Source organism: Strongylocentrotus purpuratus, unplaced genomic scaffold (assembly GCF_000002235.5).
Source record: "Strongylocentrotus purpuratus isolate Spur 01 unplaced genomic scaffold, Spur_5.0 spur5_scaffold_21, whole genome shotgun sequence".
In the NCBI taxonomy this organism is placed as follows: Eukaryota; Metazoa; Echinodermata; class Echinoidea; order Camarodonta; family Strongylocentrotidae; genus Strongylocentrotus; species Strongylocentrotus purpuratus.
Window position 1 is genome coordinate 15,685,949 of NW_022145607.1, and position 72,089 is coordinate 15,758,037.

Genomic DNA, 72,089 nt, shown 5'->3' on the forward strand with positions numbered 1-72,089 from the left:
TTTAACATTACTAAAGCAATACATCCACTGACAACTCATGACCTTTAAGTAATTTTTTTTTAAACCCATCACATTTTGTCACGTGATCTGCTGTATAAAACGTTTATTACATTAAAATAGAAAGGGTGATTAATTACGAAATTATGAAAAACTTTACATTTAATAAGATTTTCAACTTTGTCACCGAATCCAAATTATCCATTGAGTACCGTCTGCTATATCCAGCATTAATTTTGATGCTTATATACATGGCACGGGGGTGTGGTCCATTCCGATTCCTTTGAATTGCAAATAAATTGAATAACAAACAAACAAAACACGTATTATGGGCACCTTCCACCTGAAAAGAGCAATCATACTGACACTTCTTGGCACCAATTATTGGTAATACAATTTGGACAATGTCTTTCAAATCAAAGATATTATAATGTGTATGCTGTACTACACAGAAAACACTGGATTGGACGTAATGAAACCACATCACCCCTCCCCCTTCCTGCTCAAGGATTTGGGGCATTGGTTGTTAGAAGATTCTTATAATAACATGGCCTTTCATAAAAGAGTAATATATATTTTAGATTGTACAACATAACGCCCTGAGACAATATTATTGTTCCTCCGTCAATTATTATGTAAAATTACCAACTTTAATCCTGGACACATAGCAAGCCGTTTTCACATTTATTCCTATTTCTTGATACCAACAAATGAATTCTTGATATATCAAGAAATCGAATTTTTGATACCAAGAAATCGAATTTTTGATACCAAGAAATCGAATTTTTGATACCAAGAATTCAATTCTTGATATCAAGAATAACCATTGCTTTACAACAGAAAATCATTCCCTGATATCAAGAAATAGGAATATATGTTAAAACGGCTTGCCATAAATACGCAGCAATACGCAAGCCAAATACGCAAAAGTGTGACTGAGGCATAAACCTAAATCAGGCAATTTTCGTAATGTAACCAAATTTATACATATGTCTTTGTAAAGCGCCTCGATACAAAGTATTTCATTCACCATTACGAATAAATTATCTCAACAGTCAGAATTCAAATTGTATACATTAGTTGTTGCTAGGAAGGACAACTATTATGGTCAGGCAAGTTGCATTCTGACTATTTAAAATACAATTATTTGTTTTGATTGCTTATTGATAGGTCACTTCGGAGATAGCACTTGTATACACATGACTCCCAAATATCTACAGGTCTAGCTGTTACACATGGAGGCATCTCATATGTGCATTTAAAAATAATCACTGTCAAAGAGATGGGTACGTCCTTTATGAATACCTTTTGTTTGCTCTCTTGATAAGAATCAGTATTTCCAACTGTGTGTCATAATGTACCGGCGATGCATAATGATAATGATTACATACATTTCATGTACACGTATCCATCAGTCATCTCGATGGGTTTTACATTATTCAAAATTGTTTTTCTACAGATAGCCTTTACCTGTATTACCAACTGTGCCAATCTTGGAAGCAAAATACATTTTGCTTCGATTTCATAATTTTTTTGATTAAAAAAAAAAATATATATATATATTTCCTTCCTCATAAATTCACATAACAAGAAATTATCACAAGTCTAATGCCGCCCTCTACTGACGATATGTATAACATTTACCATTTCTTTGAGGACATGTAATAAATTGATTCATGACCAATGAGTTATTTACAGAAGCATAATATCATATTGCCAGTCAGGCGCGTACACAGGGGGGGGGGGGTGTTTAGGGGGTTAAACCCCCCCTTTGGTAATTTTTTGTGTGTAAACCCCCCTAAATTTCTCTAAAACCCCCCCCCCCCCCCTTTTGGATTTTTTTTTTTTTTTTTTTTTTTTTTAATAAATAAAAAAAAAAAAAAAAAAAAAATTCCCATGGTTGACCTTAAAAAGCTGACCTTACCCCCCCCCCAACGGAGCAAAATGTCAAATTTTCAAATTTCGAGACCAAAAAAAAAAAAAAAATGTGTCCTCTTACCCCCCCCCCCCCCCCCCCCCCCCCCCCCCCCCCCCCCGCTTATTCAGCGGCTGGCTGAGTCGTTGCGAAATTTTCGGCCCGATTTATAAATGTTAAAACCCCCCCCTTGAAAAAATCCTGCGTACGCGCCTGTTGCCAGTTGTATTTGTTTACAATTGATGTTCATGGTTGACTTGTATTTGCTACTGTGCATATTATTATCCTTGCATATTCAATAAATTAACCACAGACCTTTGTGTCTAGACCACAAAATATGCCACTTTAGATGAAAAGATCGAAAATAAAACATAGGATATTAGGGAGATGACAAGGAAAAAGGAAAGAAAAAAGATGAGAAAGAATCGAAATGGGAGAAAGAATCGAAATAGGAGAGGGAGAGAAGGGAGGGAGGAAAAGAGAGAGAGAAAGAGAGAGAGAGAGAGAGAGAGGGGGGGAGAGAGAGATAGTGAAAGAGAAGAAGGGTAATGGAGATATACATGTTGGAAAATGGAGAAATCGCGAGGGTCGGAGTAGATAAGAAGAGAGAGAGAGAGATAGTGAGATAAAATAGGGAGAGGGGGACGAAGGGAGGTAAAACGAAAGAGAGGGGAGGAGGAGAAGAAAGAGGGAGAGACAGAGGGAGGAGAGGAGAGAGAAAAAGAAAGAAAGTGAAATAGACAGAGAGAGAGAGGGCGGGAGAGAATGGACTGGTGGTAACAAGGATTTGGAGCAAGGAAACGTGAGTGAAGGAAGTAATAAAGACATCGAACTGTACTTGTAAACATTAATAAGTATTAAACAAATTTGATCATCGATAACTTACAAAAATGGCATTCGTGTTGAACCGTATGTACACTTTAAAGTTTAACGATGTCTAATTTATTTGTAGGAAGTGTCATGCAAATTTGTTGAACACTTTTCTTTCGAAACGTACAGGCCTACTTTGAATAAATGTTATACATTATGATTATTACAGGTAACCAATAATGAAAATTAATATGCAGTTGGGAATCGTGCTTGCTATTCCAGAGCACTTTTTGCAACCCAAGGCCCGCCCCCTCTCTGTGAACAGAGGGATACCATGCGTGTTCCCAAACTCTCCGGCTCGTAACAAAAGAAAAAGGTCTACCCGTGTTGACTTTACACACCGGACTTTTGCTGAAGGGGGGGGGGGGGGGTTGCTGAACAAGTCTCGTATAACAAATTGAAAAGGTCGTTCCGTATTGACTTTACACACCGGACTTTTGCCGAAGGGGGGGGGGGGGGAGGGGGGGGTCGCCGGGAACACGCATATGCGTACCCTAAATAACACTGAGTGGGGGGGGGGCGGGACCCAGGGCCATTATATTTCATGGCAACGCAAAATTAATTTGCACTAACATGATGCGATGGAGAATGGTAATTATCATGTGTTGCCATTTGTTTTGTCTTGACGTGGACCATCATTCAAAAGGATAAACCTGCAACAAATTATCGAAACATTACCCGTTGATTTTCTAAAGAAATATAATTAAACTTATGCTTTACATCAATACTTATTTCATAATACGGTGCAGGCGCGTACGCAGTGAAGGGGGGGGGGGGGTGTTTTGGGGGTTAAGCCCCCCTCAATTTTTTTTTGGAAACAAAATGAATACTCCTTACCCCCCCCCCCCCACTCCTCCCCCACTGAGCGAAATATCGATCGACGCGATTTCCAAATTTTCTAAAACGCCCTTCTTGAAAAAATCCTGCGTACGCCACTGATACGGTGTACATGTATACACAAAATCAATGTGTGTAGATGGTGTAGATGGAGTATACACAGACTGATATAGGCAACCTGGAGAGAAAATCATATCATTCGTCTATGTGATCTCAATACGGTCAAAACTATTTGGCTGTATTCATAAAGTTATCACAAAATCTCTCATTTAGCAAATGCATTGGACCAAAACGTCTGTTCATGATGTGTAACAAGGCGCTGCTACGTGTGTGGACATGAACAATAGTATGCACTCCAAGGCTTGACGTCAGTACAGCCAAAACTATTTCAATAGGCCATTTTCATAATTTATTTCTAATCTTTTGACAGGGTAGCCCATTCACCAACAAGTAGTGGTCTTCCATGGGGCCCTGAATGAACATATTTACATCGAATTCAATGCATAATTTTTTGTTAACTTCCTCGTAACAAATATTTCATCAACTTACTGTTTATACGAAGAATGGTATTTCAACAGTCAGAATGCAAATTGCATACATCAAGTTTTGTTACGTAGGGCAAGCATTAATGTTTGTCTTTCCTAGCAACAACTAATGTATGTAATTTGCTTTTTGACTTTTAAGTACATATATTCGTAACAAGTGAATGAAATGATTGTGGTAACACATAACACATCATGGTAATGTGTAACAAATTGTCATTACCATTTTCCATTGCATGTCAGTGCACATCAATTTTGCGTTGCAAAAAGTGCTCTTGTAACCAGGCACTCATCAAAGATTATGTGCATTAGAGTACATGACTAAAATGGTCTGTAGCTATTGCATAATATGGGTTGGACAGTAAAATTCAACCTTAAGATTTATGCATATTACCTGCTTAATTATGATAAGGTATATTTTCTTACAATAAATAAAGTGAGCGTTGACATAATCATTGTTGGGGGGGGGGGGGGGGGGTTGACCCCTTTTTTATGCACTGACTACCTTGTGTGTCCTCATATATTTCGATTGAAATTCGCTCCATTGTGTTTGCCCTTCATAACAATGCGCCCGTGTGTGCATTTGCACTAAACAGAGATCGCTCATGATTGTGAGACCACAATCATTATTAAGAGGCTTACTGTTGGGGGAAAAGATCTGCAAAATGGCTTACAACAACTTTGTAATTACGACATCGCTGGTGCTCTGTTTCATAGCGGCTATTTCCTTGGTTGCTGCGTCGTCTGATGATGTCACCCTCGATTTCATTGACGTCGGCACGGTGACGGAAGAAGTAAGAATTGACGGGGACGACGTCGCAGTCAAAGAGGATGCTACACGTGACACGGTGGTCGAGGAGGAGGAGGAGGAGGAGAGGTCGGCCTTACATCAGTTGGATCCTGTCGAGGTTGGTTTCAATATGGTTCAATATGTACAAGTACGCCGTAAAACCTCGGGGGGGGGGGGGGTACTCACATATTAGGACATACGGGGGTGTGCCGCTCGAATGGGTAACTTTTTTACAAAAATCCCTTAGCATGGGTCCCACTTTAAACATAAATACCATTACATTTCCGAAAAACACCCCCAGAAGACCCGAAAATTGTGAACAATGGGTCTTTTTTCGACAAAAATGCCCCCAAATGCCCCCTGTTAAGGCCAACAAAAAAAAACGTTTGGTTGTCCTCGACCGCCCGCTCGTCATTTTCGGGCTGCTCGTATTTTTTATTTTGTAAAATATATATATACATATATATTTTTTTAATTTAATTTTTTTTTTGGGTAGCAATCTTAAATGCCAAACATACCATTTTATGCATTTGCAAGGATCAAAATGCGTCCCGTTGCCAGTTTGGTCTTTTCAGTACGCAATTAGGTATTTATTAACCTTGCCATTTTTATTTTTCTATGTCAAAATGCCGTTCATTCAAATCAGGTTCTGAGCATTCTTAAACTCATTCTAAAGCCCATCTGTACTAGTTTACAGGAGGGATTAGACCACCCTGCAAGGTCACTGGATAGGTGGTTATCTCATCAAATCAGCTCTCAGTTAATATAAAATAAAGTGGATCATGGGGGACCAATGGTCACCGATTAGGCATTGTTTGCTACATAGAGGGCGCAAGTAGCTATAAGTAGTACAATGGAGATTTAAAAGGTGCTGTATTTCAAAGCCCAAAATACTTTCTGTGTTGGTCTTGATATTCATTGTACCATATTAAAGTGTTTTATAGAATTTGTTTGTTTAAATGCTTGACAATCCCAATGATTTTTTTTTTATAGAAAAACAATTATTAAAAAAAAAAAAAAAAAAAAAAAATCCGCCCACCCGCCCCAACTCCAGAAAAGCAATCGAGGACAACCAAACATTTTTTTTGGCCTAATGGGTAGGGGTTTCGAGGTATAACATGCTTAGATACCGTTTCACCACTCGATTGGAGGGGGGGGGGACGTATCCCATCGTGTCCCACCGTGTTCCCTGTAATTACGCTAATAGAGACTTTTAGATTTGCACGACGAGCTATTGCCTATATAACACATGTGAAACAAGTCGAACTTTGGACGCAATTTGCCACGCGGTTGTAAGGTTATAGGTCAAGCACACGAAGGATAACAAGCATGAATTATCATAGATGAGTTCTGAATGGTTCACTATGTCCATTTTAGCCAACCCCCCCACCGTAATTTTTCCATTTAGTATAGAATCATTTTGCTGAGGTAAGCAAAAACATGAATATTCATGATTGTCATGGACTATTCGATTATTTACAGAGGGGTGCAATTTTGCACCACATTAAACTCCCCTACTTTAAGTCAAGTATTTCATTGTATTATGTAGTTTGGTAGGTTTATTTCACTAACTATTTAAATATCAGAAATTAATGATAGTTTAAAGATATGGAAAAGGTTCTTGTATTTTATATTTAGCAAAGCAATCTCACATACTAAATCGATATCAAGTGTCGTCTGATCCGCCGACTGCCGTCTGCTAAATAAGGCACATTTATCTGTGGACTGTGATGTAAATCGACAGTTTACTCGTCATTGTAGATTTATGAATAGCCATCTGTCATTATTAGTCTTTAATTGTTGACACACATACAATTACCACACACACGAACACTCTCACTTCCCCTCCCCAACACACCCTGCAACATAGTGGAACATTCTAGTTTGGTAGTGCCTTCGAACTAGCTACGTTTGTGCTGGCGAGCGAAAATGAGACAACCGGAGCAATATGAACATTGACTGCCACGTGTGACATCATTTTAATAAATATGACGTCCTTTAAAGGTACTATGTCCCTTTTGCAGCCAACGTCAAACTCTGTAGAACTTTGCAGGAATTATGAATATGTCACGTATGTCCTATCTGTGAAATGTAAACGTTAGCAGTGTCCTAATATTTAAATTATGCAAGGAAACCCGTTTACTTGCTAGACTTCACTGTCTTTTTTTCTTCTCTGATAATAACATACATAAACTGAGCTGTAAAGGGTACATGATCATTTGTCTACATCAATAACCCACTTCTTGTGATGGCCCAAATTAAACTGATCGAATCTATGCGCAGCATAAATCGTATGACCATTCGGTACAATGGTCTGAAAATCAAGACTATAACTTATTGGCTCTATAGCTCCAAAGTCAATTTGACAACTAAGAGTCATTATTTTCCCACATGAAGACATTTTCAAGCCCCACCTTTTTAAGGGAAGTTCTAAATTAGTATTATCTTTCAAATGCCGTTGGAATTTAACTTTTTCATTTTTTGGGTCTGCAAATGGGACATCAAATTACCTTTAAGGCACTGGCAGGGCCCGGCAGTACCCTAAAAGGACGTCACATAGCCTTGAAAGGATGTCACACATATCAGTCTACGTTCTCGTCGTGCAAATCTTAAAGTCCCTAATCTTACAACGAGTGCATGGCAAGGGAAAGTGGTGTGGAGTCAGTTTTGGAGTCGAGTTTGCAGTATGACTAAGGTACTGCAAGACAGTTCCAGGGCCCATATCTAGCATATTCATAAAATCTTCCTAAGCTATAGTTGTAGCTATAGTTGTCAACTAATTACTACATAGTTGAAAACTTGGCTTAGTAAGGTTTTATGAATATGGGCCCAGGTGCCCTTTTACCAAGCCTTACATGGTGCCCGAACGCTCTGAATGCGAAGGAAAAACATTGTTTCCCTTCATATTCCAACTTCAATAACTTCAAATATGCATATATTTTTGTAGGTTGCAATTTTTCGTCATATGAATAATTCATTAAATTGTAAAATTTAACCATTTTCGTAATGTAATCAAATTTAACGAACAAATCTTTGTTAAGTGCAATGTTAGAAATTATTGCATTCCCCTGTTATAAATAAACGTATTTCAACAGTCAGAATGCGAATTGTGTAGGCCTACATTAATATTTACTAGGTAGGACAAACACTGTCCTTGTCCTACCTAACCACACGTAAAGTATGCAATACGCATTTTGACTAATAAGATACCATTGTAACAGGTCAACTAAAATAATTTGTAACGTAACAGGTAAACGAAGTAATTTGTAACAAAACACTTAACAAAGACTTATGCATTACATGTGATAACATTACGAAAATGGGCTACTGCGCTGCTTTCTCAGTAGCCTAAAACATTGTCAGGATTATGCACACACATACAGAGGCACAAACACACACACATACATTGACTATCTCTACCTGTTTGACAAGAAATAATGAAAATCGTAATGTGACCAATTGAATGCATGCATTTACATTCACATGTCTGTGTGAAATGCCTTGATACGAATTATTCCATTCATCTGTTCCAATTAATTGTATTCCAATAATCAGAATGCAAATTGCATGTATTATTTGTTGCTACGTAGGACAGACTTTAGAACATGCCCTACCTAACAAAACGTAATATATGCAATTCGTATTATGGCTATTAAGTAAACGTATTCGTAACAGTTGAATGGAATAATTCGACAAAACTCACTTTACAAAGACGTATGCATTACATTTGATTACAGAGGTACCGCCCACACTCCTTTCATATCTGTGTTTTGATCTATGTTGCTGTACATGTATATAGGTTGGCTACGTACGAGAGGTAGAGGTTGCCCCTGGAAGAACCGTTCAGATGAAGACTGTAGCCACTAAGCCGCCAGCATTTGGTAAGTTTGAACCTATGAGTATTACAATCTAAAGATGCCTGAAATCATCAAATTCAGAGTGGAAAAATGTTGCATTTCACGTGAAACGGACAAACATACATACTCTCTGTCACGTATGTCCTATCTGTGAAATGTAAACGTTAGCAGTGTCTTAGTATCAAAATTATGCAAGGAAAACCGTTTACTTTCTAGACTTCACTGTAAGACACTATTGAGTGACTGACTGACTCCTTTTTTTCTTTGGTAATAACGTACACAAAATGAGCTGTAAAGGGTACATGAGCATTTGTCTACATCAATAACCCACTTCTTGTAATGGCCAAAATTGAACTGATTGCATATCTGCGCAGCACAACACGTACGACCACTCAGAACAAGGGTCTGAAAATCAGGCCTTTTAATTAAACGACTGCTATCATTAAATTCGATTCGAAAACTAACGGTCGTTATTTTCCCACAAAAAAAAAACAATTTCAAGCCTTTTTGTTTTGAGCAAAGTTCTGTTTCAGTATTATCTTTCAAATGCCGTTGTAATTCTGTTATATTATTTTGGCCTGCAAACGGGACATTTTACCTTTAAGTGAGAATATTCATTCCCATTATACAATAATCAATAAGATTATTAATAGAGGATCACAAAACATTTTTTTTTAACAAAGACATTTATCGATGGTAGTTAAGGATCATATTTCAATCATTAAGAAAAATTGATAGTATGTCACTATTTCATTATTAAGATAAATGCAAACAATTTTTGTTACTGGTGATAAGAAAATCATTTAAACATCATAAATTATCAAGGGCTGGTTACTTACACGAAGGTGTCGGTGTCAGGCAGTATTGTTCCAGACAATCTATGAATTGAGGAATTAATATGTGAATAAAATATATTACGGATTGTATTAGAAGCTAAATGATATCGCGATGACTCACACAATACAAATGGGTGATTTTGCCAAAAATGATTCCCGGAGGGGGAGGGGGGAGGGGGAACTTTTTGAAATAGGGGATGATTGAACCAGAGAACAAGTCCCCCCAAAACACCAACAGTCACACGCTCACATCTTTATATGAACCTGCAATTTCAACCTATAATATAATCACTCTATCTAAGCTTGATTAAGCATATTTCTGTTATATAATTGTTATCATCACCATTAACACAGTAAAACATAGTATTTAAACTGTTTACGCGAGTAAACAATTTTATAGTGTAGTTTCCGTTCATTCATTGGTACGAGATCCACGAGATCCGAATGTTTAGGTTGCCAGAGTATAAGGCCATGTATGTAATGTTATTGAGTTTATACGATATGCATATTTCAAAAGAGGTATATGAATGTCTATCAGGTGACCCAGGTTTGTAGTTTAAGTATGCCAAAGATAATTGTGATAAACATGTATTTTTTTTTTTTAAACAGAAATATTTAATCTGCTGACCCCTGATGAGTGCGATCATTTGATGAAGCTTGGTGAGGACCAGGGACTCCATCGCAGTCTGACCATCGCGTCCGTGTTCAATGTGAAGTATGGCCTCTACGCAGAGGATGGGTTAACGCTGGTATACAACGTAGCGGAATGGAACCAGACATTTAACACCTTCGATCTTAACGAGGATAGGACAATAGATTACAAGGAGTTGCACAGATGCCTGCCTGTACTGAAGGATCGCGACGTGGAGCTGAGCCTGGCTCAAGTTATAAGGTAATTGATATGTGTTTCACGAGAAACACGTAGCGGTGTTGTGGTCTAGTGGATAACTAACTCACCGGACAACGGATCACAAGGTGCAGGTCTCAAGCCCCTGTAACAGTGAATTGGAAAATAAATTGCAATACGAAATGAATGCAATAGGTACATGGATAAGCAACGACAGGTTGCATTTAAATACAGGTAAAACAAAGTTTATGATTATAGGGAGTAAACAAAAACTTAGTACCTGTAGTATTGACAGCATCCGCATCACTTACGATGGGGTTGAAATCAATCAATGTGCAAGTTTTAAATGTCTCGGGATAATAATAGATAAACATTTATTTTGGCATGAACAAGTTGATTCTGTATGTAAAAAAATATTTGCCGGTCTTGCGATGTTAAAAAGAATTCGACCTTTTGTAGAAAATGATACTCTAAAATTATTATATACATGCCTCATTCAATCACAGATAGATTACTGCTGTGAGATATGGGGAGATCGTTTTAATATACATGTCGATCGAATTACTAAACTACAAAAGAGAGCAGCCCGTCTGATCCTTCGGTGTAATATTTATAGCCCATCTAAGGAAATGTACTCAAGTCTGAATTGGATACCTTTCAGATATCGAATAACTTATTTCCGTTATATATTTGTTCATAAATGCTGTCAAGGCCTCTCTCCTGATTACTACTCAAATTATTTCCAAGAGTTAAGTAGAAAACATGATAAAAATACGAGGCAAGCCGCCAGACACGATCTTGTCGTTCCCAAATGCCGCACTGAGTACTGCAAACACTCTTTATATTACCTATGTCCAAATTTGTCGAATAATTTGCCGGTTATTATACGGGAGTTGCCCTCTTTAGTATCTTTCAAATTTAATCACAATATCTCAAGTCATTGGACGTATAAGGGATTTTATGGCACCTAGTTACTCCAGGCGCGGATCCAGGATTTCTTAAGGGGGTAGGCCCAAATTTGAAATTATGCGAGCCAAATATTAGTCCGTAATGGTGACCAGCAGTGACATAATTAGGGGTGGGTGGGTGCAGGGAGGGGCGAGTTTTCCCCCCTCCCTCCTCCGCGAAGCGTGGAAGCTTTGACATTTCAATAAATTATTAGAGAAAGAAGACGATTCGTTGTACCATTCCCAAAAATAATCCTCGTCTGAATTATGTTTCCCCCCATCCCGCGAGAAGCGCGAAAACTTTTACGTTTCATTAAATCGTTAGAGAAAGAAGACGATTCGTTGTACCGTTCTCGACTCTTAATCCTTGTCTAAATTTAGTTTCCCCCTCCCCACCCCCCTACCGCGCCAAGCGCGGAAGCTTCGACGTTTCATTAAATTATTAGAGGAAGAAGACGATTCGTTGTGTCGTTATCGACTCTTAATCTTCGTCTAAATTCAGTTTCCACCCAAGCTTTTACGTTTCATTTAATCATTAGAGAAAGAAGACGATTCGTTGTACCGTTCTCGACTCTTAATCCTTGTCTAAATTCAGTTTCCCCCCTCCCGACTCCCGCGCGAAGCGCGAAGGCTTTGACGTTTCATTAAAATATTAGAGAAAGAAGACGATTCGTTGTACCGTTCTCGACTCTTAATCCTTGTCTAAATTCAGTTTCCTCCTCCCGTGCGAAGCGCGGAAGCTTCGATATTTCATTAAATCATTAGAGAAAGAAGACGATTCGTTGAACCGTTATGACTTTTAATCCTCGTCTAAATTCAGTTCCCCCCCTCCCTCACCGCGCGAAGCTTTTACGTTTCATTAAATCATTAGCAAAATAGACGATTCGTTGTACCGTTATGACTTTTAATCCTCGTCTAATTTCAGTTCCCCCCCTACGTTTCATTTAATCATTAGAAAAAGAAGACGATTCGTTGTACCGTTCTCGACTTTTAATCCTGGTCTAAATTCAGTTCCCCCCTCCCGCGCGAAGCGCGGAAGCTTAGACGTTTCATTAAATTATTAGAGAAAGAAGAATATTTGTTGTACCGCTCTCGAAAATAATTAAGTTTCCCCCTCCCGCGCGAAGCGCGGAAGCTTTCACGTTTCATTAAATCATTAGAGAAAGAAGACGATTCGTTGTACCGTTCTCGACTCTTAATCCTTGTCTGAATTTCGAAAATGTTCTTTGTCTATTCCCTTTTCTTTCTCTTCCTTTTCACTCCTCTCTTTTTTTTGGCCGGCGCTAATGGGGGGACCACCCCACCGCCCCCAGGCTACGCGCCTGCGGTCAGATGAACATATGTTGATACCTTGTCCGCCCCGGAAGCTCAGGGGTTTAAGGTTTTGATTTACGGTCAGATTAGCATTTAGGGGTCCGCCTTAGGGCCATAGGCGGGGTCCAGGGAGCAGAGCCCCGGAAGTTCAGGAGTTTTAGGCATTTAATTACAGTTCAGGAGTTTTAGGCATTTAATTACGGTCAAATGAGCATTATTTTGATACCTAATTGTTACAGTGGCAGGTCACTAATTGGCTTGGGGTTTAGGGGGCGGAGCCCCGGAATCTCGAGGGTTTTAGACACTCAATTACGGTCAGATAAGTATCAAGGTGCCCGCCTAAGGGCTCTTGGTTGGGTCCAGGGGGCAGAGCCCCTGGTAGCTCAGGGGTTTTAGGCGTTTAATTACGGTCAGATGAGCATTTTTTGTTACCTTATTATTTGTGACACTGGCAGGACACTATTTGACGTGGGGTCCAGGGGGCAAAGCCCCCTGAAATCAGGGGCATTAAATGACCGTCAGATGAGCATCTAAGGGCCCGCCTTAGGGCCCTAGGTGGAATCCAGGGGGCAGAGCCCTTCGGGTTTTAGGAATTTAATCATGGTCAGATGGCATATTTTGATACCCCATTATAATGTGACACTGGCAGTTAACTATTTTTTCCTTCTCGCTCTATTTCTTTCTATTTCTCTTTAATATACTTTTTCAAAGAATGTGTGTGTGTGTGTGGGGGGGGGGGGGGGGGGCTCGAGGATCCCCGCCGTTCCACGGGCCCTGATATGTAGGCATTTTTTTGCTTGGCTGTAAATTTAGGAATTTGTCATTTTCCAACAAACGCATAAAGTGAGGAAAAATCTCGGAAAATTATCTCATTTCAGCATTATTTGTAAACCACCGTTATGGAATTAGAAATGAACCACGTTTGAATTCTATTTCTCCAAAGCCTCCCCCCTCCCCTATCAGTACGCCAGTGCCCCCCCTCCGATTTACACCTTGTTGGCGGGAAAATTGCAACTGATATCCTTACCTTTCTTCATTCTCTTTTTTCTTCTTTCCCTTTCTCTCCTCTTTCCTTTTCACTTCCCTTCCTTATCTCTATTTTAGATTTGCTGGGGGGAGTTGGGGGGGGGGGGGGGGGGAGGAAAAGGGGTAAGGTCGTTTTGGTTCCCACCCCGCTTCACACATTGTTGGCGGGATTAACCGCAACTGATCTCCGCTTCTTTTCTCTCTTTTCTTTTCTTCTTCCTCTTTTTGTTCCCTTTTAGCTCTCCTCTTTTCCTTTTCATTCCTTCTTTCTTTTTTTAGCGGGGATGGGGGGGGGGGGGGGGGGGGAGGCTAGGACCTTTTGCCCCCCCCCCCGATCCACAACTTGGCGGGAAAATTGCAACTGATATCCCCCTTCTTTTCTTTTCTTCTTCCTATTTTGTCCCTCCCTTTATCTCCTCTTTTTCTTTTTTCTTTCCCTTTCCTTCCTTCTCTTTTATTTTTTGATTGGGGGGGGGGGGGGGTGGGGGAAGGAGGGGGAGGCAACAGCCTGGGAGGCAAGTCCTTTCGCCCCCCGATCTCCTTCCCTCTTTTCTTTTATTCTTCCTCTTCTTTTTCCCCCTTTCTCTCCTCTTTCCCTTTCCCTTCTTTTCCTTCTCTCTCTCTCTCTCCTTTTTTTTTTTTTTTTGCGGGGGGGGGGGGGGGGCAAGGCCCGCTCGGCCCCCTGGATCCGCGCCTGAGTTACTCACCAATAGTCTGTTTCTTATTTGTTTAAATATCTTTATTTTCTGTTACTCGGTATTGTACTTTAAATATTTGATTATTCTATATTGCAAACATTCACCTTGATATATTTCAATGTTTTTACATTCTCTTTTTAAACTATTTACTTGGCACTATTGTGTATGTACTTTGAATGATTTTATTTGAACATATTGTGTTGCATACATGTATGTATGTTTTTAGGGGCTCCATGGGAGACCAACCGATGTTGAATGGGCTACCCCGTACGAATAAATAAATAAAAATAAATAATAAAAAAAAACAGTGTGCTTTGGCAAGAATTGATCTACATTTGCCACACTCGATGTTAATGAGAACCTGGCAGGAACTAATTCCCGTCCCGGTTGTGATCTCATCTAGGTTGAGATCGAATTATTTTTTTATTATCATCATAATCATTATTTATTTTATTATTATTATTATAATCAGTAAGTAGTGCGAAATTTCTAGACAATGAATATTAAAAAAAAACAAAAAAAAAAACAGAAACGTGTAAATTTGATGCGTTTGATTATTAATTGATGGCAACAAGAATCATTTAGTTGGAATCTTTGCGTTCGACCTTTCGATTGACATACGTCATGTTCGCATTGCATACCCAAATGTGCATCAATTTTTTTTTGTCAAAATGATATCATGGTTTATTTAATTAATTTAATTTATTGTCTATATCTAGTCCAAAGATTTTATATTTGTGTCTATTGGAGAGGTGTGAGATAAATTTTGAATCTTCAATCTCGATTTCGAAGGCTTTTGATGGATCTTGATCTGGATTCAGACTCTAATGGCGTCCTCGACTTGAACGAGTTCTGGGCGATGATGACCCGGAGCTTGGATGACCAGGTCGATCAGTGGCTGGGGAGACTGCAAGCTGGCGAAATTATCACTGATGATAAAGTCAAAGGTCAACATAGAATAAGCGAGCAAGCTTGGCTTCCTTTTATCACGTCAGATGACCAGCTTTTGAGAGAGCTACCATACAGGTAAGATGAAAAGATTTGAATTAGGAGGTCACAAACTCTGGTCATTAAGATGTGGCAAGTTTTACAACCCCTTCCTATATTGATGATTTTAGTCATTGGCCATATCGAGCTGACGAATTACGTGGAGGATTCGTGGTATTAATGTGGTTCATTCATTTTCAATCCCGAGGTTGAGGGTTCCAATCCCAGCCCGACACTAATGTCATTTGACAAGAAAGATGCAGATGAAGCTTTTCTGTTGCTAGACTCTGATGGCTAGCCATACAGTACCGAATATTTAGATCAGGAACGTGACGTCATCATTTTTTCATTGTCTATTTATAATTATTATCATTATAAATAGTATTATTATTTTGTTATAATTATTATTATCAATTTTTTAAATTGTAGTTATTAGTATTGTTATTGTTATCATTATCAGCATCATCATTATTATTACTTTTATAGAATTTCAGCATTAACAGGTCTCCATTCAGACATTGTGCGGTCCAGTGAAAGCATGCAGGTAAAAGTTGCTTACATTTCTCAAAATGATTATCTCCCGAAAGAAAATACTTAAATCATTGAATTCAAATCAAATGTACTACCAAATATTGTAGCTCCTTTTGCCGACATACCAAGTTATGTCATAAAATAGCCCAAATTAATGTGAAATATTGGACCCAATTATACTCACTTACACTGTTCATAATAAGTAAACATATCGGATTAAATACTCTCTTCGAAGATGAACTTATATACAAATATGTCTAGTAACTATGAAGTTGATGGTAGAACGTTAAGTATCAATATTTTTGATAGGGTACTATGGCTACATGCACGATAAGTGTTGCTGAGGTTGATTATTACATATATTTTACATTAGTTTTTTTAAACAAAATGTACCTCACAACGAAAAAAGAAGATAACTCAAAATTCGTATTTTATAAGCATCGGAATTTGATGCCTAATTAAGTTACGGCATGCTGTTATTCAGATTCTTTATCAATGAATAAATGATTCCTCATACGGTTTCTTTCTCACAATTTATATATCACAGCCAAAAACATGGAAGGATATATACTATTTTGATTGGTCAAGAAGAGATTGAATATTCTATTACCCTGTTTTTTGTATGGTATGGTATTTATTAAATCATGCATTGCAGTCAACATACTGAATTGCACATGGATATACATTGCATTTTAAAAATGAGTGTACAATTTAAAACAGTATCATTTACATTATGTACACGTATATTTCACGAAGTCATGTTCATTCTAAATGTTGTAGCAAATGTAAAACAAAAGCAAAGATACGAACAAGAAGGAAAATGGGAATATGTACCTAAACAAAATGTGAATTCAAATTGTTAATTCCCCCATTCTGATAGGTAAGAGCGTATACATATTATATACCTCATAAATAGATTCATATTCACTGATGGGTCAAAACTATATCACATGACAATGTACATCTCGATCTATCATTGATTCAGAGGGTTTTAGTGTTCTATCAATTGACCTAAGGTAAAAAAAAAAAAAAACCTGTGATAGAACGCGTAATCCCTCCGCGACTTTTGCACATACAGCGCGTACGGGATATCAAATGCCTCCAGCGGGCAACTCCCTAGGAGTCACGGCGCTCACGCCGTGCAATTTACGCTGAGCAGCAGTCACTGCACTACCCTATTGCAGTACTTGTATAGATTGGATTTCCGTATGTTGGATTTCTTTTAGCGTTGGATATTTGAAACATTTGAACTTCGAAAGACTGTAAATATGTTACATAGACTAGTTGGATTTCCTTTCATTTCCGAATGAACGAAAAGGATGAGGTGTATCAAACAAATCTGGACTGCTCTGTAATCGGATGGTGGTGGAAATTATCACTCCCTCGGTGGTGTTCGTACCGGCCCTTCTATCACCCCTCGGCTCCTCGAGGGTGATAGAAGGGCCGTATGAACACCACCTTGGGAATGATAATTTTCACCAAAGCATCCTCATGAGCAGTCAATATTTGTATACTGTTACCCTTTAAAGCCACTGTTCTGATTAATCAAGAGCAGGTTGCACGCTATTACCCTGGTGGATATTACCACGCCCACTACGACTCCGTGGAAATCGACCCTAGGACGAGCTGCATCCAGAGCATGATGACCTTACAGAACGTCAGTCATACCCATCCTAAAGGAAGGATATGCAGGTACAAACCACATACCACTACCACCCCCAAGTAAAAAAAACACCCTACTTTGATTGTTTCTCATCAATGTTTATCTTTCTCGCCACGACCGTTTCACCCATCCCCTTTCCCTTAATCCACCTATAGTATTTTAAGATAGATTACTCTATTAATAGGGTGATCACACTGACTGTGCAAACAGTCTGCCCCGCGAACACCCACACACACAACAGCAGTCAGTTGGTAGCAATTTTTGTAAATGTATTAAAACAAAAACTAAACAATATTTTTGAATTTTTATTTCACATATATTTCAAGCATACCTTTAACTACAATTCTGTGTAGTTTCATTGTTATAGGCATGTGGGAAATATGTTAATTATTGAATTAGAATATTGTCTTTTCAGCCATGTGTGACATGGCCCGCTGATCGCCCATTGACTCGCACTGCTATTCCGCGTGGTGAAAAAAATGCACCTCAATGTATAAAACTCCCCTACAAAAATGCAATATCCTCATGTGTTTCACTCATTGAATTAATTTATTATTTACACTCAAGGTAGCCACAACTGTACTGGGGTCACTGAAGTTTCTGCCACTCTAAAATTCAGTCCCTGTGGAATGTTATGGCCTGTTAAATGGCAACTCGGAAAATCGTCATAAATCCTCAAATCTGACATCTTTGAAAAAGGCAGATATACTGTGATGTAGCTGAAAGTCTACAAATTCTTATCATTTGATCGGTTTTTCTGAATTATTTGTGAAACATATGAGGAAATAGCTGTGACGGTGATCCAGTAATTTCCATCGCCATATTGTATTGGCATTGCAAAAATATTAGGAGTTTAAGGTCAATATTTGGTGTAAATGATCCATGAAAGATTTAAACAATGCCCTCAAAATGAACAGTTTGACTTTCCTAATTTGCATAATGAGTGCGCGAATATATAATTAGCTGAAATGACCTAATTTGCATATTTGATGAATATTCATGATTTTATTTTATTACAAATACCTGTCTGATATACATAGGTTTCACTGATGTATCATGTTCGGTTTTGATTTGATTACATATGCGCATTTCAATTAGGCGGACTTAGTTATTTTCACAACTGTTTTATATCTGCAGATTCGCAAAAATGGCAAAAATTACATATTTTGTTGGCTTCTGTTTTCAAAACGGTAATAGATATATGAATTTTCTTTTTTGTATTTTTTACCACAAAGATGATATTTTAGTGTCTGATAATTTAATTTATTATTTGTGTCCAAGAAAGTGATAAATTAAGTTGTCAACTTTGTCGAATTATGCCATTTTTGACAATTTGACCATTTCTGGCAGGTTTTTTGGTAATTTTCAATATCAAAAAATGGTATAAAATCACAACGCATCGACCGATTTCAATTCTGTTTTTTGTTTTTTGAAGCTTTCATAAAGCTTGATCATTTGCAACCATCAAATAACATGTGTTTGTTGCAATTATTTTTGGTGTGCTATACCTACTGTTAACCTTCAAAAGACACTCATCTGTCACAGTCGTACAGGGGCTCGTGTATGGCAGTTTGTCATCACTGTCTGCCAAGTTGAAAATGAATTTTACAGTGTGCTCCTTTGTGTTGCCTAATGTACTTCACATGTAAAACACACCACGGTATGCTTGTTTACAAACATATCGTGGAAACACTCATCACTGATATGATTACAAATACTTCATCCTTGCCAAAACTGAAGTCAGTTTAAATGTCAGTTGTAGTGTAAATATGTAAATGTGACCTCTGGTGGTATCGCTTGCTGGAAAAGGTGTCAGTCAAACGCTTTTTTCAATGTACAATGCTAATATAGTTTGCAAATGAGATAAATTTAAGTTAAATATTGGAAAATCAGAGGAACATACATGATGACGATGGAATATTTAAATATGGTAGCTACTCTTAGTAGAACAGATAACAGTTTAATAATTAGTTTTCTAATATGACCAAAATGAGAGTGCTTAAGATTAGTATATATACGATATGTCTTGTCATAGGTATTTGGTCCTAGATTGAATTTGAACTAACTTCAATACCTTATTTGTAGGTACATCACCATCATGACATATTTGAATGACGTCGAGGAAGGGGGTGAGACAGCATTTCCATATGCTGATAATGCAACATACAGCGCTGAGGTAAAGACCTGGGCCCGTCTTTAATATAAAGAGTTGCGATTGATCCGAATCAATCCGAATCAATCCGAATCAATCGCAAGTTTGCAGTCTCCTATCTCTTTTGTGCATATTTGCAATTGATATCAACTAAATAATTGATATCTACTGTTAATGAGACGGGGCTAAGGGTCCTGTGTCATAAAACTTAACTATTAATATCAACTGCCACAAATCTATTAAACATTTTTCTGAAAGAAAATTTAACGCAACTCCTTTAGTAGTTCAGATCATTGTGAAATTGGAATTAGCTACAAGTTTATAACGAAACAAAACCCATGAACATCAAATCCGAAACTTCACACCATGCTCTGATGTTCATGCATTAAGAACTTGCATCTGCAATTATGTAGAGGCTAGATGCTTTTTCTAGACCACTCTTGTGCATCATAATGTGCCCAGTTGCTCTTGATTAGAGTTGCGGAATTGAAGCATCGTGATCGTGAAGCCGTTAGAGTGATACGTAGTTTTTTTAAAATCAGGATAAGCCTCTCTTCGGCTTTGGATAAACCCCTGCAACTCCTGAAATCTTTCATTTTATTGACTGAAGACAGCTTTTTACATATTAACTAGCAAGTATTTTTGCAACCACTTAAGGCTGAAGTATACCCTTTTTCTTGTACATTCCTCTTTTGGGTTTTATATTAGTTTTGATTTGTAGCAGAGTTAAATCCCTGAAAACATATAAGAACATTTATTCTACTCATGATGAGACACGTCAGAAAGTGCGTGACATGTACTCTGATGCAATTGACAATAATGATTCAGTAGTGAAAATTTCTAACGTTTTTAATTCATTCAGGTTGCCGCTGAAAATGAGCCAACCACGACAGATCTGAAGAACCACTGCCATGATGCCAATATGGTAATACACCCTGCCAAGGGCAAGACTGTCATGTGGTATAATCACCTAGTCGATCCGGAAACAGGTATTTCCAGTGGCGAAATGAGCGAAAAATTTGTTGGGGTCAGAACTCATCAAATCCGCATCACCACCAATTAGCATAATGCAGGGGCGGCGGAGCGTCTTCGTCATGATTGTGATTACACCAGGGGCGGCGATCCCGGGGGGGGGGGGGGGTAACACGTCCCCTCGCAATTTTTTTTAGGGGGGAGGGGATCATCCCCCCTCAAAATTTGAAAAAGTGCCCCCCAAAATTGTATAGCAAATACTGACTAAAGACTGCAACACACTTTTAGGCTCTGGAGGGCCCAAGAGTGCAGCTTTTAGACTCATAAAAATGTAAAAAATCTTCTCACTCGGTAGCTACGCTCCCTTGCATAATATCCTTAAAAATTTACAAGTAAATACCGAGAAAATTAAAGTGTGACAAAAGTATATTGCTTGTTTTAAAACTATAGTTTTGCTAAGGAATGTCATTTTTTAATACAACAAAACTTACTACAACAATACTTCAAAAACCTGTGAGGGGGTAGTCACTTCCGTCACCTTCACCCCTCTCATTCATTATGCTCCCTCGCACTTGCGTACTGGTGGGGGTGGGGGGGGGGCTTTGGGGCCAATTCCCCCTAAATGAAATTCAAACGTGGTTTATTTCTAATTCGATACCAGTTCGATTCGATTTGATTTACAAATGTTCTTGAAATGGAATGATTTTTTCCTGAGCTTCCGGGGCTCTGCCCCTTGGACCCCACCACGGGCCTTAAGGCCGCGGCCCCTGGTTGCTCCTCTGACCGTTAATAAACGCCTAAAACGCCTGAGCTTCCAGGAGCTCTGTCCCCTGTACCCCACTAAAGGCCCGGAGGCGGCCCCTGGAGGCTCATCTGATCGTAATTTAATGCCTAAAACCCCCGAGCTTCTGGGGGCTCCGCCCCCTGGACTCCACTCCAATAAGTGACCTGCATGCCAGTGCCACAAATAAGGTATCTAAATATACTCATCTGACCGTAATTAAATGCCTAAAAAGCACCTGAGCTTCCGGGGGCTTCGGGGCTCCGCCCCCAGGATGCTTATCTGACCTTAATAAATGCCCAAAACCGCTGAGCTTCATGAGGCTCCGCCCCTTGACAGCCGCCGGGGCTTTGCCTCTCAACCCCAAGCCAATTTAAGCTCCACTTTGCTCTGCTTTGCTCTACTTTATCGTAAATACTTTAGCGCCCCCCCCACTTTGAAAAAAGTTCTCAGGGCCTGCGTAACATGTAAGAGTGGCGGTGATGCCGATTTTTTCTGCCCCCCCCCCCCCACGATTTTGCTCATTTCGCCACTACTCCCTCGTCCCTCGCATTTCGTCCCCCCCCCGGTCATGAAAAGAAATCGCCGCCCCTGGATTACACGAGCAGTATTGATATCAATATTTGTTTTTCTTTACGTGGTATAAGATACTGCTTAATTAAGGAACATACTTTGCAGTTGGGTGTTATGGTCTTTATATTAATTTTCGAGTGAGCGAGCAAACATTTTAAGATTTGTGAGGTCCCAGTGCGAAAAATTACATCTTATAAAGAAGACAAAAAACAAACCCTGATTAGTATTAAGCACAATATAAAGAAGAAAGACTGAAAAGTTCTTTATAAGTAACAAAATTACAACATCTGTAAATGCGAGCTCTAGAAAGAATTAAAGAAACAGCGGCTCTAAATCGTCTTAAATTAAGAGTGCGTGTTATGGGGAAAGGAAGGAAAGTAGGCATTTATCAAAAGGGAAAAGGACAGTTATTAGAAAAGAGTAGGTGCTCGTATCAAAGTAAAAAGGCAACGAATTATCAGAGATAAAATTGGCCCTTCTTGCACCTTAAAGGGAACAGAGATGGAAAAAGGCACATGTGAGAATGGAAATGGGGAATCTGTTGAAGGGAAAGGATAGCTATCAAATTTTAATAGGTGCATTTATCCGATGTTAAAAGGGGCATTTTGAAAAGAGGGATGGGCTCATATGAAAAAGGAAAAGGGGCACTTATCCGAAGGAAATATGGCACTTATTAGAAAGAAAAGGGCATGTGTCAAAATGAAAGAGGCTCTTTAAGAGAAAGGGAAGGGGGTTATTATTAGGAAGGAAAAAGTACACTAATTAAAAAGGAAAAGAGGTACGAGTCAATTAAAAAAGGGAAAAAATATCAGAGGTAAAAAGGGGAATTTCTCGCACCTGAAAAGACGTAGTCATCAGAGATGAAAAGAGAGGGAGATGACAGTTATTAGAAAAGAAAAGGGGCACTTGTCCTATGTATGTTTTTTTTAGGTACAATTGGAGGCACAGTTCCCCCCCCTCCTAAATTTATTTGGGGGTCGACTACCCCCCAGCCCCCATCAGTACGCCAGTGGATATTTCTGTCGTACAAATTTAGGAAGGGAACTGCTAAATTTTCATGTAGTTACACATATTTGGAACATGGCTCTAAGTGCTCTAGGAAGCATTTTGACATTGAAGGGAGTGGTGAACCCTTTCGTCAGTACAGCTGATTGTATGGGAAGCCGTTAGGCGCAAATTTCCCACTGCTTCAATCCCGACTACGGTTGCAAAAGTAGCACATTTTGAAAACGATATTCCTCACAAAAATGGCAAAAGAATCAAAACCCCTCGAGAAAGAATTTCCTACCTAATAAATTAATGGCCAATTGGAGAAACATTGCTTGACTAAAACGTGTGAACGGAATTCTAAATTCTGTCTTGTGCATCACTTCCTGGAAATCTTCTCCCGTCGCACAGCATCATATAACTTCTCTTATTTTATGTATATGATATTTTCAGGTTGGCTAGGGGCACAGGATAAATATTCTCTACATGGTGGATGTAAAGTAATGCGTGGAGTCAAGTGGATAGCGAACAACTGGATAGCTGTAGATGACGTATACAGTCAGTGAGTATTCCAATTCATTCCCTTACCTTGCGCGTCTGGTATATCAACGATGATCCCCCTATATAATTATTGTTCAGGTTTCCAACAAATCGATGTGCATGAGGTGTGCGCGCGCGTGTGTGTGCGCGTGTGTGTGTCTGTGCGTGCGTGCGTGTGGGTTTGTGCAAAATGTCATATTTCGAGTTTTTGTGCGAAATTCAGGGAGGACATCTAGTGTAGTCCCACCTGTTTACTTTCGATATCTTAAATCGTGACCCGGTATGTCAAAACGATTGCGGAGAAATCCACGTTATTGCCATTTTGATTGAACACGCTTCTTGTTTTGTCCCAAAACGCCTAAATTCGAAACATAAACCCTAATAAAGAACTTTAGGTTTTTCGAAAAACATAACCATTGTTTTTAGACGTCAGCACCTATTGTATGAATATATTTGGAAAAATGACCCAAAAATCTATGTTATTGCCATTTTTCTGAAAAATCGAGGGCACTTTTGGGATGCCTGAAATCATCAAGACCCCGAACGGGAACCCTATCAAAGAATATGAGGTTTTTTTGCCAGAAATAACAACCATAATCCTTGCACATTTTGAAAGAAGTTAACCTTTCCCCCTAATTTTCACGAATTTTTGGGAGGATAACTTTTATTGACTTTAATTTGCATTCTATTTTTTGCAGTCGTCAGCACCTACTGTATTCTTTTTATTTGAGAGGGTTAGGTTCTTCCATTAAGTTTTTACACATACCTCGGTCAAAATAATGGGAGGTAGAGCTCGAAGATTTTTTTTTTCGGGGGGGGGGGGGGGGGGGTTAAAGCTTCCTCTCACACCCAAAAAAACTCGAGAATCGCCACTGGAAGCAGGTACAGTAATTGACTTGAAATTACACTACCTCGTCTTAATGTAACTGCAATATATTAATCATCGTCATCATCATCATCATCATCATCATCATCAAATGTTATTAATCACAGCAAACTATATCGTATTTATTAAATTTGCGTTTGCAGGCAAATGGAGTTTCATCAGATTTTTTTCGCGAAGCACGCAGTAGAAAGCGATAAGATGAAAAGAGACGCATCCACTGTGGATTTTTCGACCGGCACACACTCATCCAGTGATGATATCAATATTGCTTCTTCAGAGACGTCAAACGCAGATTCAGAAAAAGCCAAAGCACAACGGGAGGTCGCTGTTCAAGATGGAGAGCCATCAGACGGTCTTGTGGATGGGTCACATGATACAGCTACAGGACCTGGCGGACGGAAGGGGGAACTCTGATCCCCGTCCCCCATCTATTCGTTTTTGAGGGATTTTTGATTATTTGTTTGTTTATTTTACCTGATGGCTAAGAAATCATATGTATGCTTGTAAGTAAGCAACTAGGGGAAAGACGGCTTTTAGAAGAGAATTGATGTCTTACCGAAGGGCACTATAGCGCATCGTTAGGTTCTTCCGGTTTTTTTTTACTCAAACCTCGGGGAAAATTTAGGAGGTAGAGCACGAATCATTATTGTTATTGTTATTATTATTATTGTTATTATTATTATTATTATTATTATTATTTTTAAATTATTTTTCTTAGGGGGGGGGGGGGGGGTCTCAAGCTCCCTCTCATCCCGAACAGCTCGCCATCATCGACTTGGTTTCAAACCCGGGCATGCAGGGAACTCCCGGTTAAGAGAATACTGTCCTACCACTGAGCCAACGCGCAACCCCAGATTAGATTACAGGGCAATACAACCCTCGTATTAAATAAGTTGATTTGTATGAAAGCAATCAGATAACAGAAACAGAATGGCAAAATGAATCGGACCAACAGTATGGAAGTTATAAATGTTTGAAATATGAAATCACTCAAATTGGTAGTTCGGTCAGTGGATAAATTATCATCAATTTCTGTTTTTCTTGTAATTACCTTCTCCTTTGGGGCACTACTCAAAAAATATTTTAGATAGCATATTACTATAGGTCCTCTAAAAAGAATGAAATCTCCTGAGCAATGAATTTTTAAACAATTTAAATTTTAGTCATATTATATGTTGGAACAGATGTGAAAGCAGTCTGACACTACACCACATTGACATTGCCGCTTCTGCCAATTTGAAAGTGCCCCTACGTAGAGTAATTAGAACTTTCAAAATTCATAACTTTCTTATATTTAGTCAGATTTAATTTAAACTTTCATCAGTTTGTTTCTCTGATTGTTCTGCTTTATTTTAGAGTAGTTGTCTATTTGGGTTGGATTCCCCTTTAATCATTGCGTGCAATAGTGACAAGTTGAACCATGGGCGGCGATTTCTTTTCATGATCGGGGGGGGGGGGAGGGGACGAAATGCGAGGGAAAAATCTGTATCCCGTTGGGAGGGAGGGAGGGGGTGGGAACACTCTAAGGCCATGTTTATCAACTTTTAACGACTTTGAACATGCTGGATACAACACTATAAAGGCAGAATCTAGCGTGTAACAAGTTTTAATCTGACATTTTGAAAAACTGGTTACTCCTCTTCCCTTTTAAACGGTAATTTAAATGTTGTAGTTCCTAGAATGTAGTCGGGTTTAGTTTGGATGGGAGTACGTGGCATTGATCTCCAAAACCCCTACTTATCTTTACGGGTCATTTGGCAGAAAAAAGTACACATCATAATGACTAAGGATAAAATACGAAATAATGTGAAGTAATGTTTGCATATTGGAATTGTATAATATGGTTGAGGTATAATTCTGAAGAAAATAATATGAAAAGTATATGAACTAAATCTATTTCCTTGGTGAAATCTCAGAATCCTTAGGGCTAAATAAATTTATTGATAAAAAAGGTATTTTACGATTTTTATTAGGTTTATCTTTTTGTTATGTTTGAGTTTTAGAATGTTGGTAAGTGTACAATCCAAACCGATTTATTAATTGATACATTTTGCGTTCCACACTATATTCGGACATGTAATGTTTCGTTTTCGCTGCTGTAGTCTATTTGATATGAAACATTTTAAGTTGTAGGCCACTATTTGATTAACTTGATATTTCTTTTGAAGTGCAGTGTTTCAGAAACAAAACAGTTTTTTATTGGATAAACATATTTTGCGTTTTATTCGATTCACCTGCTTCACAGTTTTTTCAAAGAGTTCCCCAAATTTTCGCGTCACTCTATTTTGTCGTCGATTAAATTTGTTTAGTGCTTCGTTATAAATAATGTAATGATATATTTTATTTCATTTTAGCGTTTAATCTAATACTTCGTTTTATTATGTTTTTTGTTTTTCTTTCTTCTTCTTCTATTTTTTCATTGGGGAAAGTTTAGCATTATATCGCGTTCAAGGTTTTATGTTGCTTCTCTTGTTTATAGCCACTTTTGAGAAGTCAGTAAATTTTATTATACTTATTTATGTTAATATTTTTCTCAGTTCTTTAGTTAGTTTAGTTTGTAGGCATTTTCATGTATGCAGTATTCTTATCTGACGAGTTTGTTAATTAAGGACAAACTCATAAGCTACTCATGAGGGACCTTAAATCCACAAGCCTTGCTTTCAACCAAGGTCACCTCATCTTTCTATTTTAACGCCATATTCTGTTAACTTGTTACATTCATGTCATATGTGTAGTGTTTTATGAAAGAAAGATGACTAAAAACTTGAACTTGAACTTGAACTTGATGTTGCTAAAGGTTGTGTGAAACCCCCCTCCATAGTAAATGAAATTCATCTGCCTTCTATAATTAAAAAAAAATATTCGCCTTAGTGGGCAACGTAGGCTCTAGTAATCTTTTAAGCCTTGCAATTTTATTTGTTAAAAAAATGCATGTTCACACACCTGTTAAATATCATTTTTAAATATTTCATGTAAATTACGATTTTATCGCGATCTTCTCAATCATTAACAAATCATTACATTGATTTTAATCATTGTTTTCTCATTCATTTTTGCCTTTGAATTTTAATAGTAGGATTTGGAGCCTATAATTTGTACAATTGTTTTCTAGTGTTTGCTACAGGGTTGTAAAATAAAGTCTTTTATATATATATTTATTTATATATATGTGTTTTTTGTTAAATGTCTCTGTTGCCCTTTTAGTCGATGATACGAAATGTATTTTAATTACTAAGAAGATTTGGATAGTCTCCTTCTCATGTCATGAAAATGATTAGTGCCTCGATTTTAAGGATGTCTAGCTACTACTACAGTTGGTTGCAGAGTCTGTGTGTCCTATGATGGCTAAAAATCTCAATTTTGGACTGGCAGAGAGGTCCACAGGTTAGGCAGGCAAAGTTTGGGGTTTGTGCTGCTGTTGTTCCTCTGGGCTTATTTCTCGTTTGACATCTCGAGCTTGCATGGTGCATCTTGGATTCGAAGCTGGCTGTACCCTTTATCGTGGCTTGTCTCCCTCCATTGGGATCTGTCAGCCGAGTCACATCACAAGTCTGGGAATTGATGTTGTAGTTACTAAGACTTCTTTTCAGAGTGTCATTGTAACGTTTGCATTGACCTTATCTGTTTCTCTTTATTATACAGTGGTTTAGTTCTCCAAAGAGGGGTTGCTCTGGTATGCGGGTGTAATACGCACGCCAAGTAATTTTATTGAACTTGGTTATTTTGACTGATTGAGGCACATATATATAATCAATGGTTATTCATTTAATAGTGCTTAGAACGCGTTTATAAAATGACGTTTCCTGGATGTCGGTCGGCCTTACTTGAAAACCCAAAATTAAAAAATGAATTGAAATCAGCGTGTCGACAAGATATAAAGTGTATTTGACCTATCAGGGTGAAGTTTTCGTATAACCAACATGGGACTCTTTCTTTTTCAAGTACCTTTTGGTCTGATGGATTAAAAGATGTTATTTACAGCAAGGCATGTTTACTATAATTGGCTAGATTGAATAAAATTTAAAAGGTTCAAATACATAAACAGCACCATTTGGTATCAGTGAATGTCTTCCATTGCGTGTTAAAGTGACTAATATTGATGTTAATGTGAAGAACAATGTACGTCGTAGAAGAATGCCATTCCTATTTATTAAAAAAGGGTTATGAATTCGTCCACTAGCTCATGAAGGAGTTATGAATATACTTGAGTTGATAATTAATAATAAAGATAAAATAGTGGACTCTACTGCGTTAGCAAGAATAATGGTATCTAATTACATTAATTTTTTGTATTTATTTATTTATTTATTTATTTATTTATTTTATTTTTATTTTTTTAATTTTTTTTTGAGAGGGGGGGGGGGGGGGGGTATACCTATGCGCCTATAGCTACAAACACCTGCACATAATTATTCACAACTGAGCGTTTTAAAGGGGCGCACTGCTTTAAAACAACATTCCTACTTTACTATACAGAGATGGTAAGGAAAAGGATATGACTCAACCCCCCCCCCTCCCTCCCCGGGTCGACTTCCCCCGCAAACGCAACGGTTTTGTAATGGTGCTATTGGACACATGAAAACACAATTCACTGCTGGAAACTGTATGGGCTTTTCAATGGATGTAATGACGCCCCCCTCAAACAAGAACACACGCACACCCTCACTCGGTGGAGTGTCGATCTTTCTGCCTTCTTCCCTGTGCCGACATAAATAGGAAAATTAGGAGAAAGGAGAGAAGGAGTGGGATAGATAGAGAGAGAGAGATAGAACGAGAGAGAGAGAGAGAGAGAGAGAGGGGGGGGGGGAGATAGAACGAGAGAGAGAGAGAGAGAGAGAGAGAGAGAGAGAGAAGAGAGAGATAGAGAAGAGCCTAATGAGGGAGAAACTTGGGCAACATGGAAATAAATTGTCACGATCGACTCATGTACTCCCCTATCATCTCCCTAATAATCTTTTTGAATTGCATACTCAGATTTCATCTGGTAAGATCAAAACTCATCATATCTCCTATAAGCTTACCAGTGGTGTGTCTGGGATCGGAGGACCCCCCTCATCCATCCAACAGATCCAAACACCCCCCTTTTTTGTCGTTCACTTTCCCGTTTCGTACATTGTCGCATCCTGAAAATTCAACTCGTGCCGATGTCACAGCGGGAAATTGAAGAGCGCTATCTAAAGGTCCGAATCGAATAGGAAGTTCTGATCTGGGAAATCAATGTTCTTCTTCTTCTTCTTCTTCAGTTGCAGTGTACACAGGCGCGTACGCAGGGGGGGGGGGGGGGTTAAACCCCCCCTTGAGTTTTGTGTGTGTGTATGTTTGTTTGTTTTTTGTTGTTGTTGAACCCCCCCCCCTTTTGAGTTTTTATGCCAATGGCTGCCAATGGCTGACCTAAAAAAAGGTGACCTTACCCCCCCCCCCCAACGGAACAAAATGTCAAATTTTTAAATTTCTAGACCAAAAAAAAAAAAATAGTGTCCTCTCACCCCTCTTACAAAATCCTGCGTACGCCACTGAGTGTACAGGCCATCGCCATGTATATTGCCGTACGGTTGAGGTGCACTGCAGATGTGTCTACAATGTATGATAAAAGTTACAGTTAACTGAGTGCGAGTAAAAACAACTTCCGTTTTAGCGGAGCTGGGTCTTTTATACCTCTTTCTTGAAGCTAATAACATTAAAGGGATAGTTGAGTTCTGTTTTCAGACCGCAAATGCCTTCAAAGTGTATGGTTATTGCTCTTATTCTTATCTATGACATTTCTAGCGCCCTTTTAGAACCTAAAATTGCTTTGAAGGTAATTTTAGACCCCAAAATGTGTAAAATTTAGCCAATACGAGCATACCAATTCAGCTCCACTGTAAAAAAAGTCATGGTGACCGTTAATTGATTATTTAATTAAAAATAACAATACATGGGCCAGCTGGTTGTGCGTAATATAAACAACACGAAAATTGCAACAACAAAAAATAACATCGGCATTGGCTGAAATACGATGTAAAAGGCGTTAATTACGTTTTTTTTTTAACGGGTTTTTCAAATTTTTGAAAATATCTAATATTTGTTGTGGTACACAAGTATTAGAAATCGTTATATTTCAGCCGTCTCTGAACCGATTTTGATCAAACAAAGATGATTTTGTCATTTGAATATTATGTTCTTTCAAATTTGACACTCAATTTTTCATTATCTCACAAAAAAATATTTTGTTGAGCGCCCTCTGCAACAGAACTCTACTATCCCTTTAACTGTGTTCTGAGGGAGGGGGTTACAGAGTCTTATTGTATCCGTCAGTACAGTCAAAGAGGTTTTGCATCTCCATAAACTTTTCGAATTGAGTAATCAAATCATATTGCTAATCAATATGCCCAAAATAGTTTATTATTGATTGAACTGATTTGTTTTTATTCATGTATACACTGCAGTTGAATATTCGCGCTAACGAACAGATTGATGTGAAATGAAAACATCAAAAATGAACGAAAAAATTAAGGGCTGATCTTCTCGATGAATGAAAGCAAATAAAATACCAACCTACCATTTAAGAGGAGCTCGGGAAATTCAAGCAAATGCTTTAAAGAAAAGAAAGCAAATTCTTTCAACAGGCCAATTTCGTAATCTAATCACATTTAAGGCATACATCTTTGTAAAGGTCCTCGTACCAAAATTATTTCATTCACCTAGCTGTTTCGAATAATTGTATTTCAATAGTCAGTTGCTAATACTTTTCAATCCATAATACGGGTCGAACAGTGGCCCGGAACAGTGGTTTTCAGTATTGAAACTTATGCATATCATCTGCTTAAATATGATAAGGTATATTTTATTACAACAAACATAGCGAGCCTTTGTCATAATCCTCGGGGAGGGGGGGGGGGGGACAAAACGCAAATGTCACAGTTCTCATAATGTTTGTCATCTATTTAGATTGAAATTCGCTCTATTGCTTTTGCCCTTCATTCTGAACCGCAATTAAAACACACTGAAAACTGCGCCCGTGTGTGCATGTGCACTTCAGAGTTCGCTCCTGTAATTGTGAGACCACATTAAGTGCCTTACTGTTGGGGGGAAACATCTGCAAAATGGCTTGCAACAACGTTGTAATTAAGACACCGCTGGTGCTCTGTTTCATAGCGATTATTTTCATGGTTGCTGCGTCGTCTGACGATGTCACCCTCGATTTCATTGACGTCGGCGCGGTGACGGAAGATGTAAGAATTGACGGGGACAACGTCGCAGTCAAAGAGGATGCTTTACGTGACTCGGTGGTCGAGGAGGAGGAGGAGGGGGAAGAGAGGTTGGCCTTACATCAGTTGGATCCTGTCGAGGTTGGTTTTAATATGTTTTAATATGTTTTCTTCTACAAGTACGCCGTAAAATGGGGGTGAAAAACAACTTCAGAGACATCACATGGTTAAAGATACTTTTTCACCACTCAGTGGGAGGGCCGGAGGGAGGGTGGTGGGGGGGGGGGGGGGGTGGTGATGGGGGCGGTTCCCATCGTGTTCCCCGTAATTACGCTATTCTAACAACGAGTGCATGACAAAGAATATGGTGGCGTGGAGTCAGTTTTGGAGTCGAGTTTGCAGTATGACTAAGGTACTGCAAGACAGTTCCAGGGCCCATATTCATAAAATCTTCCTAAGCTGTATTAGTCAACTAATTACATAGGCTATAGTACATAGTAAGTTGACAAATAGGCTTAGTAAGTTTTTTTTTAAATATGGGCCCAGGTGCCCTTTGACCAAGCCTTGCATGGTGCACCAAACGCTCTGGATGTAAAGGAAAAACATTGTTTTCCCTTCATATTCCAATTTCAATAACTTAGAAGCGTTTAATTCAGTTCCGTTCAAATATGCATAGTGCTCTTTTGAGTAGTATAATTTCCGTACGTTTCAATAGACCCGTTTACTAACTCATTCAAATGTATGGATGTCTCTTTTCTAGGGACCTCGTGAAGAGTTATTAATGAATGAAATTCAATTCTTGCAATCCAGTCTGTATACATTACTTGTTGCTATGTCGGGCAAGCATTTGGCCATCTTTCAGTTCGTCAAGAACGACCTTTGTTCAACAAGTATATACATAAAATATGACTATGTTAGTAAACCTGTCTATTATTGGCGTATCATAATATGAATAAGTTATTACATTGTGAAAATTGCAATGCGTTCTCAACAGTAAGCTTGAAATATTGTCGGGATTATGCACCCACACATACATTGATTATCTCTACCTCTCTGATAATAATAATATAAAGATTTCTAGGTATCTCTACTTGGCAATCATGCTGAAATTTACCGGTCATCTCTGTTAATAAGCCATTTTCGTAATGTAACAATGCATAGGCCTACGTCTTTTATGTAGTGCCTCGATTCGAATTATTTCATTCACCTGTTACGAATAATTATTGTATCTTAATGATCAGAATGCGAATTGCATGCATTATTCTTTTCCACGTAGTACAAACTTTATGGCTGTTCTACCTAATTACACGCAGGCGAGGATCCAGGATTTCTTAGGGGGGGGGGGGGGCCCAAATTTGAAATTATGCGAGCCAAATATTGGTACATAATGGTGACCAGCAGTGATGTAATTAGGGGGGGGGTGGGTGCAGGGAGGGGCGTGTTTCCACCCACCCTCCTCCGCGAAGTGCGGAAGCTTTGACATTGCAATAAATTATTAGAGAAAGAAGATGATTCGTTTTACCGTTCCCAAAAATAATCCTCGTCTGAATTATGTTCCCCCCTCGCGCGGAAGCTTTAACGTTTCATTCAATCATTAGAGTAAGAAGACAATTCGTTGTGTCGTGTTATCGACTCCTAATCTTCGTCTAAATTCAGTTTTCCCCCTCCCGCGCGAAGCGCGAAAGATTTTTTAGAGAAAGAATACCAATCGTTGTAACGTTCTCGACTCTTAATCCTTGTCTGAATATCAAAAATGTTCTTTGTCTACACCCTTTTCTTCATATGTCCTCTTCCTTTTCACTCCTCTATTTTTTTGGCCGGCCGTTTTTGGGGGACCATACTGCCCCCCTGGCTACGCGCCTGCGGTCAGATGAACATATTATGTTGATACCTTGTCCGCCCCCGGAAGGTCAGGGGTTTAAGGCAATAATTTACGGTCAGATTAGCACTCAGGGGTCCGCCTTAGGGCCCTAGGCGGGGTCCAGAGGGCAGAGCCCCGGAAGTTCAGGGGTTTTAGGCATTTAATTACGGTCAGATGAGCATTATTTTGATACCTAATTGTGACACTGGCAGGTCCCTAATTGGCGTGGGGTTCAGGGGTCGGAGCCCTTGGAAGCCCAAGGGTTTTAGGCACTCAATTACTCTACCTCATCGTATGGGAAATGTTGTTTCCACAGAGTTTTTGGATAATCTAATTACAAAAATAATGATAGCATTCAAGAGAGTGCGTTTCTATCTACTAGTGGGTGTTTTTAAAGTTTTTAATTTAGGCACAGGCTTTGGAGTTATAGTTTAATGGATTTTGTCTGACATTTTCTTGGGTTATGTAAAATGGATTTCAAGTTTAAAGATAATAGTCACGTTTGTATAGAGCTCCTATGTGTCTAAACGCCTTACATATTACCCCGGTCATTAGATTCCATTGCTAACAAAAAGTCGTGTATAGGTTTACTAGGAGATCCTCTCCGAAGCCGCTATCAATGTTATTGGAGACAGTCGAGTTATGGTACGTTGTTCCTTAATCATGGTCTATATAGCTTTTTGAGCAAATGCTGAACCGTGTATAATATTTTGATTATGATCTACGCGTAAAAACACATACACATATCAACATATAATTTAACTCGTGATTAAAAATGTGGATTTTCTATACCTTCACATTTTGTCTCATTTACATATAGATAGAACTTTTCTTGGCCACAGAAACCAACTCTCCTTTAAACACAAGTGCCATATGGTATTACTTTATCTCCCATGTAAATGAGACAAAATGTGAAGGTATAGAAAATCCACATTTTTAATCACGAGTTAAATTATATACACATATCAACATATAATTTAACTCGTGATTAAAAATGTGGATTTTCTATACCTTCACATTTTGTCTCATTTACATATAGATAGAACGTTTCTTGGCCACGGAAACCAACTCTCCTTTAAACCCTCGGCGGGGTCCAGGGGCAGAGCCCCCGAAGTTCAGGGGTTTTAGACATTTAATTACGGTCAGATAAGCATTATTTTAATACCTAATTGTGACACTGGCAGGTTACTAATTGGCGTGGGGTTCAGGGGTCGGAGCCCCCGAAAGCCCAAGGGTTTTAGGCACTCAATTACGGTCAGATGAGTATCAAGGGGCCCGCCTTAGGGCTCTTTGTCGGGTTCAGGGGGCAGAGCCCCCGGAAGTTCAGGGGTTTTAGGCGTTTAATTACGGTCAGATGAGCATTTTTTGATACCTTATTATTTTGTGACACCGGCAGGAAACTATTTGGCGTGGGGTCCAGGCGGCAAAGCCCACAGAAATCAGGGGTTTTAGGCATTAAATTACCAACAGATGAGCATCTAAGGGCCCGCCTTACGGCCCTAGGTGGAATCCAGGGGGCAGAGCCCTCGGGGTTTTAGGCATTTAATCATGGTCAGATGAGCATATTTTGATACCTCATTATAATGTGACACTGGCAGTTAACTATTTTTTTTCTTTCTTGCTCTCTTTCTTTTTTTCTTCTCTTTAATATACTTTTTCAAAAAAGTGGGTAGTGGGGGGGGGGGGGAGGGGGGTGGGGGTTCGAGGATCCCGATCTCCGCCGTTCCGCGAGCCCTGACATGTAGGCATCTCAAGAAGCATTTCCTTGCCTGGCTGTAAATTTAGGAGTTTGTCATTTTCCAACAAACGCATAAAAAAGTATAATATACTTAAAATTATGTCATTTCAGCATTATTTGTAAATCACCGTTATGGAATTAGAAATAAACCACGTTTGAATTTTATTTCCCCAAAGCCCCCCCCCCTATCAGTACGCCAGTGGCCCCCCCCCCGATCTACACCTTGTTGGCGGGAAAATTGCAACTGATATCCCTTACCTTTCTTCATTCTCTTTCTTTTTCTTTCCCTTTCTCTCCTCTTTTCCTTTCCCTTCCCTTCCTTCTTTCTTTTTTATGTTTGCTGGAGGAGGGCAAGTTCATTTTGGCCCCATCCCGCTCCACACATTGTTGGCGGGATTAACCGCAACTGATCTCCCTTTCTTTTCTACTTTTTCTTTCTTCTTCCTCTTTTTTGTTCCCTTTTAGCTCTCCTCTTTTAAGGCAAGGGCCTTTTGTCCCCCCCCCCGATCCACAATCTGTTGGCGGGAAAATTGCAACTGATATCCCCCTTCTTCTTCCTCTTTTTTCCTTCCCTTTATCTCCTCTTCTTCTTTTATCTTTCCCTTTCCTTCCTTCTATTTTATTTATTGATTGGGGGGGGGGGGGGAGGCAACAGCCTGGGAGGCAATTCCTTTTGCCCCACCTCCCCGATCTCCTTCATCCCTCTTTTCCTTTCTTCTTCGTCTTCTTTTTTCCCCTTTCTCTCCTCTTTCCCTTTCCCTTCTTTTCCCTCTCTCTGTCTCCTTTTTTTTTGCGGGGGGGGGGGGGGGGGCAAGGCCCGCTCGGCCCTCCCCCTGGATCCGCGCCTGATTACACGATTATATGCAATTCATATTGTGGCTATTGAAATACATTTCTTCGTTAACAGGCGAATGGAATCATTCGAAAAGACGCACTTCACAAAGAAGTATGCATTAGATTTGATAGCAGAGATACCGTCCATATTCATTATGTTTTATCTATGTTGCTGTACATGCATATACATGTAGGTTGGGTATGTACGAGAGGTAGAAGTTGCCCCTGGTAGAACCGTTCAGCTAAAGACTGTAGCCACAAAACCGCCAGCATTTGGTAAGTTTGAACCTATAATGATTACAATCTAAAGATGTCTGAAATCATCCTGTTTCTAAATGTTGCGAGTGAGTGAAGCGAGCGAGAAAGAAAGACTAGTGTTTCTTGGTTAAATGTATAATCAAATTTCTCTCATGGCACTTCTCGACATGTCTTGTGGCACCCCAAGGGTTCTACTGCACCCTGGTTGAAAATTACAGTCCTAGATGGTCAACATTTTGTGGGGGCAGATTGACCAAGCCAGGAGGGGGTATACCCCTTGCCCCTTCAGAGTGGAAAAAATGTTGCATTTCACATGAAACGGACAAACATACATACTGTACTCTCTGTCACGTATGTCCTATCTGTGAAATTTAAACGTTAGCAGTGTCCTAGTATTAAAATTATGCAAGGAAACCCGTTAATTTTCTAAACTTCACTGTAAGACACTATAATTGAGTTACTGACTGACTTCCTTTTTTCTTTTGGTCATAACATACATAAAACGAGCTGTAACGGGCACATGCGCATTTGTCTACATCAATAACCCACTTTTGTAATGGCCACAATTAAACTGATGTAATATTTTGCGCAGCACAAAACGTACGAACACTAGGAATAAGGGTCTGAAAATCAGACTTTTTAATTAAACGACCGCTATCGCTTAATTTGATCCAAATACTAACACTCATTATTTTTCTACAAATAAATATTTTCAAGCCCTTTTGTTTTGAGCGAAGTTCTATTTCAGTATAACCTATCAAATGCCGTTCGAATTTAACCTTTTCACTTTTTGGGCCTGCAAACAGGACGTTGCATTATACAATAGTGAATAACATTATTAATAGAGGATCATTGAACAAAATCAAATGGTAACAAAGAAATCCATCGATGATAGTTAAGCATCATATCATTTCAATCATAACAATTTTGTAGAATTTAGTTTAAAAAAGGAGCTCTGAACCAGCGCAGCTGAATATTTTTTATATAAAAGCTGCGCTATATAACTGTATTATTATTATTATTATTATTATTATTATTATTATTATTATTATTATAAAAACAAATTTGATAGTATGTCACTATATCAATTTCAGCGATAAATGCAAACAATTCTTTTACTGGTGAAAATAAAATCATTAAAACATCATAAAGTATCAAGGGTTGGTTAGTTACACGAAGGTGTCAGGCACTATTATAAATGAAACAATGTATGAACAGAGGACTCAATATGTGAATAAAATATGACGGATTGTTATAGAAGCTAAATGATAACACCATGACTCACACCAGACCTGACTCACACATAACTCAAAATGGGCGATTTTGCCAAAAAGGATTCGCGGAGGGGAGAGGGGGGGGGGGGGGATGTTTGAAAAACTGGATGATTGAACATGTGTACAAATCCCCCAAAACACCAACAAATACACACTCACACCTTTATATAAACCTGCAATTTCAACCTATAATATGATCGCTCTATACAAGCTTGATTAAGCATATTTCTGTCATTGTTATCATCATTATTACCAGTCAAAAAAATTATGATGTTTAAACTATTTGCATGAGTTTACATGTTGTAGTGTAGTTTGTGTCCATTGTTTGGCAAAAGATTCACGATAATCGGTATTATTTTCGACCTAACGTTATCGCTTCCCTGAACACATGACAATACATGACTTTTGCCACGTGGCTGTTTGGACTTGGCAATGGCTTTTGATTCATAGCATGTAGGCAGTGTGATGAAACTAAATAAATATTACACTGGCTACGTGTTCGATTGTTCTTTGAATAAAGGAAACAAATATTTAGACAAACGAGATATGAAACTTCTGTTTGCTGTTCATGACAAATTAGTAATCGCAATGAGAAAGATACAAACAAATGCACATCGATCTGGGTTTAAAAAAAAAATCTGCTGCCATAATAATTATGATGTGTGAAGGGTGACACAAAGATGAACAGTGATCATGTATAGATGAAATTTTGCCCTTTTCTGTTAAATTTAATTTTTGAAATTATTATAAGATTAACTGGTTACTGGTAATGGGTTAATGTTATTTATTTTCAAGATTTTCAAGTTTTCAAGAGCAGAAACAAAAAATAATGCTCACTACCCCCCCCCCCCCCCCTCGGGACCCCTTATTTGGCCCCCTCTCCTGCCGCCGGCTGGATCCGCCCCTACCTTGAGGTACTCCGCTTTTATTCAACTGTTATTAAATCACTGATACATCCATTTATTGATCCATTTTGTCAATTAAGCAAATATTCAAAAAATCATCTAAATTCTACTGAAGAGACCCCGAAATATCTTAGTTTTGTAATAATTATATGAGGAATAAGGTCAAATTCCCTCCGTAAATACCCGAACTTAATATTCGCTTTAACAAAATACGCTTTATGAATGAGTTTATCTTCGTTGTGTCTTTAGACTCATAGTAATAATATTATACATTTATAAATCCCTAAAGCGCAGAAATTGTACAATAACTATACTCTGCTGAGCTTCAAGAGCTTTTGTTGTGCTTGCAACTGCAATTGCAGTTAAATGAAAAGAGGTGATTTTTAATTCTACGGAGAGTCATTCAACAAGACGGGGGTTGCAAATGCCGATAACCCTTGTTCTGTCCGATGGGGTCCGCAGTAATAAGATACATAATAACCCCAATCATGCACATAAATATGATAAATATATACTAATTCATTTACGTAAATGAATGAATAGAAATTAAATTCAGCAAGGATGAATCGGCAGAATTCATAGACCCACGAAGGCTAGATTTATGATTGAGTTAAAAGCGTCATCTAAAATGCTTAATAGGAACTGAGAATGAAACAAATCTTGCAAATAGGTTCATGTTTAATGGAATTACACTTGTTTCAGGAATTTAATAAGTGTTTGAATATTCTCTTGAACGAAGCAAGTAAGAGGGAGTCTTCAATGCAGTCTGGTGCCTTGTGTTATTGCTGAGTTAACTGGAATTCAGAGTAAACAGATTGTTGTTGGAAGTTTCTAGGCGGAAAACATGGACACAAATGACCATGCATGTTGGTAGTTCGAGTATGTCACAGATGGTTAAAATATTTTATTAACAGAAATATTTAATCTGCTGACCCCTGATGAGTGCGATCATTTGATGAAGCTTGGTGAGGACCAGGGACTCCATCGCAGTCGGACCATCGCATCCGTGTTCAATGTGAAGTACGGCCTCTACGCAGAGGATGGGGTAACGCTGGTATACAACGTAGCGGAATGGAACCAGACGTTTAACACCTTCGATCTCAACGAGGATGGGACGATAGATTACAAGGAGCTGCACAGATGCCTGCCTGTACTGAAGGATCGCGACGTGGAGCTGAGCCTGGCTCAAGTTATAACGTAAGTTGTGTTTCACGAAAAACACGTAGCGGTGTTGTGGTCTAGTGGATAACTAACTCACCGGACAACGGATCACAAGGTGCAGGTCTCGAGCCCCTGCAACAGTGTGCTTTGGCAAGAATTGATCTACATTTGCCACACTCGATGTTAATGAGAACCTGGCAGGAACTAATTCCCGTCCCGGTTGAGATCTCATGTAGGTTGAGATCGAATTGTTTTTTAAAATTAATGTTAGTATTATTATTATCAATAGTAGTGCGAAATTTCTAGACAATAAATTAAAAAAACAAAAAAACAAAACAAAACAGAAACGTGTTAATTTGATGCGTTCGATTATTACTTGATGGCAACAAGAATCATTTAGTTGGAATCTTTGCGATCGACCTTTCGATTGACAAACGTCATGTTCGCATTGCATACCCAAATGTGCATCAATTTTTTTTGTCAAAATGATATCATGGTTTATTTAATTTATTTAATTTATTTTCTATATCTTATAATCTAGTCCAAAGATTTTATATTTGTGTCTATTGAAGAGGTGTGAGATAAACTTTGAATCTTCAATCTCGATTTCGAAGGCTTTTGACGGATCTTGATCTGGATGCAGACTCTAACGGCGTCCTCGACTTGAACGAGTTCTGGGCGATGATGACCCGGGGCTTGGATGACCAGGTCGATCAGTGGCTGGGGAGACTGCAAGCTGGCGAAATTATCACCGATGATAAAGTCAAAGGTCAACATAGAATAAGCGAGCAAGCTTGGCTCCATTTTATCACATCAAATGACCAGCTTTTGAGAGAGCTTCCATACAGGTGAGTTGAAAAGATTTGAATTAGGAGGTCACAAACTCTGGCCATTAAGATGTGGCAAGTTCTACACCCCCTTCCTGTACCGATGACTTTAGTCATTAGTCATATCGAGCTGACTAATTACGTGAAGGTGTCGTGGTATTAATGTGGTTCATTCATTTTCAATCCCGAGGCTGAGGGTTCGAATCCCAGCCCGGCAGCGATATTTTTTTCCCAAACAGGTTTGCCAATGCTAATATATCCGGTCATCTGATTGGCTGATATGTTACGTCATTAGCAATGACGTAACCGTTAGGGTGACAGATAGGGTTATAGAAATCATGCAGAATCACTTTTCATCAACCCATCGTTGGCTCAATCGGTAAGGACAGCATGTTACTAATAGCACTCTGAAGTTGACTTGAGAGTTCATATCTCAGTTTATTCAGTTTTGTTTTGCCTTTATAAATAGTGAGGCAAAGCAATAAATAATCAAAGTCTAATTGTTTGTGATCTCTTTCTAAGCTTCTAATGACGTAGAACATATCAGCCAATTAGAAGAACGGAAATATAAGAAATTGCAAACCTGTTTGGGAATACAAATTTCGCAGCCCGGCACTAACGTTATTTGACAGGAAAGATGCCGCAGATGAGGCTTTTATATATGGTGCTAGAACCTGATTGCTAGCAATACAGTACACATTATTTAGATCAGGAACGTCTATTTACAATTATTATCTTGATGAATAGTATTATTATGTTATAATTATTATCATCAATTTTTTAAATTGTAGTTATTAGTATTGTTATTATTATCATTATCATTATCACCATCATCATTATTATTACTGTTATAGAATTTCAGCATTAACAGGTCTCCATCCCGACATTGTGCGGTCCAGTGAAAGCATGCAGGTAAAAGTTGCTTACATTTCTCAAAATGAATATCTCCCGAAAGAAAATACTTGAGTCATTGAATTCAAATCAAATGTACTACCAAATATTGTAGCTCCATTTGCCGACATGCCAAGTTATGTCATACATAGCCCAAATTAATGTGAAATATTGGACCCAGTTATACTCACTTACACTGTTCATAATAACTAAACATATCGGATTAAATACTCTCTTCGAAGATGAACTTATATACAAATATGTCTAGTAACTATGAAGTTGATGGTAGAACGTTAAGTATCAATATTTTTGATAGGGTACTATGGCGACATGCACGATAAGTGTTGCTGAGGTTGATTATTACATATATTTTACATTAATTTTTTAAACAAAATGTACCTCACAACGGAAAAAGAAGATAACTCAATATTCATAGTTTATAACCATCCGAATTTGAAGTCTAATGAAGTTACGGCATGCTGTTATTCAGATTCTTTATCAATGAATAAATGATTCCTTATACGGTTTCTTTCTCACAATTTATTCATCACAGCCCAAAACATGGTAGGATACATACCTCATTTTTATTGGTCAAGAAGAGATTGACTATTCTATTACCCTGCTTTTGGGGTATGGTGTGGTATTTATTGAATCATGCATTGCACATGGATATCCATTGCACATTAAAAACGAGTGTACAATTTAAAACATCATTAAAGTATCATTTACATAATTATAAGTACACGTATATTTCAAATGTTTATTCTGAATTTTGTACCAAATGTAAAACAAAAGCAAAGATACGAGCAAGAAGGAAAATGGGAATATGTACCTTAACAAAACATGAATTCAAATTATTTATTTCCCCATTCTGATAGGTAAAAGCGTATACATATTATATACCTCATGAATAGATTCATATTCACTGATTGGTCAAAACTATATCACATGGGAAGGCACATCTCGATCTATCATTGCTTCAGAGGGTTGACCCAAGGTTAAAAAAAACCTGTGATAGAACGCGTAATCCCTCCGCGACTTTTGCACACACAACGCGTACGGGATTTCAAATGCCTCCAGCGGGCAACTCCCTCTGTGTCACGGCGCTCACGCCGTGCAATTTACGCTGGGTAGCAGTAACTGCACTACTTTACTGCAGTACTTGTTTAGATTGGATTTCCGTATGTTGGATTTCTTTTAGCGTTGGACATTTGAAACTTTTGAACTTCGAAAGACTGTAAATATGTTAAATAGACTAGTTGGATTTCCTTTCTTAAACTATATATTCATGAATCGACGAAAAGTATGAGGTATAATTTATAAAACAAATATGGACTGCTCTGTAATCGGATAGTGGTGAAAATTATCACTCCCTCGGTGGTGTTCATACCGGCCCTTCTATCACCCCCTAGGCTCCTCCTCAAAGGTGATAGAAGGGCCGTATGAACACCACCTTGGGAATGATAATGTTCACCATAGCATCCTCATGAGCAGTCAATATTTGTATACTGTTACCCTTTAAAGCCACTGTTCTGATTGATCAAGAGCAGGTTGCACGCTATTACCCTGGTGGATACTACCATGCCCACTACGACTCCGTGGAAATCAACCCTAGGACGAGCTGCATCCAGAGCATGATGACCTTACAGAACGTTAGTAATCTCCACCCTAAAGGAAGGATATGCAGGTACAAACCACATACCACTACCCCCCCCCAAGTAAAAAAAAAAACACCCTACTTTGATTGTTTCTCATCAATGAATATCTGCCCTGCCACGACCGTATCACCCATCCCCTTTCTCTTAATCCGCCTATAGTATTTTAAGATAGATTACTGTATTAACCTTCAAAAGACACTGTATGGCAGTTTGCCATCACTGTCTGCCAAGTTGGAAATAAATTGTACAGTGTGTTCCCTTGTGTTGCCTAATGTACTACACATGTAAAACACACCACGGTATGCTTGTTTGCAAACATATCGTGGAAACACTCCGATTACTGATATGATTACAAATACTTCATCCTTGCCAAAACTGAAGTCAGTTTAAATGTCAATTGTAGTGTAAACATGTAAATGTGACCTCTGGTGGTATCGCTTGCTGGAAAAGGTGTCAGTCAAACGCTTTTTTCAATGTACAATACTAATATAATTTTCAAGTTATGATGAATTCAAGTTAAATATCTAAAGATCAGATGAACATAGACATAATGATGATGGAATATTTAAATATCGTTCTGTTAGAAGAACAGATAACAGTATAATTATATTAGTTTTCTAAACTTAATATGACCTAAATGAGAGTGCTTAAGATTATTATATATATACGATATGTCTTCTCACAGGTATTTGGTCCTAGATTGAATTTGAACTAACTTCAATACCTTATTTGTAGGTACATCACCATCATGACATATTTGAATGACGTCGAGGAAGGAGGTGAGACAGCATTTCCATATGCTGATAATGCAACATACAGCGCTGAGGTAAAGACCTGGGTCCCGTTTTATGAAGAGTTACGATTGATCCGAATAAACCGCAAGTCTTCCAATCAATCGCAAGTTTGCAGTCTCCAATCTCTTTTGTGCATATTTGCAATTGATATCAACTGTTTATGAGACGGGGCTAAGGGGCCTGTGTCATAAAACTTAACTATCGATATCAACTGCCACAAATCTATTACACATTTACTGACAGAAAATTTAATGCAACTCCTTTAGAAGTTCAGATCATTGTGAATTACAAGTTTATAACAAACAAAACCCATGAACATCAAATCCGAAACTTCACACCATGCCCTGGTTTTCATGCATCAAGAACTTGCATCTGCAATAATGTAGAGGCTAGATGCTGTTTCTAGTCCACTATTGTGCATTATAATTTGCCCAGTTGCCCTTGATTAGAGTTGCGGAATTGAAGCATCGTGATCAGTCCTTATAATAAAGCCGTTAGCGTGATACGTAGTTTTTTTCAGCATAAGCCTCTCTTCAGTTTTGGAAAAAAACCCTGCAGCTCCTGAAATCTTTCATTTTATTGACTGAAGACAGCTTTACATATTAACTAGCATGTATTTTTGCAACCACTCAAGGCTGAGGTATTCCCTTTTTCTTGTTCATTCCACTTTTGGGTTTTATATTAGTTTCGATTTGTAGCAGAGTTAAATTCCCGAAAACATATAAGAACATAAAGTGCTTGACATGTACTTTGATGCAATTGACAATAATGATTCACTAGTAAAACTTTCTAACGTTTATAATTCATTCAGGTTGCTATTGAAAATGAGCCAACCACGACAGATCTGAAGAACCATTGTCATGATGCCAATATGGTAATACACCCTGCCAAGGGCAAGACTGTCATGTGGTATAATCACCTAGTCGACCCGGAAACAGGTATTTCCAGTGGCTTAATGACTTTGTTGGGGTCAGAACTCATCAAATCTGCATCACCACCAATTAGTAGAATGCAGGGGCGGCGGAGCGTCTTCTTAAATAGGGAGACATTGGTATATATACCCCTACATCGTCATGATGGTGATTACATTACCAGTATTGATATCAATATTTGTTTCTTTACCTGGTACAAGATACTGCTTAATTAAGCAAAACAATTTGCATTTGGGTGTAATGGTCTGAATATTAATTTTCGATCGAGCGAAGCGGCCGAGCAAACAATTTAAGATTTGTGAGGTCCCAGTGCGAAAAATTACATCTTATAAAGAATACAAAAAACAAACCCTGATGAGTATTTAGCACAATATAATGAAGAAAGACTAAAAAGCTCTTTTATAAGTAACAAAATTACAACATTTGTAAATGCGAGCGAGCGTAGCGAGTGAGCTCTAGGTAGAAAAGGGGCTCTAAATCGTCTTTAATTAGGAGTGCGTGTTGTGGGGAAAAGAAAGTAGGCACTTATCAAAAGGGAAAAGGACGGTTATTAGAAAAGAGTAGGTGCTCGTATCGAAGTAAAAAGGCAATTATCAGAGATAAAATTGGCTCTTCTTGCACCTTAAAGGGAACAGAGATGAAAAAAGGCACATGTGAGAATGGAAATGGGGAATATCATAATGTTGAAGGGAAGGGGTAGCTATCAGATTTTAATAGGTGCATTTATCCGATATTAAAAAAGGGCATTTTGAAAAGAGGGAGGGGCTCATATGAAAAAGGAAAAGGGGCACTTATCCGGAGGAAATATGGCACTTATTAGAAAGGAAAAGGGGCACGTGTCAAAATAAAAGAGGCTCTTATCAAAGTTGGAAAGTAGCATTTAAGATAAAGGGAAGAGGGTTATTATTAAGAAGGAAAAAGTACACTAATTAAAAAGGAAAAGAGGTACGTGTCAAATTAAAAAAGGGCCAAAATATCAGAGGTTAAAAAGGAAATTTCTCGCACCTGAAAAGACGTAGTCACCAGAAATGAAAAGAGAGGGAGCGGACAATTATTAGAAAAGAAAAGGGGCACTTGTCCTATGTAATAATGGGCTTTTTGGAGGCACTGTTCCCCCTCCCCCTCCTAAATCTATTTGGGGGTCGACTGCCCCCCCCCCATCAGTACGCCAGTGGGTATATCTGTTGTACAATTTTAGGAAGGGAACTGCTAGATTTTCATGTCATTACACATTTTGAAAACGATATTCCTTACAAAAATGGCAATAAAATCAAAAGCCCTCAGAAAAGACTTTCCTACCCAATAAAACAATAGCCAATAGGCGAAATCTCGTTTGACTATAGCGTCTGAACAGAATTCTTTTTTATTCTGTCTTGTGTCACTTTCATCTTCTCCGTAGCATAACATCCTAACTTCTCTTTATATATTAAAAAAAATATATATCTGACATTTTCAGGTTGGCTAGGGGCACAGGATAAATATTCTCTACATGGTGGATGTAAAGTAAAGCGTGGAGTCAAGTGGATAGCAAACAACTGGATAGCTGTAGATGACATATACAGTCAGTGAGTATTCCAATGTATTCCCTTATCTTGCGCGTGTGGTATATCAACGATGATCCCCGATATACTTATTTTTCAGGTTTCCAACAAATCCGAATACATGAGGTGGGTAAGCGCGCGCGCGCGCGCGTGTGTGTATGTATGTATGCGTGTGTGCGTGTGCGTGCGTGCGTGTGGGTTTGTGCAAAATGTCATATTTCGAGTTTTCGCGAAATTCTTGGAGGACCTTTGGTAGGTGCAGCCTAACCTTTTCACTTTTGATATCTTAATTCGCGATCGGGTATGTCAAAACAATTTTTGAGAAATTCATTTTATTGCCATTTTTATTGAACACATTCTTGTTTTGTCCAAAAACGCCTGAATCCGAAACATAAACCTTAGTAAAGAACTTTCGTTCGATGACATGACAAATGTTTTCAGACGTCAGCATATTTCGAATAATGACCCCAAAATCAAATTCATTGCCATTTTTCTGAAACATCGAGGTCACCTTTAGGATGCCTGAAAACCTCAAGACACCAAAGAGGAACCCAATCAGAGAATATGAGTATTTTTGCCAAAAATATTGGGGCTCAAGCTCCCTCTTTCCCCCAAAAACCTCGATAATTGCCAGGTTCAGCAATTAACTTGAAATGAGACTGCTGCAATAGTCATCATCATCATTATCAATAATATTGTTATTATTCACAGCAAACTATAACGTATTTATTAAATTTGCGTTTGCAGACAAATGGAGTTTCATAAGAAATATTTTGCGAAGCACGCAGTTCCAGGATCCAAGCCAGCATTGACAGTACAAAGCGATAGGATGGAAACAGACGCATACACTGTGGATTCTTCGACCGGCACAAAATCATCCAGTGAAGACATCGATATTGGTTCTTCAGAGACGACAAACGCAGCTTCAGAAAAAGCCAAGGCACAACGGGAGGGCGCTGGTCAAGATGGAGAGCCGCAAGACGGTCTTGTTGATGGGTCACGTGATACAGCTGCAGAACCTGGCGGGTTAAAGGGAGAACTCTGATCTCCGTGTCTCACCCACCCCGTCCCCCACCCCGTCCCCCACCCCGTCCCCCACCCCACCCCACCCCACCCCACCCTCTATTCGTTTTTGAGGGATTTTAATTGTTTATATTTTATTAGATTATTTTACCTGACGGCTAAGAAAGCATGTGTATGCTCTTAGGTAAGGAACCAGGGGACCGACGGCTTTAAGTCCTCTCCGAGGACTTGGTAATGAGGATTCATGTCTTACCAAAGGGCACCACAGCACATCGACTTGGGTTTCGAACCCGGGACATCCCGGTAACAAGATCTTTGCTCTACCATTGAGCCAACTGTGCTTATATTTATTATTTTCAACGTTAATGGGTACGCATAATGTCAAAGAAATGTTAAGTATACAGTCAGCTTCCAATTTCAGAAACCCTAGGGCCAAAGCAATTTAGTGATAAAAAGATAAAAATATTTTGCGCTTTATATAAGGTTCATATTTTTTTTTAATGAGTTGTAGAATCTTGGTCAGTGTACACTCCAAACCGATTTTTCTATTTGATACAAACATTTTGCGTTGCATGAAATCTCTGTTGTATGCAGTGTTTCGTTTTCGCTACAGGGTCTCAGAAACTTTCGCACCAATGATGTTTTGACTTTATATTCGATTTATCTGCTATTTCATTTAGTTGTGTATGTTCTCATGAAACTCATGCGCAGAGTAAATTATCTATTTAATAAATAGGTCAATAGCATTTAATCTAATATTTCTTTTTTTTCTTCAATATTCTTTTTTTCTTCTTCTCCTGCTTCTCCTCCTCGTTTTTCATTGGGAAAGGTTAGCAGGATATCGCGTCTAAGGTTTTATGTTGCTCAAGGCTGGGTCAGATTTTTCCCTATAACCAATGAAATTCATCTGAAATTTATATTTAAACAAAAATATATGCCTCCGCGGTAAACGAAGATTCGAGTTATTTCATAGGTATGGTAGTTTTATTTATTAATAAAAAGATGTTAACGTACTTGTTAAATTTTATTTTTAAAAACATTGTGTAAATTACGATTTTATCGCGACCTTCTCAATAATATAAAATTGTAGAATTGATTTTAATAATTGTATTCACATTGATTTTCTGCTTTTGAATTTAATGTTACTTTAGTAAGATTTAGAGCCTATAAATTGTACAATACTAAGTATTGATTAAGATTCATTGTGTTTGTTAAGATTGTATTTTAACAAAAAATAATTTGAAACAAAATTGTTAAAGAAGTATGACATGTTTTAAATTGCAAATTATCATGCAATTCAGCCGAGGCTGCAAAATGATGCTATTAATAAACTGAACTGAACTGACATTTGTGCAATCGTTTTGTAGTGGTTGCTACAGTTTTATAAAATGCAGTACAACAGGGGCGGCCGAGCGACTTTCAAAGTGGGGGGGGGGGGGCACCAACAAAAAAGGGCACTTTCTGGAAAAAAGGGCACCTACAGTGGGAAATCTCAAAGCGAAAATATACAATTTTTAGACATTGGTATATACCCCTACATTGTGATTACATTATCGGGGATGATTTCAATATTTGTTTCTCTTCATACATCATACAAGATATCGCTTAAGCATCAAACTTTACAGTTGGGTGTGATGTCTGAATATGCATTTACGAGCGAGCGAAGCGAGCGAGAAAATTTTTAAAGATCTGTGAGGTCGCAGTGCGAAAAATTACATCTTTTAAAGAGGAAAAAAGCCAATCGTGATGGGGTTATAAGCACATTCTCATAACGGAAGACTGAAAAGACCTTTGATAAGTAACATAATTATATAATCTTTAAATGCGAGCGAGCGCAGCGAGCGAACTTTGGGGGAAACTGCTCTTAGTCGCTTTAAATAAGGGGCACGTTTAATGATTACATGAAAAGGGGACAATTATCGAAAGGGATAAGACACTTATTAGAAAAGAAAAGGAGCACGTGTATAAGTACAAAGGATAATTATAAGAGGTGAAAATGAGGCATTTTTTCACTTGCAAAGAGGCACTCACCAGTGATGAAAAGGAGGCGTTTACGAAAATGGGAAATAGGCATTTGTTGACGGAAAAGGGGCACCCATCAGATTTTAATAGGGTCATTTATAAGAGGTGAAAAGGGGATAGGTCCCTTATTAGAAAGGAAAAGGGGCACGTATCATTATTAAAAGGGGAATTATCAGAGTTGCAAAGGGGCACTGACCAGATATGAAAAGGGGCACTTATGAAAATGTAAAAGGGGCACTTATAATAAAGGAAAATGTGCATTTGTTGAATGAAAAGGGGGCACCGTTCAGATGTTTAAAAGGGGCAGTTATGAGAAGGGGAAGGGGAAGTTATGAGAAGGGGAAGGAGCTCTCTCTTTTTAATGGGGGCACTTATCATAAGGAAAAGGGGCACTTATTAGAAAGGGAAAGGGGAAGTTATGAGAAGGGGAAGGAGCTCTCTCTTTTTAATGGGGGCACTTATCATAAGGAAAAGGGGCACTTATTAGAAAATAAGAGGGGCACATGTTAAAATGAAAGGTGCGCTCATCCGAGTTAAATAAGGGGTAGTTATTAAAAGGAGAAGGGACACTTCTTACAAAGGAAAAAAGGAGAAGTTGTCAAAGTAAAAAGAGCACCTCTCAGTTTTGAATAGGGCAATCATCAGAGGTGAAGGAAGCACTTATTAAAAGTGAAAAGGGGCACTTCTCGTACCTGAAAAGAGGCACTTACTAGAGATTAAAAAGGGCACTTATTCAAGATAATTTCAAGATTCATGAGAATGGAAAATGAACATTTATTGCAAAGGAAAATGGGAACATGTCGAAGGAAAAGGGGCACGTGTCAAAAATAAAAAGGGCACTCGTCAGAGGTGAAAAGGGGAAAGGGGCACTTTTACTAAGTAATAGGGGCACTTGTCAAAGTAAAAGGGGCACCTTTCCTATGTAAAAGGGGCACTTCTTACAAAATAAAAGGGTCACTTTTCCTATGTAAAAAGGGGCATTTTGGGGGTATCTGAAAAAGTGGGGGCCGCCTCTGCAGTACAATATATTTGTTTAGCTCTATGTTGCCGTTTTTGTCGATGATACAATATGCATTTTAATTACTAAGAAGATTTGGATACTTTCCTTTATGCCGTGAAGATGATTGACGCCTCGATGTTGAGTGTTGAGCTACTTGGTTGCGGAGTCTCCTGTGTATCGTCAGAAAGTTTAACGTTCGTCCTGAAAAGTGCTGTCGTGCCCTTGGTCTTTCTTACTGCTCGTTTGACATCTTTTAAAGCTTGTCTACACTCTGTTTGCAGCAGTCACATCCCAAGTCTGGGAAGTGATGCTGAAGTAAATCAAATTTCTTTTAAGACTGTCCTTGTCACGTTTGCACCTGTGGCGGATCCAGGGGGGGGGGGCCAAAAAAGGGGGAAAGATTATTATTTTTTGCTAATGAAAGCAAAAAAAAAAAAAATGTTCCTTCCCCGTCCCCCAAGCCACTGGACGAAATATCTGACGACGTAATTTTTCCAAAATCCGGGGCAAAAGACAATAAGACCCCTGAGCTTCTGACCCCACACCAATTTGTGTCCTGCCAGTGTCACAAATTAATAAGGTATCAAAATATGCTCATCGGACAGTAATTCAATGCCTATACTCCTCGAGCTTCTGGGGGCTCCAACCCTTGACCCCTTCCGAGAAACGTTTAGCGGGGTCTGCATGTAAGAGTGGGGTCTTCATGGGGATTTTTTTTGTTTGCCCCCTCTTAAAAAATCCTGGGTTCGCGCCTGGTTTGCACCAACCTCCTCTGTTTCTCTTTCCAGTGATTAGTTCTCCATGCACACACTGACCGGCGTAGACAAATAGGCATTTTAGGCATTTTTTTTGACAGATTGAAGTATATATATATATATATATATATATATATGTATGATAAACATAAATAATTATATTTATTCAATAGTGTTTAGAACATGTTTATAAAAGTGACATTTCCACAATACCATTCTGCCTTACCATGAAGGGAACTTAGAAAATGAAGAAATAAATGAAATTCAGCGAGACAAGTTTGAAGCAATATGACATGATAAAGGTTGAAAGATGTGCAGTTTTCTTGAAACCAAAAAAGCACTACATTTCTCCCCAGGAATTTTGTTTTCTTCTGGTGGACCAAAGACGTTATTTACAGCAAGGTATGTCTGCTATATAGTTGGCTAGATGCATACCATATGAAAGATTCAATTACATACTAATTATCATTATTTGCTATCAGTAAATGTTTCCCTCTGCGTGTTTTGTGACTACTCTTGATCCCCCCCCCCCCCACTCCGGGAGGGGCCGCATTCATGTTCCCAAAATGTCCGGTAAAGGGGTACTTTTCACGCAACAAAGTCCGGCTCGTAACATGCACGCAACAAAATCGGTCCGTATTGACTTTACACACTGGACTTAGGGGGTGTTTACAAAGGGAGTGAACATGCTTACGCGTACCCTAAATAACATTGAGTGGGGGGGGGGGGGCTATTGATGTTCATAATAACATTAAAAAAAAGTGGTATCTCTATGGTATTTCATTACAATTTATTATATTGGGAGGGGGGAGTATTTATTCGCCTTTAGCTATAAACACATGCACACCTTCACAACTGAGCATTTTAAAGCATTTTAAAGGTCCCCTAGTGTCCAGGGGGCGGAGCCCCCGGAAGCTCAGGGCTCATAGGCATTTAACTACGGTCGGATGAGTATATTTTGAAACCTCCGATTTGCCGACACTCGAGCCCCCCCCCCACGAGCCCTGCGGTTTCTCTTTCTTAGGCCCTGACATGTAGGCTTCCAATGTTTTGCCTGACTGTAAATTTGGGAATTTGATATTTTCCAAGAAACGCATGAAAAGTATTATTTACAAAAAACTGTGAGGAAAAATCATATCATAAGTTCAGCAACATTTGTAAATCACGTTTGAACTTTATTGGGAGGGTGAACTGACCTCCCCCAGCCTCCCTCCTCAGTACGCCAGTGCCCCCACCGCAGACTGCCCCACATTTGCCACACCAGCCAACAGAACCAAACACACCACCCCCCCCCCCCCCCTTTCCCGTTTCGTACATTGTAGCATCCAAAAAATTAAACCCATGTCGATGTCACAGAGAAATTAAAGAGCGCCATCTCAAGGTCCGACTCAGAAAGGAACATTTTCGGGCTCGGGAAACAGGAAGGTCAATAATATCGTTCATGAAGTGTCTTTAGTTTTAAAGCCTAGTCTACTCCTGTAAATCACACTAATTAGACGGGTGCGGTTACAATTTCTGTTGTTATCGTCATTCATATAAAGAAAGCATGACTACTATTACACGAGTCGTTTCTGGGGAGGCAAGCGAATCAGATTCGGACGACGAACTGACTGCAGCAGCCCAGCTTGTAGCGGGCCGCAGCCAGTCGTCCATCGGGGAGGAGCTGCGGCAAGCAGGTGTCGTGGTCCAGGGCGAGGCTTCGGAAACGGATATCGAGGAAGATGAAGAAATGCATCTAGCTAGGGCAGAACAACAGCAATTTCCTTCACAGTCAAACATTCCGCCGCTGAAAGGTTTGTATGAAAATGAAAACCAAATTAAACTGAACAAGTTAGCTGGAATTGAAAATGTGTTGCATGTCATGTCACTTGACGAGTCTGGGCTGAGTGAGTGAGTGTAAAACCAAGATGAGAGTTGTGGAGAGGAGAGGGAGCTCGGAGCCCTATGGCTATGTCTACACATCTAACATTTTACGGCGCTAGTGTACTTTTGTATCCATGTTTTTACCATTTTCATATTGATCATTCTTAGCAAAGGAATTGAGCCCAATTTTTTACTAATTTTAATCATAACCATATCCATATTCCACCTGAATTTGGATCACATCCGACATTGGGAAGCCTCCGGTTAGGGCTTCAATGTTGACGTTGTCGCTCAGTACCGTCTCTACGCTATAGCTCTGCACATCAAACTGAAGCTATCAGTCAAAAATTGTGCAAGCTTCTTGTATGGTTTATGGTATTGTGCATGCGCTTCCCACAATACATCACGGCTAATTGACTAAATCAAAGTCTAAAATGAGCGTTTGTCAACCCTTTTTATGTTCCTTGTCAATGTTATTTACGCAAAGTGTGGAAAGTAATGCATTCCTCGTGCAAAGTTCTCATTTTTTAATGACAAGCCCTAACTCCAAATAACCTCAGGAATTTCTCCCAAAGGTTGCTTGTACATTACAGTACTTTTCAGAATGTGAGTGAAACATTAAAGTGCTAAAAATTAGGCATGTAATGACTAATGTTTTAAAAAGATGTACACCATTTCCCCTTAGGGGACAACATTTTAATAACCAGGCAGGAAGGGACTGTCCTTTCCCACTTATTCAATTATTTAATTTAAAATGACAAGGATAATGTATAACAACAGAAGAAGACATCTACTATCGATGAACTTATGTATAGTATTAAAAAGTAAAGTATATTATACCATATTAGCCAGTGATAGGTGGCTATTAAATTTAGACACAATACGTTTTTAGAAATCTTTTCTCCAGAATTATTTAAAACTTCTAAACTAAGATTGTGAAAGTCCTTAAATATTGTTACTGTTTGAACTAAAAAGAGAACAATCCTGAAAAAAAGGAGTTGCCATGGCAGTTTGAATTTGAAATTTCTTTTCCTCTAATCCTACGTAAGGATATTGCACCACATCCCCTTGATTTATATAATTCTATAATCCTCTTATTCCTACACTGACGTTTGCCTTTGTTTTAGTGCTGTAGCCGAACCGAATGGAAGTTCGCCGAACATGGCACTTCCGAACCGAACCGAACCGAACGCAAAGGCCTGGTTCGGATGTTCGGCAGAAAAATGTTAACGTTTTTGCAAGCTAATAAACTTGTCATTTTGTACCTTTTGTTGCTATTCAAGATGGCACCTTTCATGACTCTAACATTAGACAACAACCGTCTCGGAAAATCTTGAAAAAATATCATTTACTGACAAATTGAAAACATGATTCTTTTAAATTGAAAATAAAACACAATTCAAGATGGAAATACGAATGTAAGTAGTACTTTTCTTCACAAATAATTACATTTAGAGCAGTTTTTTAGCGTGAAATTTGTGCTGGTCGGAAGCACTGTTTTTTCAGCAGGAGTGGGCAGAAGTCCTTCGTGCTGGTCGGGCCTGGCCGGCCGGCCCGCCAAGTGCCGACCGCCGTGGCTATAACGCTGCTTGCTATTATATTACCGAACCCCGAACCGAACCAAGTTCGGGTGAAAATTGCCGAACTCTGCCGAACCGAACCGAACACGAACATAGCGTCTGACTTACAGCACTACTTTGTTTCCCTCTCCCAGTTAACCGAGCATCTCGTTCTCCATCCATCGGCAGCCAGTCATCCATCAAGTCAGTCACCTCGGCCTCGCAGGTCAAGGTGTCGCCGCTGGACCCGCCCCGTTACGACACCCTCCTCCACAGGAAGCTACGAGAGCGCAACATCAGTCTTCAGGTCAGTCTCCAGGAGGCCGTAGCTCAGGCCATACAGGCCAAGCACAAGGAGTTCAGCAACACCAACCAGATGCTCACCAAGTCACAGATGGTCATCCAGGTAAAAAATAATAATAATAGCTAGTTCTTATATAGTGCTTTTCAGGACCAAAGGCCCTCTCAAGGCGCTTTACATTATTACCCCGGTCATTGGATTCAGGCTTACCCGCACACAATGTACATGTATGTAGGGGATCAAATTGACATTGTGACAATAGTAACAATAGGGCAATTCCACGGTAACGGAAGGACACTCAGACAAGATTTTTGAACTTCAGGTTCATACTAAAAGAACTGTTTTATTAGTATAAGATGTGAAACAGTACAGATATAATACCTATATAAGTGCCTTTAATTCTCCCAAAAAAAATTGTCATTATAGTTAAGTAGTTTAAGAATGTGCATATTAATTATCTCGGTAACGGAAGGACATAAAAATGGACATGGTTTTTCCAGTTAATTAGTGTTTATCCAAACTTTGTGAAGTTGATGAAGCTTTCCACTTGACTGAAACACATTTTGTTCCCCATAGTTTAATACATACTAATAAAACATTTCTTTTAGTATGAACCTGAAGTTCAAAAATCTTGTCTGAGTGTCCTTCCGTTACCGTGGAATTGCCCAATAGCTTCTAATGCATTCAAATACGTCATCAAAATAGTCTGTAAATAACTTCTGATTTACAGACAATTTCATCAATTGTTGATGTTCAACAGTTTTAATATCTTCAGGTAGGCAGGCAAGTTCAAAGTTCATTGTGTATTTTATTGTGTACTTTATTGTAACAGACTTCAGATATTTTAAAATTCCTGATGATTGTGCGCTTATTAATTTGAAAGCCCTACTGTAACTTGGATCAGAGGAAAATTAAAGTTTTGTTTTGGTATTCCAAGAAGAACGTAACGTAACATATATGTATGGGACCCTCAAAACACTCCCCCCCCCCCCCCCCCCCCCCCCCCCCCGTGAATACCAATTCTGCCTAGAAAATTAACGGGTCATCAAAAATGTAAGCTACAGTGGCATTTGCCCTGATTGTTGTTTAGCTTAGGTTTAGGGTTGACGCGAAAGTATTATGTCCAGGATTGAACTTAAGAATTTGATTGGTTTTCAAAATTGAGTTCCGAGCCACTGTCATAGGAGCATGTGTCATAGAACCAATTAATTACATCATTGTCGTTGAATGCTTCATATTGATGCTCTTGCACAAGCAAACAATTAGATGTACATGTAAATGTCCTACAAAATGAGTAGAAGAAATAAGTAGACCAAAGCTCAGCATAACATAGCTAGGGCATTGTTTTAATAGAAAGGAAATGTACAAGACTATCACAGATGTAGGATTAAAGAAGTATAACTTACTTTGAGTTGAGTTAATATTTTGCAACGTCCAAATTCAACATGCATCATGGTTTGCATTTTTTTATTGCAGGATGTATGCTACAGTATGCGACATTTCTCAGACGACATCAAGCGCACCAATGAAAAACTGGACATCATCAGTACAAGTGGATATTTGCCAGAATTTAACTTTCCATCCAATGGATCATGATGAGGCACAGCTCCCAGATGGTTTTTGGTTGTTTATGTACATTTATTTGTACATTTATACACGTTGATGGCGATCAGTGATACAAGTACTTACCTGCAGAATGTCTTGACGGAAGTGAGACAATTCAGTAAACTGATGACAGACTAAATCATAATAATAATATTGATAGTTACATTTATGTTGCACACATATTCTATTGCTCACACATCCATTGCAGGGTTCGAGGTGCCTTCAAAGTACTAGGTTACCCTGGCTTTAGGCCCACTGCCTAAAGGCTCTCTAAGCATTCATGGAATAATTTCCTACCAGGTACGGTAACTATTTACCACACCTGGGTGGAGAGTGGTTAGTGTAGATTAATGTCTTGCCAAAGGACATTAGTGCAGTGCAGTGCAGTGACGGGACTTTAATCGCGAACCAAGCGATTCATGGTCTGGTGACGTATCTGTTAGACCATGACACCTCCATGCCAAAGAGAATAGAGAAATCACTCTATCATGCAGAGTTCTAAAGGAAGGCAGGTGCATTCTTCAGTCTGAATTTCAACAGTTTCCAGATTTCGTGGTCATTAATCTATTTACGGACAAAAATAAATGTAAAAATAAACATAAATCACGTCTTTCACTGTAAGACGTTTTATTTCCAGTTTCAACTCGTAATCCAATTTGAGTGAGAAGTTTTATCGCAGGGAACTTCAGCTGAGGATACAAGTTTGTAGAGTAGATGGAAACAAAATGTGTTATATATGTACATGTACGTGTTAATCAATATTTCAAAAAATAATTTACCTGGACAGAAAGCAAGAAGTTAATGTAAATTGTCTTTTTTTCAAACACAATTTCTCCTAAAAAGTGTGTTCAGAAGTACTTTTTTGTCTATCCTATTTGTTTACTTCCAAATCGAGGCAGAAACCACTTGAGCAAAATAAACAACTTTAAGGGGTTGGCGATAGATAATGTTACAAGTAAACGAAAAAGACAGCTTGGCACAACTCCTACGCATTTCAACTTTTTGGTGAGCCTTGTTTTATTTTTTTGTATACAGATTCTAATTGATAAAGGACAATATACTAGCTTTAACATTACTTGCTTAGAGTCTTTTGCTTAGAGCTGTAATCAGTAAATTAAACAAATGAGAGGCAAAGCATAATTGTTATGGATGTAATTTGGCAGGGATCACAGACTCTTGTAAAACCTTAGATCAGCTACGTTTGCATGATACATTGTACTTGCAAACAGGCGCGTACGCAGGATTTTTTCAAGGGGGGGGTTTTAACATTTATAAATCGGTCCGAAAATTTCGCAACGACTCAGCCAGCCGCTGAATAAGCGGGGGGGGGGGGGGAAGAGGACACATTTTTTTTTTTTTTGGTCCCAAAAAAAATCGCAACGACTCAGCCGACCGCTGAATAAGCGGGGGGGGGGGGGGGGGGGGGGGGGTAAGAGGACACTTTTTTTTTTTTTTTTTGGTCTCGAAATTTGGAAATTTGACATTTTGCTCCGTTGGGGGGGGGGGGTAAGGTCACCTTTTTTAGGTCGGCCATGGGAATAATTTTTTTTTTTTTTTTTTTTTTTAATAATTAAAAAAAAAAAAAAAAAAAAAAAAAAAAAAAATCCAAAAGGGGGGGGGGGTTTTAGGTTTTTTTTAGGGGGGTTTACACAGAAAAAATTTCCAAAGGGGGGGGTTTAACCCCCCAAACCCCCCCCCCCTGCGTACGCGCCTGCTTGCAAACCTCCGGCATCGGTGTGCAAATGACCAACAAAGGATCCTAGCATCTATATAGCATGGCTGCTGCATTTCTTTCCAAAGATGTTGACTAAAACATTCACACAGAAGAGGTTTTCTTACATGTAGAAGGTTCACTAAAATTCATCAGAAATTAAAGATAAAGTTCCGGTCAGGCGATTGCATTGAGAAAGAAACCGTGTGGAATCGATCAGAAAAGGTTGATCATGTAGCATGTAAGTATTGGTGTGTACTGCAAGGTTCTGGAGTCATCAAAATGATGAGAAAATTGGCCAAGTCTTGGCAAAGTAACAAGCAGTGTACACAGAAAAATGTATATGGGACTACACAAACATTTGGCATAAAAACAGGGCCTCATTTTTAAACTGTGACTATTCATATTTAGAATATGAAGATATTTGAAGAGCCATGCTTATCAGGGGATATTTTGACTCTGATGTTTTTCCACACTTGCGAAATTATTTTTCACCTCTCCCCAGAACTCGACTTTCTCTTTAGAGATGTAACATTCAGATATTTTGCAAGTTTATAAAAAAATGGTAGAACAATATGAGACTGTATATTCACCATTTTTCATTTCCTTTGGCTACCATTAATGTTTATCATCTATTGAGGGACGAACTTCTTGAAGTCTTCTCAAATATGTAGCAAATGCAGCATATTATCTTGTTACCCTATGCTCATTACCAGTCTGCCTCTAGTCCTTAATTCTTATTGTTTTTTCTGTTATGTCTACCGGTATGTTCTGTGAAACAAAATTCAGAAATTTATGCATGTACATTTATGAGAATAGAATGCATACAATGTTAGCACATTGCATGATGGGGCAAGATCAGCAAAAATGTTCATGATTGAAAAATAGTTGAATCAGAGTTAAAGATAAAGGCCAGTTATGGTCATGTGATTGCATTGTGAAATAAACGTTTTGGAATCACTCAGAAAAGGTTGATCATCTAACATATAGGTATTGGTGTGTACTGTAATGTTCTGGAATCATCAAAATGATAAGAAATTTGGCCCAGTCTTGTTTAAGTTACAAGCACTGTACACAAAAAGATGTAAATTGGACTACGCAACACGTGCTCGACACGTGCACAATATCTATCATGTCCAAATGGATATAATAATATACCAAATATATCAATTAGTAGGCCGTTTCTCTGCAAAAAATTTGTATCATCACATATTAGTCGAAACATATTCTTTCACATACTTAAGAGCTTCCATTTCATTTTTTGAGAGGGGGGCGTTTCCAAAACTGGACTGTATCTTTAAAAACAAGCGTAATACCCAATTTTGCAAATTTCCTTTAAATAACTTGTGTTTACAGTATGTAGTTCTTTTTGTCATTGCTATGTGTTTTTTCACTTTCCTTTTCTCTCTATGAGTACATGTATTGTATTTGTATTTGTATTTGTATAATGTATAAGAAGTGCAATTAAATATTAATGCTATGCTAAGATATTATAGAAACTTATCAGTGCAATGAAAAAGAATGAACCTTTATGAATTAAATGCATGATCAATTGATGAAAAGACTAATCATAATGTATCAGAATTCTCATTCCCATTAATTTTGAGGGCTCAAATATTTGGCTGGAAAAGTGTTTCGGAAATTGAGACAAAATATGTTGAATGAGATAGTGATACCTTGAAGATGAACTTTGTTTCTTAATGAATGCAATTTGATTTCATTTCTCACCTGCAACTCTTGATAGATGCACAAATACACATGAACATGGAAGCGTAATACAGGGGTCAAAGACATCTTCCACAGATGAAAATTGGCCTTTTTGAAATTCATAATTTTGGCTAAAATTGGTGGGCTAACCCCTTGCAATTTTTTTCAAAAGGGGACATTTTTCGACTTTTCATGAAATTATCTGAAATAACATGTTTTGAATGAACAGGGGGCATAATCACCTCCTACAGATAAAAAGGTTCATAATTTTTGTCAAAAAGGGGCATTTTTTAACATTTCACTTAATGATCTGCGATAACATATTTTGAATAGACAAGGGTCAAAGAGCGAATAAGCCTTTTTGAAAAACGAAATTTTGCCATTTTTCTCAAAAAGTGTAATTTTTATACGTTTCATGAAAAAAAATCTGCAATGACATATTTTGAATGGACAGGGTCAAAGAGATGAAAAGATATGAAAATAAGCCTTAGTTTTTGAAAATTCATGAATTTTGGGTCAAAAATTATGGGCTAACCCCTTGCCATATTTGTCATTAAGTATCATTGTTCCAATTTTCATGAAATGATGTGCAATAACATGTTGAATAGACAGTGGTCAAAGAGATGAAATGATATGAAAATAAACCTTTTTGAAAATTCATCAATTTTGGCCAAAAAGATGGGCTAACCCCTTGCCATTTTTGTCAAAAAGTATCATTTTTCAACATTTCATGAAATGATCTCCAATAACATATTTTGAGTGGACAGGGGTCGAAGACATGAACAGATATGAAAATGAGACTTTTTGAAAATTCATGAATTTTGGCCAAAAAAGATGGCCATTTTTGCCATTTTTGTCAAAAAGGGTCATTTTTTCTTATTTAATGACATGATCTGCAATAACATATTTTGAATAGACAGGGGTCGAAGACATGAAAAGATATGAAAATAAGCCTTTTTGAAAATTCATGAATTTTGGCCAAATTGGTAGGGCGATTTAGTCGATTTTGTCAAAAAGTATCACTTTTTCATATTTTATGAAATGATCTGCAATAACATATTTTAAACAGACAGAGGTCGAAGACATGAAAATAAGCCTTTTTGAAAATTCATGAATTTTGGCCCCCAAAATAGGCTAATCCCTTGCCATATTTGTCAAAAAGAATAAATTTTCAACATTTCATGAAATGATCTGCAATAACATATTATGAGTATACAGGGGTCGAAGACATGAAAAGATATGAAAATGAGATTTTTCGAAAATTCATGAATTTTGGCCAAAAAAGATGCCATTTTTGTCAAAAAGGGTCATTTTTTCATATTTTATGAAATGATCTGCAATAGCATATTTTGAATAGACAGGGTTCTAAGAGATGAAAAAATTTAAAAATAAGCCTTTTTGAAAATTCATGAATTTCGCCAAAGATAATGGGCTAACCCCTTGCCATTTTTGTCAAAAAGTATCAGTTTTCTACATTCCATGAAATGATCTGAAATAACATAGTTTGAATAGACAGGGGTCAAAAAGATGAAAAGATATGAAAATATATGAAAATAAGCCTTTCTGAAAATTCATGAATTTTGGCCAAAATGGTAGGCTAACCCCTTGCCATTTTTGTCAAAAAGGGTCATTTTTTCATATTTTATGAAATGATCTGCAATAGCATATGTTGTATAGACGAGGGTCTAAGAGATGAAAAAATTTAAAAATAAGCCTTTCTGAAAATTCATGAATTTTGGCCAAAATGGTAGGCTAACCCCTTGCCATTTTTGTCAAAAAGGGTCATTTTTTCATATTTTATGAAATGATCTGAAATAACATATTTTAAATAGACAGGGGTCAAAGAGATGAAAATAAGCCTCTTTGAAAATTCATGAATTTTGGCCAAAAATTATGGGCTTACCCCCATGCCATTTTTGTCAAAAAGTGACATTTCTCTGAATTTCATTAAATGATCTGCAGTAGCATATTTTGAATAGACAGGGGTCATAGAATTAACCGATTTGAACAGATTGAATATTGAACAGAGTCTTAAATTTAATTTAAAAAATATTTGTTTCATGGAAACATCTTCTGATAATCAAATTCAAGGAATCAGTTTAAGAACTATTTTTATATGGGGAGAGTTTTTGAAACCCGTCTTCATATAAAAGGCCTTATCATTAAAAGAAAGACATTATATACGCCATCTTAAAATATATTGGTGGGTGACGGCTCTTGGCTCTTAAATGAGAGATCCTGAGTTCTGAGTTCTGCCGAAAAGTGCGTTACAGGGAAAAAATAATATTTTAAGGAGCTTCATGGCATAGTAAAGTTCTTTAATTTTAATTTAGGTTTGTATTAACCAAAATCAAAGAAAAATCACAGTAAACAAGATATAAACAAGATATTCGGGGTATGTGGCAATGGAGAAATAAATATGTAAACAAACAGAAAAGTGGTTCTGATAATCATGTCTTTTGATAGATCATCCATCGGTCAAACAATAGGTGTATAGTATCGAGTCATCATCCGATCAATCAACCATAATCATGATAAACTTGTCGATTTTGAAGTTTTGTTAGGATCGGTTTCACGTCAAGATGGATATGAAAGGGGAATAATTGTTTGCTCGTTGAACACGCTCAGTGAGCACTTGTGCTGTTTGTCACTTGAAATGAAAACAAAAATGTTGAGGAAAAACCAAAACAGTTCTTAATCTTTGACGATACTCATTTTGTAAAATTATATCAATATCTTCATTCAATCCTACAGGTGATTTAATAGTTGTGACCAGTGGCAGTGGGTGAGTTCCCTTATTGAATGGTCCTGGAACGAAGGGGGGGGGGCGCATGGAACTGATCTTACTGGGAAATAAAATGCAAGTTTACAAAGCTGTTTATTGGGGGTTGTGAGGGGGTAATAATGTATTTTTGGGGGCTTAACAGTTTAGATTCATGAAGAATGTAAATGTTATATAACTACCCTTCAAAATTATATAAATTGCTCTAAACTGTTTTGTTGTTTCACGTGTGTAAAAAAAGACCACACCCCAAAAAGGGAATATAGAAGGAAGAAAAGTTTGAAAGAAAATTATAAAAGAGGTTAAAAGAGGTTAAGAGGTGTTTTACTCTACATGTTATTGAAATGAACTGTACTATATTTATCATGCACATAATGATTAAACGGTATCATAAAACGCAAGTTTGATATTTACGATTTGTTGTAAAATTAAGGGTATATCAATCTGATTACATCATCATCTCAGAAAAAATATAAAAATTGTACAATATCTATTTACTGAAATTCAGGAACAGTTTAACAAAGTAAAAGGATTTTTTTTGTCTTTCCAGAAATCTTTCCAGAATATTTTAATCACTTTCTGTGAGTGATTTAATGAATGTTTTGGTATATGTGTGTATTTCTTTCGGTGGGATCCTTTTTAAGGTAAATCTTATAGTGTATATAAACTTGTTTAAGAAAATTTGTATATAATGTCATTTTACTTTAAATATTGCAAAGTCAAGATAATTCCCTGATAAAGATTTGTTCTTTTGAAAGAAGAAGCGAACAAGCTTATCCAAAAGTTTATTATGCAGAAAATATAATTTTGTTATCGCGACGTCAGTATTTAATTGCTTATAAATATCAATCGATTCACATACATGAAAATAAACTTTCCTATCACCAATTTACAGTGTCTTGCGGTGTCTTACGAGTGACCTCACCGATGTTTAAATGGCTTGTATTAGGCTAAAAAAAATTGTTTGGTTGTCCTCGATTGCTCTCCTGGAGTAGGGGCGGGCGGGCGGATTTTTGTTTTTTTTTTTGTTTTTTTTGTTAAGACTTCATTTTTGTGTCTTCTTTTTTTTTTCCCCCATTTTTTTTTAAAAATATTTTTTTTTCCATAAAAAGAATAAATAATTGTGATTGTCAAGCATTTAAACAAACAAAGTCTATAAAACACTTTATATTTAATATGGTAAAAGACTAGTTTCATGTACAATGAATATCAAGACCAACCCAGAAAGTATTTTGGGCTTTGAAATACAGCACCTTTTAAATCTCCATTGTACTACTTATAGCTACTTGCGCCCTCTATGTAGCAAACAATGCCTAATCGGTGACCATTGGTCCGCCATGATCCTCTTTATCTTATATTAACTGAGAGCTGATTTAATGAGATAACCACCTGTCCAGTGACCTTGCAGGGTGGTCTAATCCCTCCTGTAAACTAGTACAGATGGGCTTTAAAATGAGTTAAGAATTTTCAGAACCTGATATGAATGAACAACATTTTGACATAGAAAAATAAAAAAGGCAAGTTTAATAAATACCTAATTGCGTACTGAAAAGACAAAACTGGCAACGGGACGCATTTTGATCCTTGCAAATGCATAAAATGGTATGTTTGGCAGTTTAGATTGCTCCCCCCCCAAAAAAAAAAAAAAAATAATAATAATAAATAAAAAATAAAAAATAAAAAATAAAATAAATAAATAAATAAATAAATAAATACAAAATTAAAAAAAAAAAAAAAAAAAAAAAAAAAACATACGAGCGGCCCGAAAATGACGAGCGGGCGGTCGAGGACAACCAAATAATTTTTTTTTTTTTTTTTTTTTTTTTTGGGGGGGGGCTTATGTGGACCTATTATTTGTTATTCGCAATGCAATACCCATGTATCATTATATTGTACAATGTGTTTCGATTAAAATTTAATACGAAAAATCAGGCGCGTACGCAGACGGGCGGGAGGGGGGGGGGGAGGGCGGGGCGTATCAGGACCATTACCCCCTGGGCAATCACCCCCGGAAAATTACCCCCCGGAGAATTACCCCCCCGGCGAATTACCCCCCGGAGGACAATTACCCCCCAAAGACAATTACCCCCCCCCCGGAAAATTACCCCCCGGAGAATTACCCCCCGAGGACAACTACACCCGGGGACAAATACCCCCCGAGGACAACTACCCCCGAGGACAATTACCCCCCCCCCCCTAGGACAATTACCCCCAAGGACAACTACCCCCCCGAGGACAAGTACCCCCGAGGACAATTCCCCCCGAGGACAACTACTGGGCATGGTGGCTCAGTGGTTAGAGCGCCCGCCTCATGAACGGGAGGTCGTGGGTTCGAATGGGACCTTCTGCCTTCTAGCTAGACGCTCAGCATATAAGATTGGAGAAGGGCAGTAAAAACATATTATGTTATGTAGGGCCCACTGGAAGAGCAGTTTCATAACTGAAGCGGCTACCCTGGGGAAATAAAACGTTATTATTATTATTATTACCCTCGAGGACAACTACCCCCGAGGACAACTACCCCCGAGGACAACTACCCCCAATGACAATCATCCCCGAGTAATTTATAACACTGTGACGTATAACGCATGCTTCTCTCCAAATTGCTATTTACAGATTGTATATTGCAAATTGTAAATTGCATAAACCTTCATTTTCCTTGTTATTACGCGTTACGGCCTCTCTCACCATCAATGGCACAACAAAGAAATTAGGATGTAAGATTTCCTTTATGCATCCTCTGTAATTTTTTTAATTAGCTGATCGTGTATTTGTCTTTGTATGTATAATTGACCCTCATCCATGCCATGATCCGTTATTAAGGTTTTCTTCACGTTATCTATTTATTTCTGTTGTCATGCTGAAGTATGATATGTTTTCGTGTACGTTAAATTATTTTGAAATAGAAATTGCCTTCAAGTTATATGTATGGTGCCATGTCAAAAGAGAATATAAATATCCGCTCTCTGGTAATTCATCTCATTTGATTTTGTAACTCCAGCACAGTGTTTTTCAACCGGGGTGCCGCAAGAGAATGATTTGGAAAACGTTGATTTTGTAAAAAAAAAAAAATCAAATACCAGAAACGGTTAAAATATGTAATTACATGAGAAAATAAAATTTTAAAGATACTAAAGTTTCTTCCTTCCTCGCTCGCTGAAAATATTTTGACAGCAAGGCAAATAAGGGCAACGAGAGGCCCGAATATCCTCATATTCGTGTATCAAGGTCATGACCGAATATATCCCGCATATCCAGCATATAGTACTTTAAATAGTTTCTAGTGTGTGGATTACAAACTAATTTTTTACCAGTTTGAAAATGTCTTCTCTTTTTTATTTTTAGATGTGCCCATACGTGTGTGCATAGCACTTGACGAGAGCCAGAGTCATGCAAAATTATTAGTCTGTAAAGACTTTGGGATTTGGGAGAAACTTTTCATTTCTTTAGAGGGTACCGTGACTAACAAAAGTTAAAATAACGCTGCTCCAGAGAAATGTAATTCTATGCATTTTGAAAAACGCTGGACAATTACCTAAAAATAACATCCTTCGTAGAAATTAGCAACCGCACTGGCGTTGCATAAATTATAATAAAAGGAAAATTTGTAGTAATGAGGCAGACAACGTGCTATAGTATTTTGAAAGAATATGGGTTCATGCAGGGGGTATAGGAGGATAACCTCTCTCAATAAATAATAATATAACAAACACAAAACTGTGTGTGCTAAAAGGTAGATAAAATAGACCTAACGTCCCCCCCCCACCCCCACTGAACGAAATATCGGTAGGCCTAATTTTCCAAATTTCCAAAAAACTAAAATATGTGCTCTTGAGGCGGTGCAGCAAACCAGATGAAGAAAGGACACTTCTCTCACAGAAGGGTACTGATTCCTTGTCACTTCATCACTTTAGCCTAGTGAAATGAATAAAGGACGAGAAAATAAGATGGTAAGACCCAAACCCACACCCCTCCTAAAATCAGAGGCTCTGTAATTATGTAAATTAGCGTAAAAGTATTTTCCGAGAGAGACAGGTGCCCCTAAGGATGCAAGTGCCCCTGCAATGACCTAACTGCTAATACCCTTCCTCCATTTTGAATTAAATAGATGAATTAAACGGTATTTCAAGTGATAAGATATACACATCAACTTTTTTTCATTAGGTTTTGAGAAGAATGTTGACCAGAAATTAAAAGCTTTTACAAATGAGATTGAGAGTTTGTTTCTTAAGCTCACCACTAGAATCCCTCGAAAGAGTATTTGAAAAATGCAATGGCATGAAGCAATTAAGAAGATTCATCAAGTCCTTTTTTTAACCTTACCCCCCCCCCCCTCGAGAATCACAAAGCCCCTTAGAAATAATTCTTTTATAAACATTATCGATTTTTAACGGGGACAAATTATAGAGCACTTAGGCTTGTAAAAACCCACTTAAAGATACCATGTCCCTTTTGCAGCTAGCATCAATTTCTGTAGAACTTTGCAGGAATTATGCATATGTCATAATTATATGTCCGATCTGTAAAATTTAAACATTAACAGTGTCTTAGTATTCAAACTATGCAAAGAAACCCGTTTACATTATAAACTTCACTGTCAGACACTTTGAGTGACTGACTGACAATTTTTTTTCTTTAGTAATAACATACATAAAATGAGCTACAACAGGTACATGTGCATATGTCTACATCAATAACCCACTAATTATAATAGCAAAAATTAAACTGATTGAATCTGTGTGCAGCACAAAACGTACAATCATTATCGACTATTACTTAGGTAATTGGAATCCCTTAAGTCGATTCGACAACTAATGGCCTTTATTTCCCACTAAAAGCCATTTTCAAGCCCTTTCGTTTTGAGGAAAGTTCTAAATTAGTATTGTCTTTCAAATGCCGTAGGATTTTTTTTCTTTTCATGTTTATGGCCTGGCAAATGGGACATAGTACAATCTAAGGTATGTGATCATTTCATTATCATAATGATAATGTAGATGATGATGATGACGATAATGATGCATAATTTATGATGATACCTTTTAACAGTATTTTTCAATGATTTTCTATCAATGACCTAATCCAATCCAATACAACATTCAATGAAATACATACAATTCAAAATTTGGCGCCTTACAAACCTCAATTGTTATTATTACTCTCAATATCATAATGATAATTATTATCATTATTATCATTATTATCATCATCATTATTATTGTTATTATTATAATTATTATTATCATAATTATTATAATACAATACGATTCAATATGATACAGTTATAGCAGTACATGTACTTCAAAGGCGCCTTTTAGTTTTCGTGGGATGTATAATCTATACGTTGTACCCATTAATATCCTTCATGGTCATTTGGCTCTCGCGCACTGTTCCAATACTTGACAGTTTTCTCCAATATATACATTAAAATGGATTGAAAACGGCTTCGCGTGTTGGATGCTTCGCAAAAGCTCCATTAAACGGGCCCTTCTTTTACTTTTGCAATGCATATTGACACGAACTTAGATCAAGATCTATCGGCAGATGTTGTTTTTTTGTTTTTGGAAGTTTATTTTCGTCTTCATGTCAACAATGCAAGATAAAATTGTCGGTAAGATCGATCGAGATTCAATTGTATTGAAATTACCGACCAATTCTTCGCACACGTACGGTATCCTCGATCGCTCAGACCATTTTTTAACATGTAAACCTATGGGGTAACCATGGAGACTGAACTATTTTCCCGGTAACCATGGTTACTGGGAATTTTACAGAAATAGTTAAAGTTTATGAATGCAATTTCGACCAATCAGATGGCTGGATTTCTTAAGTGAGGTATATAATCTATGATAAGATTTCTTATCGTGCACAAAATGGAATAGCTTTTTAGATTAATAGGAGGGGAATTCATGCGTTATGATTTCCCGTTAATAATTGCCGCTTTAATAACTAAAGCCTGAACTGTTGTGGGGGGGGGGGGGGGAGGGGGTGATGGATAGAGATATGATATGATATTGATATGTGGTATTGTGGTATTATAGATATATCGACTGCTATGAGAGGCCTGGCTGTTTGCGTAGGCTGAAGGGGTCATGGCAGGATGCAACTTCCCTGAGAGCCAGTATAGAAACAACCAGGCATCGAATATTAAAGCAGTCGGTATATCTTATCTTTACCGAATTTACACAAAAATATACCAATAATTCTTACCTTATCCTTTTCTTGAGTAAAGATTGGTTAAAACATCACAGAAAATCTGAGACACTGTAAATCTTCGCTGGACAGATGACTAAATGTTACAATCATCCGGGAATCGCACACAAAAAGCACTGTATGGTATCTGTGCTCGAACAAAGAAAATTTTAACACGTAAACCAATGGGGATCTCATCAAAATTTAAGTATTTTCCCGGTACCCAGAATCTTTCGGGAATCTCACTCATGAACTATTGACCGTTTCTGGCACTGTTTGTTTCTTTATGGGAATGGCTAAAATTAATTTCGACCAATCAGATGGCTATATTTCTAAAGAGAGATATATAATTAGATATACAACTTAACATTACTGGAAACAGAAAGAACATGCAATGATATTGATATTTCTCTACGATTTCTGTATAAAAAGTTTCAGGCTTTAATTGTCGAAATAACAAAAGAATGAGCGACTTGGGAGTAGATTAGTAGGCCTTTCATGCTAGCGCACGGAAGTATATTCCCCTTTGTATTCTTTAATACATAACCATTAGAATATCTCATATGGTTTTGCGTGTGATTTTATTACTTGTTAATGTTTCTCCAAAAAAAGGAAATATGACTTTCGGTTGCGTCTGAAAACATATATAATTGTCTCTTGAACTTATATTTTGGTTTTGATTACTAATTTGAAAGAAGATAACCACAATTTGTTAAGGGAACAAAAATATCCGACCGCCTTTTTACAGCTCATATTGAGGCTAACCGTCTGCAGCAAAGGATACGCATTTGTTAATGCTTCTATGAGCTTGTGTTAGCATATATTCAAGAGCGATACATTATTATCCGACAAAGGTGTATCTTTCCCTTTCCAGAGGTGATATATTGACGTCATGGCGAACGGCTCAATCTGGTTCCCATTTATCTTCGCTTATATCCTAGTCAGCCCATCCTTTCAATCTTTACATCAAGACGATGGAGATTCGGCGGTGCCATTCTTAACACTTGACATGGAAAAATATTTCCATAGATGTGATCAGAACCTTGAACGGAAAATAGCTTCTTGCCACGATAAAGGCCTGGACACGGTTCCCCAAAATCTTTCTGAGGATACCGAGGTGCTTGACTTGTCTCAGAACAATGTCACTAAACTCTTGAACTCCTCGTTTGAAGTATACCCTCTAATCAACTCCTTGGATATTTCTTCTAACGATGTAAGAGCAATAGAATCCGCCGCTTTTTACCCCCTCAAGGACCTAAGGTCCCTGTCTCTATTATCTAACCCGCATCTTGTGCTTCCAGCAACAGGCATCTTTATGATGTCTCCAAAGCTCTCCTTTCTCGACTTAACAGGATCAAACTTGAAGTCGCTCCCAATTGACATTCTAAAATGGAGTCCACATCTTGATACTGCATATCTATCCGTCAACAAGCTCTCCTTCATCAAGATAAGTTCGTGTGGCATGGTCGACACTGTAGACATGACTGGTAATCAACTACAACAACTTACGGCAGGAGATTTCACATTTGTGTGCCATACTAATACTCTAGATCTTAGAAAAAACCCTATCCAATTAGTAGACCCTGATGTGATCTCATCACTACATGTTCGCTCTTTGACGTTAGGTGGCTACCGCTATAGTGACGAGGTGTTAACGAACATCATGCTTGGAAACTCAAAATCAGACATCGAACAGCTTACAATCCTGGGAGGCATTGTTGATGCGTTTCCTAAAGGTTTCTTTGACCCAATGCGCGATTCTTCTCTCTCTGTTCTGGACATTAACAGTAACGACTTGAATAGCCTCCTTCCTTTGGTCTTCTCAAATTTAACAAAACTCAAACGATTCGGTCTCAGTTATAACATCTCCCCATATACGAAATTCAACCTGACTTTTTCTACGGCTTGAAGGCATTAAAGGTACTGGTAATGAAATACAACCAAGTAAGACAAATAAATCCTCACGATCAGACTTGGACACTGGACTTATCGGAGTTTTGCTTATCCGGTAATCTGTTTAGAGAAATATCTGGATCTGTATTTCGTGGATTAGGGAATTTAACTTTCTTAGACATGAGCTCGAACGAAGACCTTTCTGTCTTTGAGACGGCGGCCTTTTCAGGACTTGACAATATTTAAATCATTGATTTGGCCGGAAGTAGTATAAGTGTTCTGGAATTGAATACCCCAATATTAAGATCACTTTTCCTAAACTCTGTTGATTCATACGAACTTGTTTTTCAACCAGGAGAATCGTTTCAACACTTACAATCCCTTATTAATTTAGATATGAAATACTCTAAACTTTACCTATGGAACCTATGGAATGTCATTACAAACGCTTCTCTGTTTGATGGTTTATTGGATCTTACTCATTTGAACTTGAGCAGTAACCCTTTGCTGAGTTCGGAAAGTGATTTACCGCCAGGCATATTCCAGCAACTCTCTCTTTTACAAGAACTAAATCTAGACTCCTGTGATATAACAAATCTACATCCTCTTGTCTTCTCGGGGTTGGATTCGCTTCAGAAATTGGGTTTGAAAGGAAACAACATCCATCATATTCATGATGATGTATTGTCGGGGTTGCGTCAAATACAAAGTATCAACTTTGAAGGAAATCGTATCGCATACTTGGAGGAGCTAATGTTTTCAAATAACTGGAAACTTACAAATCTTTCCTTGGCCGACAACAGGTTAACGCGCCTAAATCAAAGCCCTTTCAAGCCGATCTATTCCTCCATTTCATCACTTGATCTATCAATGAACTTGATCTATCAATGAACCCAATCAACTGTAACTGTGATCTAAAGTGGCTCATTGATTGGTTGAATAAACCTATAAGCCTGCTCGAAAAGGAAAAGACTATCTGTTCGTCAGCATCTCTGGAGCCTCTTCGTGAGAAACCCCTGTTTAATTTTGATCGAAATGAGCTTTGCATAATGAACAATGGTCTATTCTCTCTGATTCCCCTCGCCTCCATTAGCTTGGTTGTAATCAGCGTGCTGTTGTATCACTACCGATGGCAGTTGAGGTACAAACTCTTTCTTTTCAAACTGGCCGTACTGGGCTATAAAGAGATGCGAGACGCTCGAGACCACAATGACTACGAATTTGACGTGAACATCATTTTCTACGACGATGACGAAGATGACGAAGAATG

At 38.1% G+C, this 72,089-nt stretch overlaps 5 protein-coding genes across 5 annotated transcripts in view; all 5 read left to right on the forward strand.

Annotated features, from left to right (window-relative positions):
• Positions 1–4,826: 4,826 nt before the first annotated feature.
• On the forward strand, positions 4,827–25,152 carry LOC115927875 (transmembrane prolyl 4-hydroxylase-like). Its single transcript, XM_030994177.1, has 10 exons — positions 4,827–5,069; positions 8,751–8,832; positions 10,254–10,536; positions 15,269–15,502; positions 15,950–16,007; positions 17,550–17,686; positions 19,743–19,833; positions 20,672–20,798; positions 23,576–23,684; positions 24,692–25,152. The coding sequence occupies exons 1-10, from the start codon at positions 4,827–4,829 to the stop codon at positions 24,960–24,962; spliced, it is 1,635 nt and encodes a 544-aa protein (XP_030850037.1). The 3' UTR covers positions 24,963–25,152.
• Positions 25,153–31,501: 6,349 nt separating this feature from the next.
• On the forward strand, positions 31,502–47,478 carry LOC105439512 (transmembrane prolyl 4-hydroxylase-like). The gene is made up of 10 exons (XM_030994469.1): positions 31,502–31,876; positions 36,363–36,444; positions 39,520–39,802; positions 40,381–40,614; positions 41,448–41,505; positions 43,035–43,171; positions 43,878–43,968; positions 44,748–44,874; positions 46,325–46,433; positions 47,157–47,478. Exons 1-10 carry the CDS (start codon positions 31,631–31,633, stop codon positions 47,452–47,454), a joined length of 1,665 nt encoding a protein of 554 aa, XP_030850329.1. The 5' UTR covers positions 31,502–31,630; the 3' UTR covers positions 47,455–47,478.
• Positions 47,479–52,596: 5,118 nt separating this feature from the next.
• On the forward strand, positions 52,597–57,498 carry LOC100893309. The gene is made up of 3 exons (XM_003725061.3): positions 52,597–53,002; positions 54,787–55,037; positions 56,409–57,498. Exons 1-3 carry the CDS (start codon positions 52,756–52,758, stop codon positions 56,526–56,528), a joined length of 618 nt encoding a protein of 205 aa, XP_003725109.2. The 5' UTR covers positions 52,597–52,755; the 3' UTR covers positions 56,529–57,498.
• A 12,320-nt stretch (positions 57,499–69,818) lies between these two features.
• Positions 69,819–70,835, forward strand: LOC115927876 (toll-like receptor 4). Its single transcript, XM_030994178.1, has one exon. It carries the CDS (start codon positions 69,819–69,821, stop codon positions 70,833–70,835), a length of 1,017 nt encoding a protein of 338 aa, XP_030850038.1.
• Positions 70,836–71,706: 871 nt separating this feature from the next.
• LOC115927877 (toll-like receptor 4) overlaps positions 71,707–72,089 on the forward strand; it is an 807-nt gene continuing 424 nt past the window's right edge. Inside the window, exon 1 of the mRNA XM_030994179.1 lies at positions 71,707–72,089. This exon is cut by the window's right edge and continues 424 nt beyond it. Within this exon, the coding sequence (XP_030850039.1) occupies positions 71,707–72,089 (383 nt within the window).

What these genes read in the sequence shown, in the direction of transcription:
- LOC115927875 (XM_030994177.1), top strand. Translation starts at nt 4,827, where the DNA reads ATGGCTTACAACAACTTTGTAATTACGACATCGCTGGTGCTCTGTTTC. An exon ending in GGTCCAGTGAAAGCATGCAG is followed by an intron (nt 16,008 to 17,549) that starts GTAAAAGTTGCT and finishes AATCAAGAGCAG; the next exon opens with GTTGCACGCTATTACCCTGG. An exon ending in GTAGATGACGTATACAGTCA is followed by an intron (nt 23,685 to 24,691) that starts GTGAGTATTCCA and finishes TTGCGTTTGCAG; the next exon opens with GCAAATGGAGTTTCATCAGA.
- LOC105439512 (XM_030994469.1), top strand. Translation starts at nt 31,631, where the DNA reads ATGGCTTGCAACAACGTTGTAATTAAGACACCGCTGGTGCTCTGTTTC. An exon ending in AGCCTGGCTCAAGTTATAAC is followed by an intron (nt 39,803 to 40,380) that starts GTAAGTTGTGTT and finishes TCGATTTCGAAG; the next exon opens with GCTTTTGACGGATCTTGATC. An exon ending in ATGCAACATACAGCGCTGAG is followed by an intron (nt 43,969 to 44,747) that starts GTAAAGACCTGG and finishes TAATTCATTCAG; the next exon opens with GTTGCTATTGAAAATGAGCC.
- LOC100893309 (XM_003725061.3), top strand. Translation starts at nt 52,756, where the DNA reads ATGACTACTATTACACGAGTCGTTTCTGGGGAGGCAAGCGAATCAGAT. An exon ending in AAACATTCCGCCGCTGAAAG is followed by an intron (nt 53,003 to 54,786) that starts GTTTGTATGAAA and finishes TCCCTCTCCCAG; the next exon opens with TTAACCGAGCATCTCGTTCT. An exon ending in AGTCACAGATGGTCATCCAG is followed by an intron (nt 55,038 to 56,408) that starts GTAAAAAATAAT and finishes TTTTTATTGCAG; the next exon opens with GATGTATGCTACAGTATGCG.
- LOC115927876 (XM_030994178.1), top strand. Translation starts at nt 69,819, where the DNA reads ATGGCGAACGGCTCAATCTGGTTCCCATTTATCTTCGCTTATATCCTA.